The following is a 72,089-nucleotide window of genomic DNA, read 5'->3' as shown; positions in this document are numbered from 1 at the left end:
AGGCAGGAAGACCAGAAGTTCTAGGCCATGCTATACTACAAGCCAACATGGACTACAAGAAAACTAGTCTCAAGAGTGGAAGATACAAAGAATGTGTACTCAGTGATGTTGTCAAGAAGTGGGAAAGAAACATGGAATAAAGGAAAAAGGAATACATTTACAGTTCACATCTGTGATGGTGAATCACCTCTAATCACCTAAAAGGCAGCCTCTGGGCCTGCCTCTGAGGGGTTATCTAGATTCAGTTGATGGTCATGTGAAGGCCTGACTTAACTGTGTATGGCACCATACCATGGGCTGTGGTCCTGGGCTGAGGGAAAAGGGGAAATCCAATGAGGACCTCCACAATTCACCTCCTTCTGTTTCCTGACTATGGATGCAAAGTCATAAGCCCCTGCTTCCTTGACTCCTTGCCCCAGTGGACTATACTCCCAAACTGTGAGTCACAAAAAGTCCTTTCTCCCTTAAGTTGCTTTCATCGTGGTATTTTATTACAGCAATGGAAAAATAACTAATACCCGAATGGATTCAGGGTCACCTATGCATTGCGTCAGATTGTCCCTACCCCTCCCTGCCCTCCCATAGCCAACTCCTGCAGAAGTTTAGAGAGGTGGAGGAGGAGAAAACTGATACTGCCTTAGAAGTTCGAAGTTCATAACAATGGAATATGATTACAAAACATGGAGAGTGAGTGCTGGCTGAATTTCCTCTAATGACCCTCAGGATGGCTAGTCTTTTCTTTGTAAGAAGTGGTTATATCTCCTAAGCTTCATGCCACCTCACTGCTGGCTCTACACTCCCACATCTCCAAGGGCCATGGATTATTCACCACTCAGGCAGATCCTTTCTACGTCAGACTAAGCATCCTCCTCACTGAAAGACTGGAGAGATCTCACAAGATGTGGAGAAAGGGGGACAGCCACAGTGTCACTAGCCACCTGCCCCAGGACTCCCTTCCAGGAGTTCAGTCCTCATGGGTGCTCTCTTCCCACAATCAGAGGTCCAGTCAGACACATTCCTTCATTCTGTGAAATGATGTTTGGTCTTGGGGCATGCATGGATTACAAAGCTATTGCCAGCCACTCCTGTCTGCTCCTCTCCTGATTAAATACTCATCTTGGTAGAGCCTGGAGACCTGGTACTTATATTTTAGGCCTGTTCTCAGCTCTAAAATGGACAGTGCTAAGATAATTAGACCTTGCCGTGAGGACCCTGTTCCACCACCTCATCTCCCTGAAAGGACTGTCATTGTTTTTTTTTCTGGCCTTCCTGCTATAACAACTCTTCTGCTTAGCTGGGCCATATTTCAATTTAATTGTCCTGCCCATGACATGCTCACTGTCTTGCATGCTGGCAAGAGAATGAATTAGGGAAAGTTTCCTGTTCTGTCTCATGATCTTCTCCTCCCTTTTTCTATGTTTAGCTCTTGTGTGGGCACTTGGCTGGTGCCAAATACAACTTATTGCTTTAATTCCTGTTTCGATGAGAAATTTTCTTTGCTGAGGGAGAAGCTTGTGGCTAGAAGAAGATGCTGAAATGTTGGTTCCGATGTCACTCTCACCTCTGTGCACTGATAGGGCTTGTGGCATTTGAAAAAGATATCTTCTACCAGGCAAAAAGGAAGTGCTCCTTGGGAGAACTACATACAGATGAAGGGAGTCCAGCTGTCTTGCTATTGTTTTCCCTTGGACAACATCCCTTGTGTGTCTGCCTGTGGGCAGGGGCAGCACAGCACAGCTGTGGGTAAGTCACCATCTTTCCTTGAGGAAAAAAAGAGTCAAAATGGAAGCAACAACTCGCAGTCTGCTCGGCAGGCAATCTCCTCCCTTAGAAGTCATTCACGTGCCTATAACCATGGGCCAAACCTTGTGAATCAAGGACTTTTCAGCCTCACAGACATTTGAAGTTTGTTTACTTTCTGAGTTTTTCAACCTTCCTCCAGGACGGAATGTTTCGGCTCAGAGTAAATTGTTATACAGAACTTCTATAACCCTCTGTTTTTTGCTGTTGTTGTTTTGTTTTTGTTTGTTGTTGTTGTTGCTGTTGTTGTTTGTCTATAGAACAGGGTCATAACAGTCATTTCTTTGTGGAGCTATACTAAGAATGAAATGCAATCACATATATGGGAAAAACTAAGGTTGGGGTAGGTTCTCTTGCCTGCAAAAGATTCTGCATCCAGTAAGCAGCAAGCCTAAGATATGAAGAATCTGTATGATGAAGCTGCCGGGCTTTGGACTAGAGTTTGGTAGTTTCTGAGGACACAACCTGAGTGTCTGCCCTGGGTCCAAGAGTATAAAGATACCAAATGGCCCAATAGTCTCAAAGGCTGTGAGTTTTATGTAAAAATCCATGTCCAACAAGTCTAGCTGTAACAGCCACTAAATTCCTCCCAGCGTTCTCCAATCCCCTAGCCATATGGAGATGTATCTTCTCTTTATTGTTTTTCCTTTTTCCCTTTGCATTTCTTTTCCACTCAAATAAGCAGTTCCATGCTAAGACAGCCTCAGCCAGTGCGGGACTCCTAGCCATGTCCACTCTTCCCTCCCATACCTGCTCTGCAGACCATCACTTGGCATAGCTACCTCTTGGCCACTCAAGCCCAAAGCTTCAAGAACTCACTGAAAAGCCCCTTTCCTACTGTTAGTTCACAAATTAATGCATTAGCCCACTCACTCCCAGTTGCTTAGGCACCTGTGATGTCATCATTGGCCACCACCCACAGGGCCCCAGAATAAAAGGACCCCTGCCTCTTACTTCTCTCTCTTAGGTTCTTGCTCTCTCCTGCTCTCTTTCCTTTCTCTGTTTGGACACCCCCCTTCTTCCTTCTCTCTATCTCCATCCAGTAAACTCTTTCATGTTATATCTTTTGTATATGCGTGGCATCATTTTTAAATACTAACATTTTGGCACAGCTACCTCTTGGCCACTCAAGCCCAAAGCTTGAAGAACTCACAGAATAGCCCATTTCGTACTGCCTCCTGTGCCCAGCCTCATTCCTCTTTCTCCTCATCAAACCACAACAACTTCACCTTCAAACCAGTGACTGATTCTATATGTCTTTTCCATCCTCTCACTCAACATGGTGGTCCAGCCACAGAGCCACTGCTGGAGCCTCCTCCAGATTCTTCCTGATTTGCCCTTACTCTCCAACAGGTTATCCCTAACTTGATACCAAAGTGCATCTAAGAACAAAACAGGCCTGTTGTTCCCCAATCAAGAGGCTTCTAATGGCCTTAATTCTTTTGTTTTTATTTATATGTGTGAGTTTGTGTGCTTGAGTGCATGCCACATGAACATGGGTGCCCACAGAGGCCAGAAGAGGCAATGGATCCCATGGAGCTGGATGATTGTGAGCTGATTGACATGGTATTATGACCTAAACTTAGTTCCTATAGAAGAGCAACAAAGGCTCTTACCCACTGAGCCATCTTTCCTCTTCCCTCCTTTCATACTTACAATAAAATCTACAGTCCTTCCTTGCCACCTCTCAATTTGACCTGTGCACTCAGGTACATTCACTTTGCCCCAGCTACATGGACCTTCAACCCCATCTATTTTTTTTTGACCTCCTTTTGATTTTCAGATATCTGTCTCTGTGGTGGATTGAGTGACAATGGTCCCCATTGGCCCATAAGGAGTGGCACTATTTGGTGTGGCCTTGTTGGAGGAAGTATGTCACTGTGGGTAGACTTTGAGGTTTCAGAAGCTCTTCCTGCTGCTTGATGATCTAGATGCAGAACTTCCAAATAACTCTCCAGCACTATGTCTGCCTGCCTGCTGATATGTTTCCCACCACGATGATAATGGACTAAACCTCTGAACTGTAAGCGAGCCCTAATTAAATATTTTTCTTTATAAGAGTTGCCTTGGTCACAGTGTCTCCTCACAGCAATAGAAACCTTAACTAGATTTAAGAGGATTTGGTATGAGGCTCCCTCTGACCCATCTCCTAATTTTATATTTGCACCGTTTATATCATCAACTTTTATTTTTCATGTTTTAATTTCTCTCAGTTAGGCTAGAGAGCCCTAAGAAGAGAGACCTTGCCTGATTTGTTTACCTACCTTCAGAACCTTGAATGCAGCCTGGTGTCTAGTACTATACATACCCAATAAATATTTATATCTTAATTGTCTCATGGTCAGTCACATGTAACCAGTGGGCAAAGCCCTAGAACTCTTAAACTGTAATGAAGAATTTCAAATTCTGCAGTGTGCTATGTGATGGTGCCTCTGAAATGTTTACCCTGAAAATGGCCTCCTGTCTCCATGAATACAAATGAAGAGGGTCGCTTGACAATTACCTTCAAAGAATCTGCAGCGTGTCTGTAATCACCGGCAGATTCTCCAGGCTCAGTCTCTGATGTGCACCCCTAAATTCACTTCATTAGTTTTAATTATCCCTGCCATGAGCAAGCGAAGGCTTTAGAGCTATTTTAGAAATGGAATTAGCAAACTTGGAGACTGAATAACTTCCTCCAAGGTGTTTAGCTCTAATTGTCCTCAAGTAGAGTAGAAACAAGGAGCTGCCACTTCTCCAGTGCTAGGTGCACATTGCATAATGGAGAAGATGCAGTTTGATGAGCTTCTCCATTTGTCTGGCTCATGAATACAAAATCTGCCCAGACTGACCCTACCTCTAGCTGGGCCCTTTTCTACCTTCACCTATGACATGAATCTGAATCTGTGACTATCCCATGAGTGCACATGCGTGCGCGCGCGCACACACACACACACACACACACACACACAGTGGCAATTGCCATCCCTAGTAACCCTCCATTTCCTCCAATCTCTATCTGTCTGTCTACCTTGTGTTTGTCTGTCTGTGTGTCTTTCTGTCTGTCTGTGAGCTCTCTATCTATTTCTCTATCACTTGCTCTCTGACAATAAACACCATGTAATTAATCACTTCTTACCACCAGCAGAACTACCACTCTATCATATAAGCCAATTAGCATCTTTGATTTTATCTGGACCACTGTAACAGGCTTTTGGTGGATTGGGGCGGGGGGGGTCATCATTCTCATGGCAATTCTCTATCTACCATCTATTCAGCAGCTACTATGCTGCTTAAAAAAAGAAGTCCCTTCACATCCCTCCCTTCCAAGAACCCTGCACCTGTTCCTTCTTTTCATGTGTGGCTTAAGTCCTTAGCAGATGCCCCAAGCCCCTAACTGGTCACCCTTATGATATCATTATGCATTACTAAACCCACTCCAACTTTCTGGCCCGGGTATTGCAGGAACCCAGCATCTCTAGCTTGCTTACCTATGTGCTTGTTTTTCCCTCAACCAGAACATGCTCACAGCAAATGTCTCTACACAGCAACTTCCTCAGTTCTCTTAGGTCTCTGTTTGTTCACCCCTTCTGTGCAGCTTGCCCAGGTCACCCTATTTAAATTGCAGCCTTGTTGTTCTTTATTATGTCTTAATTTTTCTTCCATAATATAGCACCATCATCTCACAGCACTATATTAATCTAAATGTTTTAAATAGTCTTATGTAACCTAAGAATGTGCTAGTGAGAGGCTTGGAGAAAAGAAAGAGAAATTCAGTTTCAACACCTATGGAGAGATAGAGGCTATCTCTCCACAGAAATTTCCATCATCCAGTAAGAAAACACTGGGTGTCAGCGGTGCTCAGTCAAAAGAATGATGAAGAAACAAAGAGCTATGTCTCATAAAGAAACAATGACAATGATGTCAATAATGAGGGTTATGTATATTAAAGATATTATATCAAAGTTTGTAAGCATTGATCTAAGATATACGTTCTATGTTTGAGACAGTATTGTGTATCCCAGGATGACTTTGAACTTCTGATCCTCCTGTTCCTACTTCCCATAAGCAGGTGCCACACCAGGCTTATGCTGTGCTGGGGTTTGGGGGACGTCTTACTACGTGCTGACAGGCCCTCTAGCAGTGAAGCTATGCACCACTTTCCTGTTTTACATAAGAGGAAACTGAGCCTTAGAAAGACTTGAGTCTGTCCTAGCATCACACCACTAAGATTCCAAGTCTAAACCTGTGTTCACCTTTTCAACTACATTTTATCATGAACTAGGGGAATTTACTCGGCCCCATTAGCTCTTTGTATTTTTTACAACAAAAGAAAATGAGAAATCTAAGAGGAAAAAGAAAACATTTGTAAAATCATTTCACCCACCACTAACTTTTGTAGCCCTGAATAGAAGGGTTTGAGATGTGTTCACCAAAGCCAAGAAGGAAGTGCTATAATCTATGGAACCTGAGGTGTGGCTGGCCCTGGCCACTTCACATAACAACAGGCTCTCACTAACTACAGACCTTTATGTTTCTTTAGTCTTCTACTGCCATTACAAAGGAGTTTAAAAACCCTCAGAAGCTGCTGTATACTTTATTGAGCAGGAAGCTTTAGAGTTTTAACAATAAGAGGCTTAGAAGGGCAGGGTTGGACTCCAGGTACCCCAGAAGACATACCTCACGAATACTTATGAACTTCTGGCATGAAGAGTGTAGACATGATGATTAGTTGGCTAATCCTGATTGCCAACTTGGTGACATTGAGAAGCACCTCAGTGGTAACTAAAGCAAACCTATAGATGTGTATGAGGGTCTTTCCAGGGACAGTGAATCTAAGTGGTGGAGGGAGGAGAACAAGACCACACCTTGAATGAGTGAGGATGGAGAAGCCCCTGAAGGTCACTAGTTCAGGCACTCTGTCTCTGTCCCCTGACTGCCATGATGGGAGGTATTCCACCTTCTCCCCATTGTAACTACTAAAACCTCTGAGAACATGAGCAACAGAAGTCAGTCATCATTTAAAGTTTCACTCCTGTGTCCTTTACACAGACAAAACATGTGCCAATAGAAGATCCCTTCCACCAGGTGCCCCATTATGTCACTCTAACTCCAGATCAAGCAAGGAGTGGAGCCTCAAGTGGAGTGACCCCAGCAAGCTGCCTTTTCACAGGCTTGATGGACTATCATGGGCTTAAGATGAAAAGTAAAGTCTAGTTTTTATGCTGGTCTACCAAGAATGCAACACTCTACAAGTCAGTTGATCTCAGAAGCTTTGACTCCCCAACACCAAACTGGGGTGCTGATGACCAGTGGGACTGTTACAAAAACTAAACAAATACTAGCATAAGAGCCAGGCACAGTGCCTTGCCCATGGTAGGTACTGGGTACATGTTCTCTGTGGGAACCAGAAGGAAAGAATGAAAGCAGTGGAACAGGGAGAGAGACAAGAGAGAAGGGAGTTGGAGGAAGGGAAGGAAATATTTGTACTCAGACTTCAGAGTATATGTCCAAAGGTGCTTGATAAGCTCATGGTAGCTGCACTCCTGTGCTCACTGGAGAATTGTTCACCAACGTGAGTATTCGGCAACAACCCTAAATACCTATCAACAGATAGACACGTTTTTAATGTGATTAATACACACTGGAATATGATTCAGAGTTTGAAAACAATGAGAGTCTGTCATTTGAGACAATGTGAATAAGCCCAAAAGAAATTATACTCTGTAAAATAAGTTGTGCAGACTTTGAAATTGAGAACTCACTAAACAAATGACTATAAGCCCCCACCAAGGCTCATGGAACATGCCAGAAGAAGGGGTGAAAAAAGCTAAAAGCCTAAAGATAGAGAGAAGGGCTGAAAGTTGCTGCCTTCTGGATATGAAACACGGCCTACACAGCCATAATTTCACAGCAGCTGCAGATGCCTGCAATGGGACTCTACAAGCCTGGCCCTGTCCATGGTCAGGAATCAGGGAAAGCCCGCCACTCCTCATGGCTGCACTATTAGCAACTTATGGATTCCAAAGAAGCCAGTCATTGCTTCGGCCATAGAGGTGCCACTAGGCCACATAGGCATTCCCAAACCTTTGGCCACACAGAAGGCCCTGGCTAAAGTAACAGGGTCACAAACAAAATGAAAAGCCCTGAAGTGGAAAAGAGAGTTTGGGGTGGTAATATGGATGAGGGCAGGGGGTTTTAAAAGAGTGTGAGGGACAATAATCAAAATGCACTATATGCATGTGATATCAGAAAAATCAATAAAGGTGTCTTTTTTTAAAAGTATACTGGTGATGGTAGGCAAGATGAGGATGTTGGTCAGGGGTACAGTGCATGAGTGAGACAAGAGAAATAAGTTCTTGTGATCTGTCACACAAAGGGCAACTGTAATTGTAGGTAATAAAAAGTATTTTATATTTCAGAATTGCTAGACATATGGATCCTACTGCTCCCAGCACAGAGGAATGTGCCTTTGAGCTGCTGGGTATGTGAATTCATCAGGTTGCCTCATTCTACAATATACCCAGTACGTGTGTTAGAGTATCTCATTGCACCACATTAATATTTCCAGATTACAATCTGCCAATAAAATAAAATTTAAGAGAGCTCCAAACAGAGAAATGAAATTATTTTTAAAGTGATCTGACACACCAGTTTGAGCTAAGATAACATGCAGTGGAAGAAACTAACAAAAAACATTTTTTTAGACAAGCATTTGGTTCAGAATAAAATGTACTTTGCAGGAAACCAAGGACCGGGAAGGTGGCTTAGTCAGCAAAGTGAGGACCTGACTTTGATCTCCAGCACCTATATTGAAAAGCCAGCACATTTTAAATGTGTATTCTAGTGCTGGAAAGGCTGATACAGGGGCATCCCTGGGGCTTACTGTACAGTTAGTCTAGTCAGATTGGTGAGATCCAGTGAAAGACCCGCCTCAAGAATAATGTGAGCACTGGAGAGATGGCTCAGCACTGAGAGCACTGGCTGTTCTTCCCAAGTACAGGAGTCTGATTCCAAGCTCCCACAGGGCTCACAACTCCATGTCTGTAAGTCCAGTGCCAGGAAATCTGATGTCTGGCTTCTGCAGGCACTGCACACATGTGATGAAGAGCTATCCATACAGGCAAAACACTCAACAATAAGCTAGAAATAAAGAAGGGTAGTGGGAAGGCTGGCAAGGTGTCAGGTTGAGTGATATGGTCGCATGCCAGATCTGGAATTCACCCAGCATTCTGTCCCGGTGACCTCTCACTTTCCCTCCCAGGCCAGCCCTGCTTGACTGTGGCAAGCAGCAATGGAGGGGCTCAGGGAGGTTGTGGTTCTCTATCCTAGGAGGTTTTCTATCCTAGGAGACGCTAGGGTGCTGGGCGCTATAGTTGGAGCCCAGAGTTTGAGAACAGAAGTGCAGTACTCCTGGAGCTCTCACTGGTGATCACAAAGGCAGCAGCCATCAGGGGCTGCCAGCAGCAGTGGGTCTGCCCTGAGCCCCAGCTCTACCTGCAGTCTCAGAGGCGATAGCCGTCAGGGACTACCAGGCACCTCCAACCCTGCCAACACCAGGGACAAGCAAATGATTAAAGGTCAGAGAAACACGTGCAGAACATTTTCATGTGGAACAACATGCATGTACACACACATGAACAGGTACACACTAAACATATAAGACTAAACATGCCTCATCCCTTTCCCAGTACCAACCTCCCCTCACATTGCTTCCACTCTCTTGGGAATTGCACAAAATTATCACAATATAGATATACAAATGAGATACTATCTATAGATACCAAAATGTGAGCATCAACTTGGCAACTCCATCATGACCCTTAACAAGGTCAAACTCTCTTCCAGAAATATCTCATTAGAAAAATCACCAGGAAGTGTTCTGAAATTCAAAGTTTTGCTTATAGTGGTATTTACCACATAGGAATCAGAAAACAACCCAATCGCCCTGTAATGTGGCACTGATTCAACAAGGGCTTGTTCGTGTGACAGGATGTGAAATGAGCATTTTAATATCAGGGGAAAGACTTGACCCAGCAGGACTTGAGAATGCAAAATCATATTGCTTTTGTCTTAACTGTATAGAGAAAAGACATTTTTTTAAAAATACCACAGGGGACGGTTCTTTGTGTCACATTTAAGAATTATTTTTATCTGCTTTGAAATTTTTAGTATTTTCCAGAGTGGCATAAGAAGGATTTATTTCTCCCTTATTCCATTCCAGGTAAACAACTCTCTTCCTGCTACTGGACTCCAGCCTTTATCAACCTGTTCAGAAAGAGGTGGTGCACACCTGTAAGGCCAGTCCTTAGGAAGCTGAGGCAAGATCACAAGTTCAAGGCCCACCTGGGCTACATAGTAATATTCCATCTCCAAAAAAAGTGAGAGAGGTGGGAAAGGTGGGCAGAGGATAAACACTCATCAGAAGCTATGACAAACCAAAACTGTGCTTGGAGATCATCCCAAGAGGCCAGGAGAAAGCATTTCTTCAGAGCTGCTTCTCAATTTACCTGCACTCTTTCCTCTCTGGGAAGCATCTGAGTGAGAACAGATTTCCACTCACCCTAAGGCACACAAGGTATAATGTAAAAACTGCCTTTTGGGGTTAATAAACCAAAAGAACCATCAGGGATGACGAGGATGGGAAAGAAGATGTGGAGAAAAGAAGTCAACCTCACCTACTACTTACTGTATGACTTTGCCTGAGGAGACAGAAACAAACATCTCTTCAGCTAACTGTGGTGCTGACTACATACCAAAAATTCTACCAAGTCTACATGGTCAATGGATAAGTACATTGTTTTTATTTCTTTGTTTGTTTTTCCTTTTACAGGAACAGAGGAAAGAGCTACAGCAGTATGGGTAACTCAAAGGCAATTGAATCATGGAAAAGCCCCACCCTGGCATGAGTGATGACTAAGGAATGCTTCCTCCCTGGAGTTCCCTGCACAATTTACAAGGATCTCCAAAGAACAGCCTTCCTGTCCCAGCAGCTGTTTGCCACTTTCTTATCACTGGGAAGGGTCCAGTCTTAAAGATTCCAGGAGCTTCTAGAGTCTTAGGAGACACCTTCCTTCCTCCAGGATGGAATGTTTTCATTTGGACGACAAACACACAACTGAACCACTTGAAGGGAACAACATGAAATGGCCAGGACCTGAGCTCTGTCCTTACTACTCACAGAAGTAGGGTATGGCAGAGTGTACCCATAGTCCTAGAATGGGAACACAGAGAGAGGAGGTTCCCTCAGTCTTGATGGCCAGCCAGTCAGGCCAAATCCGTGAGTCCCAGGATCAGTAAGAGACTCTCTGTCTCAAGAATAAGGAGTTCCTCCGAGAACACATCCTTCCCCTAGGGAACTGGCCTTTTGGTGTAGACCTAGGGTCCGCATAGTTCTTTTCCGCCTCCTTTTCCTTCGAGCTCATCTCCGTTCCTCTGTGACATTCATCCAACCCACAGAACAGCTTTCTACCAAGGACCCTACAGTTGCTACACGTGGCTGGGACTCAAGGACTCCACAGTCACCATACTTGACTAGGGCACAGAGTGGCAATAACAGCCAAAGAACAGAACACACACCCAACAAAGACAAGACCTAATGTTTACACCAAGAAAGACTTCAAACATCGTAACTCTGAATACCTAGATCACAGCACAAAAACACAAACATGAATAACCAAGATAATATGCTTCCTCCAGAAGCCAGCAACCCTACTATAATAGGCCTTGGAAAAGGCAATTTAGCTGAAGCAGAAGACAAGCACTTCAAAACAGTAATTATAAATATGTTCATTGACTTTAAAGAGAATTTGAAAAACAAGATGAAGAGTTGTGAGTGTTAGTTTCAATTGTCAACATGATCGACTCTAGAACCAGCTTGTAAGGGAGTTTCAGTGATGGAGTGTCTAGATCAAGTCAGCCTGTGGGTGTGTCTGCAGGCAGCTGTCTTGGTTTGCAGGTGGTCTATGGGCATGTCTATGGGCAGCTGTCTTGGTTTGCAGTTGACCTGGGGGCATGTCTGTGGGCAACTGGTTTACAGTTGGCCTGTGGGCATGTCTGGGGGCAGCTGTCTTGGTTTGCATTGATTAATATGTGAAGACACATCTCAAAACTCATTTCCTGAGTTTAGGCCCTGAATTTTTTAAGAGTAAAGAACTGGGCTGAGCAGTAAGCAGCCATGCATTTATTCTCTGTGTTCTTGACTATGGATGTGACTAAGGTCCTGCCTCGGCTTTCCTTTAACAATGAACTGTGACCAGGAACCATAAGCCAAATAAACCCTTTCTTTCCCAAGCTGTTTTTGGTCAAAGTTTTATCACAGCAACAGAAGTGATAGAAAATAGAACAAAAGCAACCAAGGAAGACACCCAGAAACAGGTACCATCACTAGCCCTCTCGTTCAAATTTTAAAGAGTTCTGAAACAATGAACATCTTTTAGCAATTATGAAATAATAAAAAATGAACAAATTGAAGGTAGAGGGAAGCTCAGTCAATGCCCCTCCAAGGCAAGAGAAAAGACACCTCTTTCATGTCACCCTTTGCTGACCCCACGAGTGAGTATAGGTGTTGTGTTTAAATGACACATTCCGATTAATTTGTGTGATAAATGGAAAGAGGTATGAAACGTGTCAGTTCCCTGCGATGGTTATGTTTCTGCACTCTTTATAGATCAAGCCTCTGTCCCATGAGATGATGCCAGATAAGTTATGGATGCCTCTGAGTCCAACGCCAAGAAGAGAACAAATTACCCTCTCGCTGAGTTCACGTTGACAGATTAGGAGTGTGTCCCCAAGCCAGAAATACTTACATTACAAAAGTGACATGAGCACATCACAGTAGCTTATATGGCCACATCATTGCAAGAATAATCATCTGAAATGAGAGAAAACGAGAACTTAACTCTACAACTCAAAATTGGCTAGTGATGTCTAGGTGTTTTAGACTGTGATTAAGTCTTTTCCCATGGCTCCAAGTGACCTTCTTCCTCCATCAGAACCCCAGTCCCAAAGTTTCCACAGCCTCCCATAACACATCACTAAATGTGGATGAAGCTTGGCACACACAGGGAGCCACTTCATATGGAGTTCTCAATAATAAACAAACAGGTATCCGTGTAGTCACCCACTGCCTGCTGCCTTGCCAGATGGTAACCTCCACGAGGGCAGGGACTGTGTCTGCTTCTCATCATGCTCTTGGTGCCTAGAAAAATCTAGGACATGGTAGATGCTCAATTACTATTTTGAGTAGGAGAGGGTGGGAGGAAAGAAAAAGAAAGTCTCAGCTTAAAATGCGCTTTGCAGGACGGCAGGTATTAAATTACTTTAATATTCTCTACTAAATTCCCTTTGAATTACGTTGTTTTTTTTTTTCTGTTCCTGGGAGGAATTAGGCTCCCTTATCACCACAATTTAAGAGGATTTCTTTAATATGAGTTGTATTAACCTGGGTATAACCCAGCTATAATTTTTCTTATGCTGTTATAAGCAAAAATAACTCAGAGAAATTTGCGAATGTTTCGAGGAAAGCACAGCTCCTTTCTGAAGTGCCTGTGAAGGAGCAAGAAGTATTTCAAGTGATGGAGACATGCTTTCAGTCACTATTTTAGGCAGAATTTTCACATGTGAAGAGTCACACACAGAAAGTGGGACAGATACACATACTTCTATGAAGGCAAATACAAACAAAAAATCAGAAGCTTCATCCTCTCTGCTGAAGGAAAGCAAAGAGACTCTGTTCCATTCATCTTCATAGACCATTTACTTTAGAAAACCTGTATAGGAGTCAATGGGGGATTAGTTCCGGGATCACCCCACCTTCCCCAGACAACAAACTCTGCAAAGAAATCACTGCCTATGAAATTATGTAATATTTGTGACTACTCTACCCTCACCCTCCCTTACAATTTAAATCATTACAGGACCATTTAGAACACCTAATAAGACATAACTGCTATGTAAATGCTGTTCCACATCATTTTTCTTTATTCTTGAGAATTGTATACAATGAAATATGATAACAACCTTCTATCTCCCCCCTCAACTCACTACCCATCCCTTTAAACGCATTCTTTTTCATTTCTTTTATTCTTATAACCCATTAAGCCTAGTTACTGCTGCCCATTTGTCCAAAGGGGTGGAACCATCCACTGGAACATGGGAATCCTATAATTGGCTACCTCCTCCAAAAGAGAGAGAGAGAGAAAGAGAGAGAATGCTTCTCCCTCTCCGGGAAAGCAGTAGGCCTGAAGATTATCCACCCTGTTGCCTTTGGTTACCCACCATAACTACATGGTAAGACACTATTGCTGAAAGCACCATACATTTGGCTGTAGGCTCTAGATAGAGCCGTTTCAAGCTGACCACAAAGCTTGCTTGCTGCTTATTCATTTCTGTAGTGCCAAACAATGCAAAACAGGCTGCTGAGAGACGAAAGACTAGATCCCGTCTGATATGACACCAACCTACCAGACAAGTTTTGTCCACTAACGCAATAGTGGCATGGTTGTTACAGGTAACCGGTTTTTGACTGTCCAGTAGTGCAATAGTGGTGTGGTTGTTCTAGGTAACTAACTGGTTTCTGATTGGATTTGAAGTCTGTTCCGTAATATGGAATCTCATGCCTGCTCCTGTAATTCTGGTGAAAGGCTAGGAAGGTCATAGGCCCTAGGGTAAAACGTGCTATTGCTATTTTTCTAAATGGTGATGCTGCCAAAACTGTCTACAGTATCATTTAGAAAATCATGACAAGAAAAAAATGTGTATATATTAAGGTAGCTTTTTTCCAAATAATTTTCATATGCTTGGTTAAATTCCTAGATATGAAACAGGCAGACATGGAGAGAGAACTAATCTTGAGTCCTTCCTATCTCTTTGAAATGTATGTATATCTTTAAAAAAAAAGAACTAATTAAGCCTTTTGCCATTTGAGGACCCAATAATGTTTTCCCTGAGACCTAAGAGCCATCTGTTTGAAATACAATCACCAAGGAGGAAGCCAGCACTCTACCTCCCACTACCTGTGGGAGGGTAAGAACCTGAATCCAAGTCACAGCTGACACTTAGCTCTAAGTCACAAAACTGCCTCCTGTCATGGATACGGGAAATGTTTGTTTCTCCTTTGATGAGCCAATTAGCAAATGCAGATGGCCACCCCAATTACCAAGGGAACCCAGAACCTGGGATGAACCAGTGAGGCAAATGCAGCACCCCCCCCCCCTCTCTCTCTCTCTCTCTCTCTCTCTCTCTCTCTCTCTCTCTCTCGTTTTGAGAAGGCCTGTGATGGGATGCACCTGACCGGCTGTATAAGAAAATGTGTTTAACAATTGTAACTGACATGCTTTTCCAAAATGCTTGTATCATTTTGTGATTCCATTGGAATGTTTTAGTGTGTCTACACACTCTTCAATCTTTAATGTGTTTGTTTGCTTACTTGTTTGTTTGTTTTGAAATATCAGTCATCTTACTATATAGCCCAGGCTGACTTTGAACTCAAAAGTCTTCCTGCCTCTGCCTTCCATGTACAGGAGTTACAAGTGGACCACCACCAGACTGAGTGTATGCTAAACCTTTTAATTTTAAATAATCTAACACGTTTGCATCTGTAGTTCTGACTTGCACGTTTCTGCCATGAGGATGTTCCACATTGGCTATAACTGGAAATGTCTAGAGGGTGTCAAGGACAGGTACGCTGGGTTCTACCTGCTGGGGAACAAAGTGACACTCAGGAGCCACCATTGTCTAAAGGCAGCCGGCCAAGCTGGTTCAATGACAAAGAATGAATCTTTACTGTAGCCTCACTTTCTGATCTAGAAATGTAGATGAATCTTGAATGCATATGAAATATGAAAACAAAGCATAGGTCAGAATCAGAAACCAAATGTGTTGGCATTTTGTTCAGTATCAGCTACAGTGGTAATAATGTTAGCTGTGCACTTACTATCCCTAGTCATGAATAAAAGGCCTCTCTTGCAATTCATGTAATCAACATAACAACCTATTGACAAAGCTTTAGTTAGTACCTGGGTTTCACACATGAGCTTGACCAGGATACCAACAAAACAAGCATTTGTCTACGGTCACTGTGGTTTCTGTGTGCTTTGGACCACCTTCTGTTCTCTATGCCTTTTCTAAGACATAAGGAAAAGGACTAAAACCACATTGCCTTCAGGATTGGAACTTTCTTTTCTGAACTAAATTGTCTGACACAATCAACTTAAGGTTTGTTTTGGTCACAGTTTGACGACACTGTCTGTTTCTGGGCTCCCGGGTGAGGGATGACCATTTAGTGGTACCACTGCCTCCTGGGGACAGAACAAAAATTGGATATCCTGGAAAGGGGCACTCAGACAGGAAATGAAGGGAGATAGGACTCTGACAGGGCATGGCAGCCAGAGAGCTGTTGCTGGAAATGAAAGAAGCAACTTGTCCAAGAGTGACACAGATCTGAGGAACCTGGAAAGCCCTGAGATGGGGGGAGACATGCGGAGAGTCCTGGACAAGGTAATGGCCACAGATCTGGGGGAGCTGGTAGAGGGAGAGCAGTTGCAGATTGCTGGGGGACAGAGAAACACCAGCCACACAGAGGAAAAGCAACAAAGCTGTAAACTTTGTTAGAACAAACAGCTCCACGGAGGGGCTGGGAAGGAGCCCCTCTGAAGTGGAGGTCTGGGAGAGGGGGCTCTGCATCGGACTACGTATGGGCTCCCAAGGGCTGTCCCTTCCTTCCTCCCCTCCCTGATTTGTTCTGCCCCAAGATCGCCACCTCCCGACCATGAATAGGCTCTCCCTCTACACACACACAACCATTTTTGTAACAGTTACATTCTCCTCAGTTTGGAAGGGGGGTACAATACAGGAAGCCAGGAGCAACCTTTCCTAAAGGGGCATATCTCTAAGCAAGGCCAACCCAAGTCATCGTCCTCTATACCCTGCTTCCCGAACACAGTTCAGCTTCCTTTCTCATCTTTCTACAGCCGAGGAGCCCACCAGCAGTGCTAGCCACATTCAGCTGGATCTTCCCACCTCAGCCCAGGAAGTGCTATACCCACAGATGTCTCCTTTGGGTGATGCTGGATCCGTGAAGTTGGTATTGGCCTGGTAAGTGTGCTCCGGCCTGGTAAGTGTGCTCTGAAGCTTTGAACTTGCTTTCTTCCGTTTTCAACCCAGCGTTCCTTCTCCATCCTCTCACCAGAGGCTCCTGAAGCTTCCTCAGAACAGTGGGGGCATTTCATAGCTACCTTTCTCCTTTAAATATCAACACTGGCGGCAGTTGGAAGCCAGAGTCACATCTCAGCATGATGAAAGGAAAGACAGGAAGAAGTGTTCAGATGTAGGTCAGGCAGAAGTTTACTGTGAAGGCCTGGCAGGCAGTGAAGTGTTATGTGTACCTGTACCCTAGGCCTGATTTCCCCACTGTGTTGGGTTGACCTGGGGCGGGGAAATGCCTGGATCGGCCTGAGGCAGAAAAGCACTCCCCATTTCATTGCACAAACTGCTTTATAAAGTAGACACATCTTCTGTTGGCAATTTTGTCTTTTTACAACATAAGCTGTTTGCAATTCTGTCTGTAATAGGAAAAATGATATAGGTGCTAGCCTGTAGAAAAGGATTTACATTGTGGAAGTTTGCTTACTTCTATTCAAATACTTTCTGAGTCTAGCACACGGAAGGAAATTCAAAGTTCATCATCTTGAGGGGAGGCCCTGGGAGAAGACAGACTGGAACAAGCTATAAGGAGGCATGTGCAGGCAAGTGTGCCGGTGAAACCCACTAGTCTTCTGACTGATGGGTGACACAGACTGTCGACTGACAGGATCACCTAGAAGACAGCTCTAGGTGTATCTGTAAGGGTGTTTCTGGATTCTGTTCACTGAGGTAGTGTGAGGCCTGTATAACCCATTTCTGAAAAGAAAAAAAAAAAAAAAAAAAAAAAAAAACACCTCAGACTTAAGGGTAAATGACTAGGCCTAAACTCTAGTCTCAAAAAATGTGCTTCCACCACACCCCTCTGGTAATATCTAACCATTACCCCTAGCAGTGGCTCATCGGTGACTACCTGGAGTCTACTCAGGTCTTCTTTACCATAGGTTGAGTAAAACAATTATGGTTTGGCCCTCCAGGTAGATCATTTCCTCTGGACACCTGATATTTGCTAAATGTCAATCAACCATAACCTAGAATTCCTGAACCTTGATGTAAACACTAAATAAAAACCCCTCTCTCCCTGAGCTCAGGGCTCTACACTGGAGAATTGCTGTGCCAGTGACAGTGTGGGCCCAATCTCAAGCTTGTAATAAAAGACCCTACTGTGTTTACATCGGAATTGGTTCCTTGGTGGTCTTTTGGGGTCCCTGAGACTTGGGCCTAAAAGTATGAAGACCCTTCCTGAATTGGGCAGCACATTCCAAGGCGTGAAATCCCAGCTTGCTTAAAAAGAGAAAGTTGGCTGAGCAAGTAATTCGAGTCCCTCAGCTTCCTTATTGCAATGCGCTGTGACCAGGTGGCTCACATGCCTTCCTCAACATGGGGGACCCAGATGAGCCCTTCTTCTCTTACATTGCCTTTCTTTGGGTATTTAGTCACAGACAGAAGAGCAACTAATACACTAACTCAGAAAATTATAACGACTTAAATTTGTTTTTCAAAAAGAATATCAATCTAACTACTGAAAGAAATTAGAGAAGAGAAATCTGTTTAAATTAAAAAAAAAACTCATCTGCTTAAATTCTAAAATGATTTCCCACAAAGAAAATGCCCCAATAAAACAGCAGCCTTCTATGGAACAGTGGGTGTCACTTGCTCTCAGCTCACCTGTGGAACCCTTCTCTTCTCAGCTTTGGGCCCTTCATTTGCATCACTTTTCCAACCTCCATTTATCACCTATGTGTTGGAAGCAATAATGGCTTCCGATAACACAGCCTCTGTCACTGTAGCAGATTCAAGGCCCCAGGAAGTACTGTTAAAACAATTAATACTTAGCCAATGAAAGGGCTCAATGGGTGTCGTATGTGACAATTAATATTTACTAATAATTATCTTTTACTAATGCTGCTGTTAATCCTAAATAGCTGTATAAACAAATCACCACACAGAGACTGGGTTTATTTAGTTAACCTGGAACACAATGCTGGACAATAGTTACTCCCTCCTAAACCTCCAAGCCCTCATAGTTTCCTAACATTTAGATTTCCCACATTATACTTGTTTTTAGTAATATATTATGTCCAGTCCATCTCCACGTAGTTCCAAGATCTGTTCTCCAGCTCTCTCTCCAAGCTCTCCTCACCCTTTCTCCTCCTACTCATTTCCTGCCCTCTGGCTCCTCCCCTCTTTCCCGTCCTCTGGCTCCTCCCTTTGCACAACATTGTGGCTAGTTGTTTTATTTTGGCCTGTTTATGCACAATTGAGACAGGATGCTCAGAATAAGTATCACAATGCAATATCCACATTGAAATGGGGAGGGGGAAGAACCAACATTTGAATGAACAAGGGTATGGTGTATACATTTCAAAAAAACATTATACCAACAAATGGATAAAGGGACTTCCAGGACATAAATGGTGGAAAGAGAAAACTAACTCACACACACTATGAAGTGCACACACACACACACACACACACACACACATACACACACACACACACACACATACACACACACACACACACATACACACACACACACACACTCGAGAGTGAGATAAATAAGAAAATGCAATAAAAAAATATAACATTAATTCACAGTGAGCAAGACCTGAAGGATGAGACTGAAAAAAACAAACAGAAATCGTAAGACTGTGCCAGGAATTAGGGACAGACAAGTGCAAAGGCCCACGGGCAGGAAGGTGTTTGTATCTGAAACCACAGAACTCACAAGGGGGTATAGCTTAAGGCAAAGGGCAATTAAAACTTTGGGGACAGAGTATGGATCCGGGTCTTATTCCAGTGCTAATGGAGGGATTATAAAGGATATTAATGACAGGAAATCACATAATTTGATTTATTCAGAGTAACCATAAGGGAATTGGCTCCAAAGCCCTGGTTGAAGGACCAAGTTCAGCTGAGGGTGGCAATGCACACAGCTGAGAGCTAGCATGAGGAAGCTATGTGCTGTGACTGTGCAGCTGCCTTGCCCTTAGCATAGGTTGCCGCTGAATGAGCTCATGCTGCCAAAGCTGGAGGGAGGCCCTAGCCAGACGGCTGACTCCCGGGACAGCTGACTCAGGAGCCTCGCCCTCTGACCTAGCAGAGCTTATTAAAGCTTCCCTGCTTTGCTGATGTGGATATAAGTTTCCATGGTGTGGCAGCATCCTTCCCTAGCTGGAGGGCATTATCTGCTGGGCTGTGCATGGACTCAGGAGGGACCCAAGTCCTACCCTACTCTCATAGACTGTTTTTATTGCTGAGACAAGCTTTGCAAGAAGCCACTAATGAGGCCAGGAAGCCTGAAGGCTGTCTACCCACTCTCTGAGTCATTCAAATCCCAGTGTTGGAGGTAAGAAGGCCCTTCCACTTACTAATTACCATAGAGATAACTCTTCATTGAACACCTATTGTGTTCTGGGTGTATCATAAGAGAATGATATTGACCCTTAGAATCCTCAACTACTGTTGGTGTGATGTTCTTTTAAAATGTGTACACCTTAGCCTTGTTAATTCAAATGCTGATTTCTCTCCCCCCACCTCTCTGGTTTCAATCCGGACATTGCATTGTGATACTTACTCTAAGCATCCTGTCTCAACTTGGTGTAAATTTTCAAATAAAGCAACTAGCCACAATGTTGAGCTGGGAGGAGCCAGAGTGGGAGGAGGTAGAGGGCAGAAAATGAGTGGGAGGAGAAAGGGCATGAGGAGAGCTAGGAGGCAGAGCTGGAGGAGAGATCTTGGAACTGCGTGGAGAGATGGATTGGAGCTAAGATATCACAAAAAGCAAGTATAATGTGGGAAATCTAAATGTTAGGAAACTATGAGGGCTTGGAGGTTTAGGATGGAGTAGCTATTGCCCAGCATTGTGTTCTACGTTAACTAAATAAACCCAATCTCTGTGTGGTGATTTGGTTATACAGCTGTTAGGCATAACAGCAAGCATTATCAGAAGATATATCAATAGCAAGTATTAGTCACCCTTACAACAATACTCTTCCAAGAAAGGCATTTCCTTTCCATTTTCTACATATCCAGAGAGGCTAAGTGCCTGAGGTCACACAGGTACTAGAAGATCTAGGGTTCAAACCCACAGGTTTCAATGTCATGCCACTCTGGTTGTGCACCCCTCCCCCTATATTCTACAGATGAGGACAAGGAAGGCAGGAATGAAGGGACTGCTCCTTTAAATCAGATGGCTTTAAACCAGCATTTTTAAAAGCTTTTGTCACAGAAAGAATCTGGCCTCACAGTATGGTTGTAAACAGCTTCAGGCAGGACAAACTAACCTTCTATTCAGTATCAAAGACTGATCCTATGGCTGTGTGTGTGTGTGTGTGTGTGTGTGTGTGTGTGGTTTACTCCAAATAAGGACCGCACATGGAGATAACTTAGAACCCCTGCATAGAAGTAGCCCATGGCAGATCAGTGTCCAAGAGGGTTCCTCAATAATAGGAACAGGAACCATCTCTGACATGAATTCATGGGCTGGCTCTTTGATCACCTCCACTTGAGGCGGGAGCAGCCTTACCAGTCCACTGAGGAAGACAAAGAAACCAGTCCTGAGGAAACCTGATAGGCTAGGGTCAGATGGAAGGAAAGGAGGACCTCCCCTTATCAGTGGACTGGGGGAGGGGCATAGGAGAAGAGGGAGGGAGGAGGAGATTGGGAGGGGATGAAAAAGGGGGCTACAGCTGGGATACAAAGTGAATAAACTGTAATTAAAGAAGGAAAATAAAAATTTAAAAAATCTATGAAGTCCATTATTTAAATAAAACCAACCAAACTACCATATGTCCAGTCAACATTTATGTGTTGGAATTTATGAAGCAGGAAGACTCATACCTTGTTGGGCCTTGGGTCTAGTTCTGCCTAAGATGGAGTCCTAAGATTGGGTCTACCTTGGAATTTGCAACTATGGAAACCCAAAGAGATGTAAGACACAAGCATCTTAAAGAAAACAGGCAGCAGGTAATGAAGGGCAGTAAGTTCTGGGAACACTGGAACAAAACAGTTCAGTGTGTGACTCTTCCTGTTACGGCAGATCCCTCAGGAAGTCACCAAAGAAAGGGACTTTGGGAAAAGTTTTACATGCTATAGGAGCTGATGAGTGGGGAAGGGTTATACAGGCTGATGGAGCTGACAGGTTGGATCTATAACTTCCTTGTCTCATTGCTGTGACACTGTTACTATCAGAAGCAACTGTAGGATGACACAGTTCATTTTGGCACTTGGTTTAAGAAGGCATCATGGAGGACATGAGGCAACTGACTGCAATGCATCAGGAGTGCTGCAACCAGTCAGGAAGGGGAGCCAGTCTGTCAAACCTCAGGGCCTGCTCCTAGGGCCCCACTTCCTACAAGGCTCCACCTCCTAACGGGTCCCAAACTGAGCCAAGGCCTGGAGACCAGAGTTCCAATGCATAGGCCTGCGAAAGACATTTCACATTCAAACCACAGTGCCAAGGAATGCAAAGGAGCTAGAGTTTGCAGAAGAGTCATGCAAACTGACCCTTCAAGTCTGTAAAGGAATTCTAGAGGATGAACCTCTGGAAGAAACAGTACCTGTCCCTAGTATTAAACAGAAGGAGGCTTTGGGAGGAGTTCTTCAGTAGGGTCTTGCCACAGTGCTGATCATACCGCAAATCTCAGAGTAAGCATCATGAGCATTTCCCCCACCTTGCCATACAGACTGGCACAGGGACCAGAAGAAATGGGAAGAAATGGAGGAAAGGCATGATGTTATACCCTGTGAAATTTGAGCAAACAATTTCCCTTCTGGCTTGACCTAGAACAAAGACAGCTCTTTGAGAAGCAAATAAGCTTCCAAAGGTGAATCACAGAAACAGTCATTGAGTTAAATCTGGAACAACTTTCCCAGGCCTTCATGGATATCTGCAGAGCAAGCTCCAGGTGACTCGGGTGAAGCTCATTTTCCCTCACACACGCTTTGAAGAGAATGCTGCATCGGGACGGAAGTTTTTTACTGTTCTAAATGCACAGCTCTAAGATAGACACAACATTGGAAATACTAGTCAATCATCATCCAAAGGACATTTTTAATTTGATTTAACAGATCTCCACTGAGCACTGAGAACTAGCTGAGTGCTGAAGGAATGACAGTGAAAAGAAATAGATGGGATTTGCTGTCAAAATTAATGAGAACAACTCTCCCCCCACCACCCTGCCAAGTACCAGGGAACCTTGTAAGAATTCATAGGTATGACATGTTGGATCTCTGTCCAGGTTTGTTTTTGTTGTTGTTGTTTTGTTTTGTTTTTACCAGAAGTCATGCACTGTCATGCCTTAGCTCAATGCCATGGCACACATCACTAACTGATAAAGACATTCCAGTCCTAAGCCAGGCAGACAACTGTTTATAGAGAAAGTATTTGATCCCTGGTCATCAGAAGGTCTCCTGTTGTATTTACTGAACCAAAACTTAGCTATAAATCGTGCCCACATCCAAGTATCTTATTGATTTCATGACATTTACTTCTTCTAGAGACAAAATATTTACCTTCTTGTATTCTTTGGGCAACAATTTTCCACCACGAATCTACCTCTTTTTTTTTATCACCACTACCACGTCTTCCTCCTCCTCCTCCCATCCTCTTACTCTTTGTCTGCCTCCTCCTCCTCCATCCTCACTCGTACCATTTTTGAACGCTATGAACTGGACTAAGTACTATGCTGAGACTACATTCTGGGGGCACAGTAAATTTTTTCCTGGGGGCTAGAAAGACACACTTCTTGTAGAGGATCTGACTTTGCTTCCCAGTGCTCACATGGGGCGGCTTGCAACCACCTCTAACCTCAGCTCCAGGGCATCCAATGCTTTCTTTTGGTTTCTTCAGGCACATGCACTCACTTGCACACACATGTATAATAAATCTTTTAAAAACAATTGCCCAGCTTAGTGTAGTGGCACATACCAATCCTCCCAGCACTCAGAATGCAAAAGTAAAATGATCACAAGTTTGAAGGCAACCTGACTACACAGGAGACCAGCTGCAGAAAACAAATAACAAACAGAAAAGGAGATTTCTACTTCTTGCTTCCCTTTCTTAAGACATTCTGAATGGGCAAGGTGTTTTAGATTCTATTTGTGTTGTACATACTAATTGTACGTAATGAGGTTCATTATGGCACTTCATGCATTTGTATAATGTACTCTGATCATATTCACCCCATCATCCTCTCACCCCCCCACTTACCCTCTTCCCAATTACCCCCTCCAGTTTCATATTTTGTTTTGTTTCTTGATGCCCAATGAGTTCCATTAGGATGGGGAGATTTTAATCTTCATTTTTCTTCTAAATCACAATTTAAGGAAGTAAACTGTCTTGCCTCAGTCCATCTACTTAAAACAATGAAACTCAAGCTCACAGGCCGAGGCATTATGCAAAAGCTCATAAGATACAGAGAAGAAAAGAAAGTGTGTCAATCTGGGTGTGACAATGCTGATTTTCTTAGAGTCCATCTAAGAGAAATTATTTAGAGCAGGTAAGCCTCTGGACAAACTATGGGGAATTCTCTTGGTTGGGCTAACTGGGGTGGGAAGAGCAAGCCTGAAGATGGACAGCACCATTCTCTGGACGCGGGTCCTGACTACACAAAAAGAGGAAGTGAGCTCAGCACAAGAGTCTATTGCTCTCCTCCTCATAATGCAGACATAGTGTGATGGTTGCATCAAGCCTTGATTTCTCTCATGGACCACAAACCCTTCCTTCCTTAAGGCACTTTTATCAAGGAGTTTCATCACAGCAACAGAAAATAAGTAAGACACTGTGTTCCTCATACTCCCCGAATGTAAACTCTAACACAGGAGTTACTTTCTGTCATTCTATTGGAGTCACTGCAATGATTTGCACCATAACATGGGAAGTTATTTGAAAATACAAAAAAATATTTGTTCCAGTTGAGAAACACTCAGCCAGTATTAAAAATATCACTGCAGCTTTGTGGGGATTGTCTGCTTTGTCCATAATAAATGTCTGTCTTCATGGCTTCCTAACAAACTGGATTCCCAATAAACATTTCGATGTTGGGTTCCTTGGTGGTGTGCGGTGGACAATAAACTAGAGCTTTCATTCCCTCCCTTGCTTTTAGCTTTCGTCACTCCACCTCATAAATACCGGAGGACTTCTCACAAGGGACCCCTGGGGTGCGTATATAAATTGCTGTTATTTCTGTGGTTTACCACTTGGACCAGGAGTGATTTATCTTTGCACAACTAAAAGCTGCTGCAAAATTCATCATCAGGGGAGAGACATAAAGCCAACAGATCCATGTTTATTGAGCAGCTAACTATGAAATGTGTGGCAGGCATGAAGACAGGCTAGGTCTGATTAACTCACAAATGAGTGCATCCCTTGAATATGGCTCTGGGACCCATGGCTGCTAGACAACCGTTCCACAATGCAAGCCTCATGCAGGCAGGTTATTACATCCTTCAACTCCTGCCACCTCACTGCACCCCTGCTATGCAGTGGGTGTTCCGTTAACGTGCTCTAACTGTTTATTATAGGAGTTCTAGAACAGCAAGTCTGAAGGAAGTTCATGGCAACTATCCACATACTCGGACACTAATTTTGTTAGTTTGTTTGTATGCATGGATGGGCAGCTGCTTTTGTTTTAGAGGCTGAATCTTGTGTCTCTCAGGCTGAACACAGCTCACCAGGTAGATGAAGATGACCTTGAGAGTCTTCCTTTCTGAAGGATTTTCACGCATTTCCTCTTACTAGTGCTTTGCTTGTTGAATGTTTGTACCCCATATGCATTCTGAAGAAGGCATTCTGAAGAAGGCATTCTGAAGAAGGCATTCTGAAGAAGGAATTCTGAAGAAGGCATTCTGAAGAAGGAATTCTGAAGAAGGCATCAGATCCCCTGGAACTGGAGTTACGGACAGTTGTGAGTCTCCTCTAGGTGCTGGGAACCAAGCCAAGGTCATCTGTTAAAGCACTAAATGCGCTTAGCCTCTGAGTCATCGTTCCAGCTCCCACCACCTGAAACTCCTGTCACTCCTGTCTGCCTCCCACGTGCTGGGGTTACAGGCATGAGCCTGTGTACCCAGTTTGTGCTTCAAGGGCTTCATGCATGCTAGGCATACACTCTGCCAGCTGGAGTCCATCCCCAGCCCTTACCATGTGAAGCCTACCATTCAGGCAGTACATTTGTTCTATTACATACCTGTGCATCTATAGATCTATCTAATTATCTGTACCATTTCAAAGTAAATCACAAAGCATAATGCATTTCTCTCTAAGCACTTCTGTATGCATATCATTAACTTTGGCTCAATATCTATTTGTAGTTTTGTTTTCCTTCTGATGAAAAGTTTTACATGCCATTTATACAATCCATAAGAATATCTTTGCTGGATTGACTTATGACTTCGCCCCCCCCCCCAATATTTATATGTTGGGGCTTGGGAGAAGACTCAGTGGGTGAAAGTATTGTCTGCACAAGCACAAGGACCTGAGTTCAAATCTCCAACAGGCATGGGAAATCTTTGGCATAATTTCTTGTACTCCAGTAACCCCAGCTCTATTGTTGGCCATCCAGCCAATGTTAGAGCATATTAATATTATATATGTATGTATATATGTATGTGGATATATATAATGTATATGTTAAGTATATGAATGGATGACCCGCTGCTTACTGCATAGGTGTGCAGTGAGGCAACACGGTTGAAGGATGTACAAGACAGATAAACTACAACCTCCAGATTAGCTGTGAGACCCTACCTCAATGGAAGCTGACTAAATCCTCCCTGATTCATTTCTTCATTCACTCATGTGAAGGTGCAGAGCCCCTACGTGCACACACATACACTCACACACACACGTACACATGCATACACTCATATTGAAAGCATTACATCCTAGCAAATAAAGACAAATCATTAGAGAGGTGAAGAACATATTAATCCATAATTAGGATGGGCCCTAATCCAATGAGTGCTGTAGTTCCCAGCAAAGAGATCAAGTCACAGACACACCCAGACAGAGGGAGACAGGGAGGAGATGGCCATCCTCAAGCTAAGGAAAGAAGCTCTGGACACAGTTTCCCCACGTAGCCCTGCAGGAGCCGAGCCTAGACACACCTTCATCACTGACCTCCAGCCTCCAGAAGAGCCAGGAAGTAGATCCCGACTGTCTGAGCCGCATAGATTTTGAAGTTTTGCTAGGCAACGCCATCTAGGCATTTAGCTCTGTAACTCACACACCTGACAAGACGTAAGATGGCATTGCCTCCATGACAGCCCCATGTGTCAGTCCTTATGCCAGACACCACTCTGAACCTGTATGCACAAATTAATCCATTCCTGAAACACAGAGATAAAATAACCCACAAATGTGCTTACCTGCAAGGACCCTTCCCAGTGCGCGCGGCTTTACAAATGTGCTAACCTGCAAGGACCCTTCCCAGTGCGCACGGCTTTACAGTGCATTCATGTCCACTAACTGTTGGCAGCTTGTGCCTCTTGAATGTTAAAAACGTTTCCAGGGTGAGATTAGCCAATAGTTTATTCTGTTCTCCTGTTGAAAGACACACCTAAAAGACAGCCTGGCATGTCCTTCTTCGAATGCCCATCCATTGTCTGTGGGTCTAAGTCTTGTTTGTTTACTTGTTCTTCATTTGTTTATGTGTGCATCTGTGTGGACGTGCATGCCACAGTGTATATGTACAGGACAGAAAACGGCTTTTGGAATTCAGTTCTCTTCTTCTGTATAGGTCCCAGATATTTAGCTCTGGTACTCAAGCTTTACCCATTCAGCCATTCTTCACAGCCCTGTTTGTTTTCTAGACCAAGTTTCTCACAGGCTTGGAACCCAGGAAGGAGGCTAGGCTGGCCAGCCAGCAAAAGGAAAGATCCATCTCCCTCCCCCAGCCCTTCATGCCCACTGCATTGGGATTATAAATACAAAGCAAACATGCTCTGCTTTAGTTTACATGGGCCCTGGGACTCAAGCTCGGATCCTCATGCTTGCAATAACAGCACTTCACCAACCTAACCATTTTCCCAATTTAACATCATGTGTTAAACTGAGCCTAACCATGGTGACTATTTCTATACAAGACTTTCCTTACCCAATGTTTGTCTTCTGGGAGAAGACAGTGATGGAACAGCCACATCACTGGTACATGATCATGTCCACAAGACATGGACTGGGCCAAGCGACTCACCATTTCATTCCCTTGTTCACTGAACAGGAGTCTGCTGCATGTGATCACCAGCATTTGGTATCATTGTGGTAAAGTAGCTCATGAATAGAGACAGATAGCTTCTGTGTCTTGAAGTGATGGTACCTAGAACACAGCTGGGAGATCTCAACACACAAGGATGAAGTGTTTCCCTCCCAGCGGGCAGTCCGTGGTACAGTGGGAGTGGACTGTGGAGATGCATTGCCCGTGTAGAGTGCAGTTTCCAACCCTGCTTCCTGAAGCTGTGTGGTTTTGCAAGCTGCTTGAACTCTCCGAGCTTCAGCATCACAAAGACGAAATGAGAAAATACAATTAAGAAGGCTTAACAGGTAAGCTAGCAGGGTGACTCATCAGGTAAGGGTGCCAGCAGGACTGACAACCTGAGCTTCATTCCCCAGGGCCCACGTAGTGGAAGGAGAGAACTCCTGCATGTTGTCCTCTGAATTTTACATGCATGTTGTGACACATGTGTGTACACACACACACGTACACAAATAAACAAATTCCGTAAGGAAAATAATTTAAAGAATGGCTCGGCGTGACTAGCCTGCTGGGAAGTTCAGAAGCTGATACTGTATTGTAAGGCCAGTCAACTCTACACATTTGTGCATTGTTTCCCCAGTCTTGTTCCTTTCGCTTCTGGAGACTTCCACTGAATTCTTTTTTGAATCCGTTTTCTTTTCCTAAGGCCCTGTAGGAAAATGGGATCATGAGCTGAGGGTGGCAGTACTTTACGCCTATAATTTTAGCACGTGGTAGGTGAAGAAAGAATGATTGCAAGTGCAAGGCCAGCCAGGGCTACTTAGGGAGAACTTGTCAAGAAAATTAATAAATCTTCTTTGTTGGCTGAAAGCTGGCTTTCACCACATGCTCCTGTGGCCACTGGCTAATCTACTCTTTTTCCTGATGGACTAAAGCCCTTTGAACCAGGAGTCAAAATAAATCTTTTCTCCTTTTAAAATAAACAAACTAGAATACTTCACCAGAACAAGACACATCGCTAGCTGAAGGCACTGTGTGGAGAGATCCTAGGAACCATGTCACAATAAAGACCAAGACTGGAACCCAGTCCTACTTTCTAGTCTTGGTGTCCTCATCTGCCAGCTGTGAGTAACACCTTGCCTGGTGGGAGAGCCACGTGTCTAATACACCCAGTGGGGACTTGGCATAGCCACACTGTTAGGAATGTAAGAGGCCTTCCCCCAGATCTGAGGGTAGGCCTCTTACATTCAGAGGTCTGCATCTCTCAGCCCACATGGGCCTTTGAGATCTTTAGTCCTCTAGTTTGTCTTGCTCCTGAAGGTTAAACATTCCTGGCTTTGGGAATCAAACCCCAGGTTCTAAGGAAATCCAGTGCTGTGTGAAGACAGAAAAAGAGAGAAGTAAAAAGCAAGGAAAGAGAATCCACTCAATACCTGTTTTCATCCAAGCCTCAAAGAGAAATCTTCAGAATGTCCTGCCCCACATTTCTGCACTATCATCTTTCCATTAAAGCTTAGAGATACATGCAGGGCTGCCCTTGTCTCTTCAACTAAAAGAGAGAAAGGCCTTTTCCTACTTAATAAGTGATCCTTATGAAATGGAAATAAAGATCTTTCATCCAGGAATCCCTCCATCTCCTCTCATTAACCACAGGTTAGCGCCTGCTAATTGAGATCCTCTGAATGAAAGGTTAACGTTTCTTAGCGCAGAGCAAACTGAAGCATTTAGTGACTTGGGCAGATGTTCTCTGTGTTTTTCCTAATTAGGGGAGCATTGGGGTGACAGTCTCTGAGGTGGTGATTTCCCCTGCCTCTTCCTAAACCCACTATACACCAACTGGATCCTAAATGATCCCAGGCCCATATTTCTTAATGTCCAAGCTTTATACAATGACAAATGCTTCCAGCCTGCAAGACTCATAGATTTTCAATGGATAATTAGGAAATGGGATGGATGAATCTCTTCCAAATTGTACTCTTGGGGAGGCCAAATAGTTTAATTTAAATTGCTGGCAAATCTACATAAGTGGAGGATGGAAACTTTTGGAAGCCAGGAAAACTATTTGAATACCAATTCTGGTTTGTTCTAGCTTGTGCCCTTCAGCCTGTAAGCTCTTGGAGCTCCAGTTTCCATGTCTGCAGATGGTAGGTAATAAGACCAACTGCAGAGAGTTACAATGAAGAGGGGACACAAATGACACAAATCAGTCAACCCAGTAGAGACAGGTGCTCTCTTATCTGCAGATAATGAAGACAACGACGTTATTCATCATCATTTAGCAATGTGTGTCTGACCTTTGTCTTGTAAGCCAATTGAATCCAGGAGAGGACATGAAGACATCCCCCTGGGACCTTCCTCCCAGAGTACCCCAAACTCTATGTTTAATGCAGGAAGGGTAATGATGTATATCTTCTAAGACTCTGGAAGGCGGTCATTTGTTCTGTGTGCCTCGAGACTAAAAGCATGCACGGCAATTTAACACACATTTATACATTATTGATAGATGGGAAAGATGATGCTATTTTAACCCATGGCACATTGAGACATAAATAAGCCTTGTTAAGTCAAATTCTTCAGTACTGGGGCTCTTTACATGATTTGATTCTCTCCTGAACAGCAGGGTTATAGCGTAACCTTCAGGGGGGTTGACCTGGACCTGCATCCAATTTAACAATACCCACAGGAATTCTAAAACCCTTTCACTTTTACAAACAGAGGCAGAATTTGGAGAGAGGACTGGAGCCTTTGTGCTGTCTTCTAAGCAAATCTTGACTTTGTTTGCAGCTCACATCTCAAAGAGAGGCTGTGAAGTTTCCACTCTTCTGCCCGAGGTTCAGGACATGGCCTCAGTTGCGTCACCCAAGAAGTTCTATTACCATGATGTAACTCATGACACACGCAGACAGTGCTCTTTCCTCCTGACACCCACAGGCTGGGGTGGTTTTGACTGGGAGCCAAAATTGAGCAAATCAGGTTACATGAATGAATGACACATAGGAAAAACTAGAAGCCACCATTCAAGGTCAGCTGCTTGTCACCACATGAGAACATGTAAGGTTTCTAGACATTCTTTTGGATGAGCTAAAAGGTGACCTAGTAACAGCTTTGGTTTTGTTTTGGTTTTTTTTTTCAAGTATTGCAAAACAACTTCTAAAAAAACAACAAACAAACAAAAACATGACTGCTTGGGTATAGTTAATGTCCAGTATCAGCCCCGAGTGCCCAGTTCAAAGTTTGATCCCAGGGACTGAATCTGAGCTGGTGTTACCGTACTGTTCTCTGTTATTTGGTGACTCTAGGTCCAACCTCCTTATCCACAGAAGGAAGACACTCTTCCCTCCTTTGGCAACTGCTTTGTTGGTTGGCATTCAGAATGTTTGAGATTAAACTCACAAATCCTAAAGCCAAATGCCTGGTGCACAGAGTTGAATGGATACTAGTTTAATAAAGTATTGGGGCATCAAAATTCAGGGACAAAATTCAAGACTATCAGTTAAGTTAAACCGCACAGACCTGACACAATGACTCAGTGTGCACCATCTGGGTTAATTTCTCAGAATTGTTGCTCATATGTTTCCAAGTTGGCAGCAATTCTGACTAGATATGTCTCCAAGAGCTAGCCCTGACAAATTATCTCTTTTGTCTTCAAATTGAGCCTAGGTCCATACCAATAAATGCAGCTTGTTATCTGCCCTTGATTTGAAGACAGGGGTTGCCAGGGGAGAACTGGCTCTTGGTGAGTGCTGAATTACTGTTGGAACTTTCTCTGCAAAGCTGCTCACTCATCTATGTCAGCATGGTGGTCAGCTTTACACAGGAAGCACAAGTGCTGAGACTACAGTACAGGGGCCACCACAAACAGTGGAAGAACGGTATGGGAGAGGCATCCCAGGGGTCAAGAGAGGGGAAAAATAGTTCCATGTTGGGTTTCCATACTCCTAGTACTACTGACCTCAGAGCAGATATAACTTTTGCCCATAGACCTCCAAACCATACTGTAAGTTGTTCAGTGGCAACATTGACCTTCACCCAATAGATGTTAACTACACACACATATGCACAAGTGCTCACAACAATTATTATTAGTTACACACACACACACACACACACACACCAATTATTATTAGTTAGCCTTTCACCTCTGTTACCAGGTATTTGGGTGAAATAGCTTAATGGAGGAGGGATTTAGTTAGGTTTCCAGTTTCAGATCAGTCCAGGGCCACTTGGTCCTATATACTGGGGCAGAGCTTCACAGCAGTGGAATGTATAGCTTCTTCACGGAAGACAGAAAAAGAAGAGAGAGAGAAGAGTGCATACAGAAAGGGGTCTGGGTAAGATATAGTTCTAAGGGTATGACTAAATTCCTCCCATTAGACAAGACATAGCTCAGAAGCATACATGCCCAGTGACCCACTTCCTTCAGCCAGGCCCTATTTCCACAATTTTAACACCTCCCAAAAGTTTATTCAGACTTTGAGTTCACTAACAGATGAAACTATTCATTAGGTCAGAGCCCTCATGACTCAGTTGTCTCTGGAGCACACCCCCATACACAAGGCACACACAGAGATGTGCTTTCACTAATCTCCTCGACATCCCTCACTTCAATCAAATTGATAAAGAGGATACCATCACAGATGGTCAGTTATGTACATTGTGATCATTAAAATGCTTAATTGTCTAATGTTTCTCTTTTCTAACTTAGAAAAGACTGGAATCAGAACAGCTATAGATTGATTCTGGTGAGGAAATTAAGGAAAAGGAAAATAAATATAAGCAAAACACAGGAATCAGAAGGCTAGTGTACACAACACACATATTTGTAGGCCTCTGTACCATGCAAATTGAGCACTAAGTTTCTAATAAGTTTTCATCAGCACTAATAGCTGATGAAAAGAGAAAGTAAGAAATTACAAGATTGCTGGTGTGGTCATCACAACAGGGACCATACACGATCCTGGGCACAGGGGAGATCAGAGAGGGTACATTTCAAAAGGTCATGCCTAAGGTAATCCTGCAAGTTGTGCACAGAGAAGGTCTGTATAATGCTTGCAGGTAGCCTAACACAATCAAAAGCTCAAAGCATAGAAGGAAGTCACTTTTGCCATTACCCTTTGCTTGATGGGATCAGGTTACCACCAAATTGTATAAGCAGTCCCGCCAGCAGGCTGCCCTTGCTGCTCTCACAGCAAGTCATTTTAAAAGGTGAAATTCTGCAGGAGCTGCATGAGTTATAGGGGCGGAGTCCATTCTGACTTGCCTTTTCTTTTGTTTCATGGCTTGCCAGACTATAGAATATGAGAGAACAAATTCTAAAGTAAATGTTATCACAATGAAGCAGTAACACTAAGAATAAGGCCCTCTGCTCTCTGTGCACCACCTGCAAGGCAGGCTCCCATCACTACCAAATCCTCTAACAGCTGCTGTGGTCCACAGCATTCATTGGCTGCTCTGAATGGCCACACCCCTGAGAACTGCTGACCCCTGAAAGAGCACTTCCTCTCTTCACTTTCCACGGTTTGTGCACATTACAACTAAACAAGGCACCAAAGGACCAATCGGTCCATAGCATGGCATCCATTGTTGTGCTAGAGCCAGATCATGAGGAACCTTGGAAGACATACTATTTTTATTGGGGAGAATTCTCAGAAACCACACATGTAAGAAAAGGAAGGGGTGAGAGAAGCAGAAATGGAAAGAGGGGGGAGATGAGTCGCAACTCGGGGGACAACAGGGGTCTCTGTTAATAGCTACTTGGGTAGCTATTCAAAGATGCCCAAGTTGGAAAGAAGGAAGGAAGGAAGGAAGGAAGGAAGGAAGGAAGGAAGGAAGGAAGGAAGGAAGGAAGGAAGGAAGGAACGGAGGTGGGAGGAAGGAAAGAAGGCAGACAGATCTCTGGGCTTCCATACCAAACCACTGTTGCTTTAGCTCTTGGTCTGATGATGCAGCCTTGAATATGACAGTGACCTTCCTAGAGAGGTCAAGCTGCTTGCTCCAAGACTGCAGAACTCTATATCTTATGCCCTCAACCATTCTGACAAATTGCTCTAAGAGATGTCTGCTGTGAGCTAACAGGAGTCCCCACCTTTGACAGCTGAGAGAATGAATGCTTGGGTCTTGGGGCAGGGGCAGGCAGCACATCGAAGCATCCACTGCACCCTATGAAGGAGACAAGATTCTATCTTCAAAATAAAGAGAATTTATTGAAGTGTTTTAGGAAGGGGACTGGCATGATCTGATGTTCACATTGGAAAGAGAACTCCAGCTGGGTGATGGAGTGAAGATGGGCAGGAACGGCAGCAGAGAGACCAATTAGGAGGCTACTGGAGACATCGCTGTGAGAAGGAAGGCAGTGCAGTGGGAATGGATGTGGTGGTATGTCCCAGCAGGGCAGAACGGATGACTGGCTGAAAGACTGGAGGACTCTGGCCTGAGCTCCTGGGTATGCTGTAAGACAGTAGATGCTCCAGAAAGTTCCAAGTTTCAGGAGAAGGCTGTGCCCTCCATCTAAGCAGAGTGAGGCTGCAGTCCCTGAGAGATGCCCACAGCATACCATGGGAAGAAAAATCTAGGCTAGAGACAAAATGGAGAGAAGCATGAAGAGTATTGTAGAGTATGCAGTGTGTCAGCCCTCCTAAGAAGAACGCAGACCTCAAAAGGAAAAATCCCTGGAGAAACTCCTTTTTAGAAAAAGGAAAGAGCAACGGAGTAGAAGCCAAAGAAGCGGGCTAGAAACAGAAGCCAGAGATGCCGCTTCAAGATCAGGAACAAATGGCTCTCTGTGGCAGCCGGGCACAGAGGCTGCACCGTGCTGCACGGTGAGGATTTCTCTTCATATTCTTTGAAGTAGGTAAGACTCCTACAAGTGAAAGCTCTGAGGCTCAGACCACTGAAGCCACCTGCCCAGGACTACACTCAGTGGGAAAGGAACAAGGTTCTTCTTGCTCCACTACCATGGGGCTCCATATCCAAAGTCCTCAACCATTCAGATTTTAACATCTCAGGGGATGTCAAAATTTGGAGAGTTTCACAACTCTGGACCACACTTTTGGAGAAAGGAAACACCAGTGCACTTTCAACAAGGAGGGTCTTGGTGGCTTAGCAGGAGCACTTCTTCAGGGAGCACTGTGGAGAGCGAGTGAGCAGCGAGTTATGACACCAGCCCTGAGGATAATGCTTAGGAAATCACCTACCCTCCTGAGGATTAGGATCAACCTTTGGTTTCATTTATTTCAATTTGTTTTTTATTTTGCTCTCATTTCCTCTTCTCTATCTATACCTATCTTGTTGACCAGAAGGTTTGCATGACCCCTTGGGGTTCATTGATATTAGGCATCTAGTGAGAGAATGGTTGTCAAATTAATTCATGAAGGAACAAATGAAGAAAAGTGAAGTCAAAGTGAGAGAGCTATGTATAATACCATTATCCTTAAGATATGGTCAAGGACTGCCCACTGTCCACAGAAACCATGATACCATTCAGACTCATTTTGCTACACAAAATGGGCCCCACATTGTATGTGAGTGCATCTGTGGTGTTCACTTTAGAGCAACAATTCTTGTTCTGATAACAATAGTAATTGACATAATCACATTTATTGATTCAAGCTATGTTTTATTACACCAATCATTTGCAACATGCCATGGATCCAGGTTAGTTGACCAAAATCTCTGTCCTGAATGAACACTTTCTGTTGTTGAGATGGAAAAAACATAAAAACAATACAATAAAGCAATGACAAGAAACAAGGAACATGGTGTGGAGATTTAATGAAGACCAAATAAGAAGAAAGCGGGCCTGGAAAGGTGGCTCAGTCTGCAAAAAGCTTGCCTTCCAAGCATGGGGACCTGAGCCCAATTCCCAGAATCCCCATTTTAAATACCAGGCATGGCGGCATGCTCTTGAGGATTGGGAGGCAGGATAGGTGGATCCCTGGGTCTGAATGTCCAGAACCTGTTTCTAAGTCAACCAAGGTGGGTGACACTTACACCTAAGGAGAGACATCTGAGGCTGACCTGTGGCACAAACACACACACACACACACTCACAAACACCTAAACACATACACCCACACTCAGATACACAGAGAAACACACACAGGCACACTCACACACCTGAACACATAAATACATGCACACACAAAAGAAGGAAGTAAAATCAATTTGATAGATGGAGTGCAACAAAGAGACTTCTTGGAGGACACAGTTGAGCTCAGTCTGAAATAATGGAGAAGTCATGACAGTCAGATGCACGTGGGAATCAGAATGTGCCTGATGGTTTCAACAGTTTCATAGAGCTAGGACCCACAGTTTCATAAGAAAATAGCAAGACAAAGACGGAAGCAAATCCTCAAAGGCGACAACACCTCACACCTGGGAGTCTCCTGCTTCTCTTGTATAAGTGTTTATCCCAGGTATGGAGGAAGAAAATGTTCACTGATTGAGTTATGCCTCACTTGTGATGTGAGGCTTCGGGGTGTAAGAGTGTCCTATGTAAATTCCACTGCAGGCCTGAGAGGTAGGCACAGATGTCTATGCCTTAAAATTTGAGAAATTGATACCTAGATAAAACAATGACTTTGCTACAGTCTAAACAGTTTTAAACCAGGGTCCAGCTGATTTTCAAATCTGTTCTCTTTTCACTTCATGATCCTATTCCTCTTTTATATGCATAAATATTCTTAGGTATAAAATGTAAAGCATAATATTACATGCCTAAAAAGCATAGTGAATCATTTATATAGCTATGGCTCACCCAGGCTTGGCACAGCATGATTTCAAAGTTATTTTTGGAGGCTTGTGCAAAAGAAAAAAAAAAAAACACGACTTCCACATTAACCTTTAATAACACTGAATGTGAGTGGTCAGTGGGTGGCAGGAAGAGGCTAGATAGAAGTCTCAAATCTGAGAGCATGAGCTCAGGGGATGGGCATCTAATTATGTGAGTACATGCAGAATTCCAAAATCTTCATCTTAATGGGCTGACTTTTACAAATGTTTCTGAATAGGTTTGTGACATTTAGTTTGTAGTGAAAAGAGAAGGCTAGATGGAATATAGAATTCAGCCTCATCAAATTCAAAACATTGATGATCTTATAGCAAATCAGTGAGACAGATTGAATTTGTTCATTCTTCAGGGTGGAATCATGTTTCTTGTTCAGTTCTGAGTCTTCCTACAGAGCAGGGCCCACTCAACGCTCTGAGCACCCATTGGTGGATGAACTAAACGAGTTACAGTCCTGTGGGAAGCACAAGGGACTATGAACTACCTCATGGGGCGGCCATCACCACTGTGGCACCAACTGTGCTATTCATTGGCAGGGGTGAAGCCTGACTTGACCAGCTCCCAGGCGGTCATGTAGCCACTTCCGCCCTGTTCTTACTAGTCCTCTCTAGGAAGAACACAACCTAGTGACTCCGCCTCCCCGTTTCCCCATCTGTAAGCCACAAACCTCCTCTTGCATTTAGCTGACAGGTGATGCAATCTTCTTGGAAACAGACTGCAGTGCTGCACTGCAGAGCACCAGACAGTCGATAACTCAGCCCGTGCTGCTGCCTCTGATGCTGCCGCCACCGCCCGCTGCTGCTGCTGTTGTTTCCCTGTTGCTTGCTGGATGCTGCTGCTGCTACAGCTACAGTGGCTACCCAGACACCAGCCACTCCCGATTCTCCTCCCTCCTTCCCTCCTCCTACTTCTTCTCTCCTCTTGTCTTCTTTTCTTTTTCATTTTTTTTCTGCTCTTTCATCACTTTTGTGTTCTCCTCCCCTTTCTTTTCGTCTTCTTTTTCTTATTTTTGTTCTCCTTTTTATCCTCACCCATTTCTCCTTCCCATTCTCACTGCCCCCCACCCCGTCTCCTCCTCCTCCTCTCTTCCTTCATTTCCTTCTCCTAGAACCGCCATTACTACACTGTCATCGCAGCCACAGTGGCTTCCATGCACACAACTCAGCCTCTGTAACAGTCATTTCTTGCTTCTGCTCCTTCTCCTCTGTACACACCATCTCAGTTTCTACCTCACACCTTCTTTCTCCCATCATTGGGGACCTTAGTCTTAGGTACATCTCTAGGATGAAGTGGAAAAAAAAACAACAACAAAACAAACAAAAAACAAAACCAAAAAAAAAAAACCCTCCCTCTGGAGGATTTTGTGACTCTTCATTAACACTTTAGTCACAGCTCCTCTATGTTTTAAAGAAAACTGCCTTTCCACACACCCTTGGAGTCTCAAACTCAGTCTGACCAGGTCTGGCTTCCTGACTTTTCCTTACCCTGGCATTGTGTCTTCTTCAGGAAACAGCCCAGGGCTGTCATGTTGTGATAACTACTTAGCAATTATTTTGAAAGTCCTATTCTCTCTTTCCCCAGCACTGGCCTATTCGCCAGTTTCTCTTGAGTCTGCTTTCTCAGTGTCCATAGAACTCACTCACTTGTCTCTACCACCCTCCTTATTCTGTAAGATTGTGCCTTATATCACTAGAACCATGGTACAGCTTCCTGACTTCTACTCTTGCCTCCTGTAGTTTATCTTTCCATTTGAAAGGACTTTTCATGCCATCTCTTCAATCCTGATGTGTTTGCGCATGGGGAGGAGTGAGGGTGATTCCAAGTGTCTGTTTTCAGACACCATTCATCTTTTTATTTTAGTTTTGAGAGAAAACCTCTAACTGGCCTAGAACTGGCCATGCAAGCAAGGCTGGCTGGTCAGCAAGGCTCAGGCATGCATCTGTCCACACTGTGATAACAAGCACTGCCACAGCACTGGGCTTGTTAGGTGGCTCTGGAGCCCAAGCTCAGGTCTGGTGCTCCTGCTACACTAGACTGAGTTATCTCCCTGCCTTTTCCTTTTCTTTGCTCTTAAAACAAAGGTCAAGATTTGTGAGGCCTAGAGGACCCTCTTCCTGTCCCCAGCCCCTTTAGCATGCTCAGTCTGCTCTCTGGATTCAACCCTCTATGTGGAATCCCCATACCCAATGAGACAGATTCTTCTCATCACAGAGTCCCCACTATTCCCTCTGCCTGGGCAACTCTCCCTTAGGCCCCATTCCCTCACCCACAGGCCTGGCTCATACGCCTTTTGCAAATTTCACCTTCATTGTCACTTCCTGAAACCTCTGACCTGGACTTGGTTAATTTTTATTCAGCCCTCATGCACCATGCACTTTTTCTTGTAGCTGCCTTTATTAGTGAAATAATTTATTAGAAGACTGTATCCTGACTAGACCCTGAAGGTCAGAGAAGGCCTGTTTTCTCACTGCCAAGAACACAATCTGGCACAAGGCAACTATTCGATGAATCTGTGTTGAAAGAACACACCAGTGAATCGTTGCCATTATTTTTACAAAGCTGTTTGGCCTCAGGGCATTTCAGATCCTGTTATTAACACTCCATTCTGTGAGATTTGTTTGGCCTATTAAAATCACTGTTCTGTTCTCCTGAACCTAGCTATTTTAGATTTGACTTCCTTTCTGCTGTCCCAAGCACATGCGGGACATGTGCTTAGTAAATACACTGGGCTCTAATAAACAGGCCCCCAACATAGTGGCCAGCTCATTATATATGGAAGGAATCACCATTCTATACAAATTATTAGTTCCTATACTGTCTTTTGAGGAAGAGGCCACTTAAACAACTTCTGCACACATGTCAGATGAGGAATCATGAGTGTTCAAGTCTGTTTCTTGCTATTTTTTTTTAACTTTTTCTCTGGAGAGTCACAGACCTGAGTGGCCCTATTTGGCAGAAAGACCCTTGAGAACATGGCTGGCCCCAAGGTACCACATGACTGACAGCAGATAAGGACCAGTATCCATCTGCCAAGTAGCCTCTGAGGCCTTCTGCCTGCAAAAGAGTGTCTCAAGGGAGCAGGAATTCAAAATATTTGAAATGTATACCACACATGCATGTGTGATCTATCTATCTATCTATCTACCAATCTATCTTTCTATCTTTCTCTTTCTCTCTCTCTCTCTCTCTCTCTCACACACACACACACACACACACACACACACACAGAGAGAGAGAGACTGCCTTATCAATATTCTTGGAACAATTCAGGTCTTTTGCTGTAAAGACCAAATTCTCAAGAGTCTTTCAGAAATAATTGCATTGGCATAGGCCTGTTGGGTATACGCTTCTTAAACACAAAACAAACTTCACCTAATCACATGCCCTCATCCACAAACAGCTGTCAGGCAACTCAGTACAAACACAGTCTATATTTATGCTAATATTTGGCTCTGGTTGTCAGAGCTCCCCATTCCCCAGGAGACTGTTCATTCTCTAACGGGGGCTTTGGGGCTTGGGATATCTAGGAAACAGCAGGAAGATGGGAAGAGCCTCCTCAGACTTACTTTGCCTCTGGGCCCTCAGACCGATGACCCTGAGCCCTGTCTTGAGAGCCCTGGTTGAGGTGTCAGCTGCAGAAAGGTCGTTCTGTGTGCTGATCGGGTGCTGTTATTATTTCTCTTACCAGGATGTCAGCGTGGCCTGCCTCTGTTAGTATTTTGGAACAAAACCTGCGTCTAGGTTACCTAGCAACTTATGATGTCATCATGTGTTGCTGGCCAGGTGGCCACACCTGGAAGGAGTGGTTACCTTGTCCCTTCAAGGGACAACCCGACATGTAGTCACTCTCTTGCTCTTGCTCTCTTGCTCTATCGGGCGCCCCCTCTCTCTTCCCCTCCTCTCTCTTTTCCCCCTCTCTCCCTCTCTTTCTCCCCATCGTGTCCTGCTCTCCCTTCCCTCCCTTCATATCCACCTAATAAACCTCTTTCATAGAAGATCGGTTGCCAGCCTTATCTTTTACTAATAGATCTAACAGTGTCCCTTAGCTCCTCAGACAACACCTGAAGCATAGAACAGAGATGCTCGCCTGGTGTCTGCTAGACTGACTTCACAATACTCTTAAGCCTTGAGAGTAGATGATTTTCCCACAAAAAGAGCAGGAGACTGGGGTGATGAGATGGTTCAGTGACCCACTTGCAGAGGATTTGAGTTTGGATAGCAGCATCCATAGGGGCGGGGCTTATAACTGCCTGCATCTCCAAATCCAAGGGAGTCCAATGCCTCTTGTGGCTTCTTTGGGCACTGCACTCACATGTGGCATTCACTCACATGTAAACACACACACACACACACATACACACATATAAATAAGATAATAAAAAAAAGTATCAAAAAGGAATTGTTTTAGAATCCTTGGAAGCATATGAAATCCCATATGGAAAATAACATCAGCCATACATTAAACACCTACCAAAGTTCATCAGTCTGCAGTATGTGCTTTACTTTTATTTAAATGCATATAAACCTCACAAGTTACATCATTTTTGCTGTTGTTATTATTTTAAAAGTAGGGAAGTTGAGGTCTGGAGCAGTTGATTTGCCTCACCTTTCCATTGATAGACAAATTACAATGCTTTTTCAGAGCACACGTTATTATGAAACATAAGCCCCTAAAAGCATTAAAAATGCGGGTTGATGCCCCAGGTCCCGCCTCTGAGAAAAAGGTATCGGACGGTCTGATGCTCTTTGGGTGGATGACACCTAAATGAACATCTGTACAAAGTCCCAATTTATTTCTAATATCAGAGATCAGACCTCTACTCTTGCCTGATGCGTCTAAAACAAAAAGGGGGAACTGTAGAGAGCTGCGGAATGCTATGCCTTAAAGATGGAGCTGGTTTCTGCCTTCCACCTTCCCGATGGTGAGTGCTCTCTGTCACGAACAACTCCACATTTGGCTAAGGCCGAGGATCTGGCTTGCTTCCATGTATGTGGACCTATCTGCATTGCCCCCGTGGCACGCCTGGGTTGGCTACCCAGAGGCTATTTAAGCTGTGGGCTGGCTTTCCCCGGGGTCCGAGGATTGTTCAATGTTCCTGAATAAACTGCATTGGAAAAAAAAAAAAAACAATACTTCACATATATCAATGATGCTAGGAGGGTCTTTGAAAAAACTGACTTCAGTTTTCAGTTAACTTTAGCTTTCAGTTAGTTTTTTTCTTGTTGGACTTAAAATGAGAAAATATTCTAGGAACACCACATAACTGTAGAATATATGATGAGTAGCAATGTGGAAACATTTATTCACCCAAGCTAATGAAAGCGTAAATAAATAAAGCTTTCTTTTTCCAAAAAAAAAAAAATAATAACAATAGCTGATGTTTTATGATCCCTTTGCCATATGCACGGTGATAATAGAAGTATTTAATGTGCTTTCTCTCAATCTTTTCCTGCTGTTACCCCGGGAAGTAAATACCATGATGGCAAATTTTAGGTATGAGCTCACTGAAACCCAGAGTAGCTGAGTATGTGGTGCAAGGATAAGAAAGCTAGCTAAGCCTATCAGTGGGCCAGCAAGCAGCATTCTCCACAGTGTCTTGGATATGAAGTAAGTCTTGGTCAGAGGTAACACTGTGTGAAATACCAAGCATTCCTATCTTTAAGTTCTTACTTGAGTTACTACCCTCACTTCCTTCCATGATGGACTATATCCTGTAAGTTTAAATAAATCCATCCTCCAACTTGCTTTTGATTATGGTACTTGTCACAGCAACAGAACTGGCCTCATAAATGAGCTGTAGGGTGTAATAGTGTTTAAACGTGAGTATTGAAAACTCCCAGTGAGAAGAAGGGATGAGAACAGCAGGGCAGGCCATCTATGTGGCCTGAACTATAATCAATAAATGTCTCCTGTGCCAGCCAGATGTGTTTCTGCTATCACAAAGATTTCTTTTAGTTTCCCACTGCAGATGCTGCAGGCCATGGTGGCTTTGCTCTATGGCTGTGAGCTAGAGATGAGGCAGCACCTCACAGACATGGACTAGAGCAAAGCTCTTCCCTTTGGAGCCACCAGGAAGCAGAGGGAGGCAAGATGGCTGACACACCAGGATGGGGCCTGGAAACACACATGTGCCCTGGCATCCTACCTAGCCACTGTCGAGCTATGTCCTTGGAAACAATAGGTGACCTTCTCGCTCTTGGTTCTCTCACTCAAAAATAGCTGGCAATGCACGTGCTAGGAGGCTGAAGGGCCAGCTCAGTGGTTGAGACAGCTTGCTGAGTTCAGTTGCTGACATTCATGGCAAATTGTTTTCAACCTCCTATAACTCTAGCTCTAAAGGATCCAAAAGCCTCTCAGGTCTCTGAAGGTACCCACATACCACATCTGAGGCAAATACACACACACACACACACACACACACACACACTCCCTTACACACACAAATAAAACAGAAAAATAAAATAAGTCTTTTTAGATGAATGCAAACAATAATACCCACTTCAGAGAGGGTCAGTATGGGCCTTTAGAAAGGTTCAAGAAAGCTTGCGAACTGCTTGGTGTACTTTTTGTCTTCTTTTACTTAGTTGGGTTTTTTTTTTCCAGAGAAAGAATAATTTAGTTTGGCTCACAGTTCAGAAGAACACATGTTTTTTTATGTGTCTATCCTGTTTTGTTTTGCTTTTGAAGCAGGATCTCATGAAGTTTATAATGACCTTTGTAGATATGAATTCACCATGTAGCCAAGGGTGACCTTGACCTTCTGACCCTCCTGCCTTCATTCTGAGATTGCAAGACTGCATCAGCAAGCAGTGCCACAGTAAAAACCCCAGAGCTTTATCCCCGTTAGGCAATTACTCTACCAACTGAGCCCTAGCCCATTGGTGCAATGTCTTCCCACAGGAGCTCTGCACAGCAGGGAGGGCCAGACTTTAGCTCTGCAGAGATTTCCCTTTTGCCCTGCCTTCCCTTTATGAGATTGCGAGGCCAAGGAAGATGAAAGAATCCTCAAGACCTGCCTGCATGAAGATGTGCCATCTGACTTCTTGGGTTTGCCTGCGGGAGCGATCCAAAGACTTCAAATAATTGTCTTGATAGAACCAATTCAGAGAAAGTGCATTACAGGAGGCAAGAAAATTGCCTAATCCTCATGCTCCTGAGTCTTCAATTTGCAGAAACTCAGAATCAAAATAATGAGAAAATAAGAACTGGGTGCATTCCAAGGCTAGTTCCCCAGATAATGCTTGACTGCCATTCACAGCCCTGGGGGAGGTTCTACCTATTAGAGTTGAGAAGTCCTTCCGGCCACCTGGGAGTACCCAGAAGGTCAGGGATGGCAGAACAAAGAGACCCAGGAGCCCAAGAAGACCAAGAGATCCAGCTCAGTCTTCAGCCACTGTGTGACTCCAGCAATGCTCTCCACCACCCTGGCATCATCAGGAAAATGTCACTGTGCTGAGGTTACTGTGATCCGGCACAGAGTGTGCCCACTGGTGAGTGTCTAGTAATTACCAATAAAGCTCAGTTGTTAAGAACAGGCATCTCAGGTCCACAGCCTGATTCTGTTTATTAGCTGCTATCTCAGTTCCCCCATGCCTCATTGGGACAAAAGCACGAGAGTGCCTAACTATGAGATCATTGACATTTCAGTGAGAAAAATGACTATAGACAATACAGCACACATCCAGCCCTTGCATATGGCCTGTTATTGTTCCTGTCAATCGGTGAACTCAGTCTTCAAGTGCCTGCAGTTCCCAACTTAGGATGATTCTGCTTCACGATGGCATGAAATCGATATGAATTCAGTGGAAACAATACTTTGAATCCTGAATTTTGATATTTTCTTGGTGTTTGCAAAAATGGTGCAGTGCAGTCTTCTTTCATGTTGCTCCGCAGTAGCAACAAGCCCCGGCACTTAAACAGCTTGGTAATCGGAGGGGAGCTGACACCTCAGCGCGCTGTGTAGTTCAGTTACAACCAGGAGGTTAGGTGCATATAATGTGTGGGCCACCAAACCGTGATGGTTTCAAGTTCCCACGGATTTATTGCAGTGTGGCCCTGTAGTGCATAATTCAGAAGCATTTATACCCTTGACATGTGGCCAAGCAGTGATTTTACCATCAGCTCTGCTCAGGTTTTTCCCTAGGCATCTCCTCTTCCACCCAGCTCTGCTTAAAACCTCGGACAGAGCCTCGTTTTCCCAGTCTCCAGACGGTTTCTGTGAGACTCTGCTGAGGCAATTAGAGAAAATCCCAGCGTCTTGGCCACACTAGGTGGGCATATTGCTGATTGAGAGGCTTCCCTAGTCAATTCCCTCTTCCCAAGAGAGGTCGGTTTGACACTGTGTTGTTGCTCAAATGGAACAACACAGAGACAGAGGCTGCAGCCCTTGCATTTTAAATGATGACCGCCGTGACTCCATGCTGTGTTTGCAAGACAGTTTAATAAACATTACTTAAGTGCTGACTGTGCCCTGGGGACCCTGAGATCTAAGCAAGGAACTATGAAGATGCTCTCAAACAAAGGGGACCAGTTACGTCCTGAGTGAGCAGAGAAGGCATGACGCAATGCCTTAAGCACACTAAATTCCTGTCAGAGCCTTTGTAGCAGTGTATATTTTCCTCCTAGAGAATCCATACACCGACTGACTAACAACAGAACTTTAATTTTGTTCTGGAGGCTGGGAGCCTGTGATTGAGGACTTGACTTGCAGATAAATGTCTTCTTGCTATGACCTCATATATTCTTTGATCTGCAAAAACATCAGAAATCTTTCCATTTAACACTCACAGGAACTTCGGCGTTCACTTGGTGGTGTCTCATGGGAGTTGTGTCAGGCTCTTTCTTGATTACACTCATTGTTGGCAGAGCTCATTTCCTCGCAGAATATAAAATCTTTTGTCTTACCACAGACCCCTGAGAAATCTCAGCATTTAACTAGGAAGCTCTCCAGCATAACAGTATTCCATTAAGCAGTGGTCGTAATGTGGTTGATGCGGTTTGGATCTGAACACAGCTCCCCACCCCTGAAAGCTCAGGTATTGTCCTCAGTGCAACAGAGTTCAGACCTTTGGGCTGTAATTGGAGCATGGTAGCTATGATCTCATCCATGGATTCATCCATTTATGGATTCATAGCTTAATGGGCTATGAAGAAATGACAGAAATCAGGGCTATGTGGCCTAGTTGGAGGAAGTATGTCAAAGGGTGTGTCCTGCTCCCTTTTCTCGGGGACTCACATGAAGACTGAGCTACCTATCAGCTACAGCTGAGCAGGGGGTCTAGGTTCTCTTCATGCATGGTCCTTGGTTGGTGCATCAGTCTCTGCAGGTCCCTGTGGGCCCAGGTTTGTTGGCTCTGTTGGTCTTCTTATGGAGCTCCTGTCCACTCTGCGTCCTTCTATTCCCCCACTCTTTCCTACGACTCCCTGTGTTCTGCCCAAAGTTTGGTCAGAATCTGGATATCCCTCAATCAAAGAATGGATACAGAAACTGTGGTACATTTACATAATGGAATACTACTCAGCTAATAAAAACAAGAAAATCATGAAATTTGCAGGCAAATGGATGGAACTGGAAAAGATCATCGTGAGTGAGGTAACCCAGAACCAGAATGCATGGAAGATGTTCACTTATAAGTGGGTGTTAGCCATGTAATAGTGGATAACCATACTACAATCCACAGACCTAAAGAAGCTAAGTAACAAGGAGGACCCTGAGAAGGATGCTTAATTCTCATTCAGAAGGGCACAGAGAATAGACACTGGAAGCAGCTGAAGAGAGGGAACATGACAGGCAGGAGCCAACCATAAATGTCCTCTGAAAGACTCCACCCAAAAGGATATCTAAGCAGATGCTGAGACTCACAGTCTCCTGTAATCTTGATCCTCACATCTTTAAAATGAAACAAACCTTGCAGGACAAGAATTCAGATTAAAGGAGTTGTGGAGAGAAAATGGATACTTTCCCATTGTTCTTTTCTCCTTCCCTCATCTTTGTTCCGCTCTTGACTCCAATGAGCCCTTTGCACTTACTATATACAGATTTCCTCAGTAATTGAATCGTTTTTCTACCTTTTGCTTCTAGATGCTGCTTGTGGGTTGTGCTGCTCAAGTGCTACTATCCACACTAATCTCACTATCATAGGTAGCCTGAGCTAAGGTTTAAATTATTCAAAATGAGAGTAAGCAGTGACTGTCAGAATCACAGGGGTCGAAGGGTTTGTATTTTGCCATGTAACAAGGACCGACATTTTAAATAAAGCTAGGAATCATTTTTAAAATTCCATCAATAGAGATACGAAAATTGATTTAGTGTCCAATTAAAACCCCATATGTTCACAGTCCTACCACTGACAGGGAAGTTTTACAAATGTGTATTCAATGCATAATTCATGGGAAAGTGGTGTGATTTATTTATGTTTATCTGTGAAGATGGGCTGAGCATGAGCCACCTTAAATGAATAGCTTTGTGGCCTTGAAAAAGAAGAGGAGCAAATGATACATTCATAATTAAAGGGCTATTGTTGGCCAGGCATGATAAGGTCCAATTTAGCCTATCCAAAAGGCTTGTGAGCAATGGACCTTCCTGGCTCCCAAGAATTCTGAGACTAAGCCTTCTCAAGAGCCCCAGGAAGTAAGTTTAGAAAGCAAAGCCTATACAAGTGATACTGGTTAGGTCTGCCCAATAAGAACAATAACAATGTTTGGACCCCACTGAGCTAAGGGAGGTGGCATAGAAAATATGCTTTATAGCAAGCATCCAAGAAGAGTTCCAGGCACTGAAAAGCTGCGAGTGCCAAGGGCACAGGCCCTATGCCCAGAGTTAGATCACACAGGCAAGTTCTAGACTTGGATTCAGTCATGAGCCTTCCCTGGTGTTTGTTTACTCATCTGTCCAATAGAATCATAACAGAACTCGCCTTGTAGAGTTACTACAAGGCAAGAGTAATAGATGAGGGCTTATGTGCTAGCCCCATCAGCAAAGTGCTCACCTAGCAAACCATGAAGACCTCTGTGAATCCTCAGAGCCCATGTGAAAAACCGAGGGTGGTGATATGAGCTTGTAATCCTACTCCTAGTGGAGCAGAGACAGGCAGTTCCCGGGGGCTCACTCAGCCAGCCAAGGATACTTGGTGAGCTCTAGACCAGTAGAAGATATTCCTGAGACAAGACACAATCTAGCCATGTGGCTTTGAAGAATAGATCTTTGGGGTTCCCAAAGTTATCAGATTGGGTGGGCATAGATGGCTCCCAGACTCGCAAGTGACTAATTGGCACTGTGGAGCCTCCATACCAAGAATGTCAATAGATAATTTCAGAATCTGGGGCAAGCAAGCATGTAAAAATGTGTGTGTGTGTGTGTGTGTGCGCGCACGCGCATGTGTGTCCTTCCTTCCATACAGGGAACTACTCAATTCCACCACAGCCTCTTTACATCCTTCTGATAATGGATTAAAACCATGATGCAAATAAATCTTTTCTCCCCTGTGTTGTTTCTATCAGGTGTATAGCTCATGAGATGGAACCTGTACACAAGGCCTTTCTTTGGAAAAATCTCAGCTTGTTCTAGAGAAGTGAGCAAAGAAAGAAAGAAGAAATCCAACTCAAGGGTTCACTGATCCATACACATCCAGAGATGTGCAAGGCTCCATTCACAAGTGATATCTAAACATCAGGACACACCTAAAAACTGTCCCTCCTGTAAGAAAGCAAGCCAAGCTCCATCCACCAACTCCTGCCCTTCACACTGTGACGACTGTTTCTAGGGTAGCAAGCATCCAATATATTTGACTGCCCAAGGCACTGGCTGAGGACGTTTAGTATCCAGAGGACCACCCCCACCATGGGAGCTGAGCGGCCATCTGTGTCACAATAGGTCCAGGACAAGCATCTGAGGGATCACCTACTAAGCAGGCAGAGGTTTAGTCCAAGGAAAGCCCCCAATATATATAAGAACACTGCACACTGTCTCTCCATCACTATAGAACATGATCTGGGAGGAATTGCCTAGTAACACACACTCCCACAGGTCCCAAGTTTCAGGGAAAATGTAGTTTCTTGAGGTAAGAATGGACGTCAAATCTCTGTGCTTAGCAACACACTTGCTCTTCTGTGACATAAAGGTCAAAAGGACAAAGTTGGGGCATTATGTACCTTTTGGGTAAGAACTAATCCATTCATCATTTATCTCATATATAAATATTTAGTTAGCTTCTATTATGTACCAGTCCCTGAGATAAAGTCTTGGGATACTAAGCTGGGTCTTACTTTCATAGAGTTCACCACTGGCCCTCACATCCATGACAGGAGTATCTTCTAAGCCAGGCTTCTCAGAACTCCCAGGAAGCAGGCTTGAGGAAAACACTCCCAACAGACCTTGGTGTATTCAACTACATATTCTCTTGACCTATTATTTTTTTTCTTTCCACAAAGAGATAAAGGGGCCCAGCATGAAGGGCAAGGACTGTCATGAGGCAGAGAGGGGGAGGCCCCTTCAGGGGTCCTGTTTACATCCATGCTTCAGAATTAATGTTGTAAGAATTAGGTCACAGGCAGTCTCAGGTCCAGCAAGAGCCCAGACGTGAGGAACACTAGAGTACGTTCTGATGTTTATCGCCATGCCCTTGGCCCCAGAGAATCATAAGCCAGGCCCTGTTCAAGTGCACAGTGGCTTTGTAGAAGCCACTTCCTTCTGCTTCCTTCTGGTTTCCCTCTTCAAAAACAACACCAGCCCCTTTGTTTGCGGTCTTGACAGCTTTTTCAGGCCGTAAATCTGTCAGCGCCTCTGAGATTGCAGGCTTCTCTGAGGCCACTGAACTGTCTGAGGATTATGATTTCCTCTGAATTTCCTAGATCTTAAGGCTGCTTGGAAATTGCTTGCCACCCCTGGAATTGATAACAGAACTGTCGTGATGATAATACTATCATCAACAACCATTGGCTGGGAGGATGCTATGTGCCAATGTTCATGTCAATCACTTGGTGCTGTCTGCCAACTTTAATCCTCCTAACTCCCCTAAAGGTTGTTCTTTGTGTTGGATGGCATGGTTGTACTTGCAGATCTCTTCTTCAGGACTGAAAGCATTTGTTCCCCTCAGATGCTGGGAGTATGGTTACCTAAGAGCTCCCCAGGAGTTCCATCCTTAAGTGGGAAGAAACTGCCTTGCTCAAGGTCATGTTTCCTCCCCAGAGCATCTATATGCAATAATTGTCCCAGCTCTTATCTATCCAAGGGGAAGGACTCTGCAGGGTCATCCCACACTCAGGTAAGTGGAAATATTGCAATATTGCACTGATGCTATTGCTCAATGGTTCAGCTCCTCCCTCAGCCAAATCCTTTGTCCTTCACCACAAAGCAAGTATTGAATCTTAAAACACTGCCTTTCAAAAGTCCACCCCAGAGTCTGTTCCCAGAAAACCTGAAGAAGCTACTGCAGTGAAAATATATCGACTCTGCATGGAGAACAGAAACTCAAAGAGATCATGTGATATTTGCTCAAGTCCAACACTCCCAGACCCCCAGGAAGGGAGCACAGCATTTAAGGAGTGGACGCCAAGTTCAAAGCTCCATCGGAGGAGTCCACCCCCTCAGTGAACAGTTTCTTCTCCTACCTCCCAGGTAATTCCGTTTAGGAATACCCATGAATCCCTCCAATGAGTTCAGTTTATAGATTCTTCCTAGAACATCTGGAAAGAGATGATTTCACCAAGGAGTGCTGGACCCTCTAGCCCTCCTGTTGCCTTATGATCTTCCAGAGAGCATCCAGTGATAGAACATAATGCCACAAAGGGTTCCAAAGCTGCCATACAACCCTTACAGACAGTCGAGTAAATGTCTTCATCATCAAACTCATCAGATACTGAGCTCCCATTCACCAAGGTCTGAGAAATGAAACCACCATAGCGTTTGCCTTCTTTACCGTCTATGTGAATTCTCTGCATTGCTGAGTGCCTAAAAACATAGAAGGAGTATGGACCCAGATGAGTACCTTAGACTTGGCATTACTCTTTCCACTTTGCTCTTAAGCCTAATTCTCTTCATGTCTTGCTGTGATGCTATAGAAACCATGGTCAAGGTCCCTGCTGAACTGACCACAGACCAGCCACAAAGACTCTCTCATCTCTTCTCTAAATACATACCATTGCTACCCCCATAATCATTAAAGAACATCTTCCTACTATCACCTTCAGAACTTCACCAGATCCCATCCTCTGGATCAGCCACAGAATCAAGCTGCTTCCCCCAGCCAACCAATACTGAAGGCTTTGCTTCTTTTAGAAAACTCACCCCTGTTACTTCAGAGGGAATTACAGCTCCAGGAACAATGGTCCCCTGCCTCCCCCACACCCTGTGATAACTTTCTGTCACTGTGACACCATACCTGAGATATGCAACTTAACAGAGTTTTTGTTTGTTTACTTTGTTCCATAATTGCAAAAGTCTCAGTCTGTAGTTGGTTTAATCCATTGTTTAGGGACAGTGGAGAGGAATAATATCAAGATGGAGAGTGCATGGTGGAGCAAAGCTTCATCTTATGGTAACTGGGAAGAAGAGAAAGATGTAGGAAGAGATAGAGTGAGAAACAGAGAGAGGGAGAAACAAAAGGAGGAGATGAGAAAAAAGTAGACCCCTGGAAGATAAGAGAAGGAGAAAAAGGAGATATAGAAGAGGAAGGGAGAAGAGGGAAGACAGAGTGGGGAAGAGAAAGTGGTGGTGCAGCTGGCTCCATACACTTCAAAGATACCCCACCCCCAGTGATCTAATTTCCTTCCACTGAGCCCCACATCCTAAAGGCTCCAACAGAGCCACTATCTGGGGAACAAGCCTTTAACACACAAACTTTGGGGGATGTTTAAGATGCAAATCATAGTACCTTCATCTTTCAAAGCCACAGCCAGTGTGTTGGTTTAGTGTTCCTGTAACATGGAGGACACAAATGTATTGTCACATAGTTCTGGAGGTCACAAGTCCTAAATGCATCTCACTGGACATTGTGGTTGGTTTTAATGATAATTTGTCACAAATTAGGATCTCCTGAATAAGGAGCCACTGTTGAAAAACTATCCTTAAGTAATTAATTCAGTAAGACCCACCCTGATTCTGAGCAGCATTTTCTGGTAGCAGTCCAGGTAGAGAGAATAAAAAGGAAGGTCGCTTGCCTTTTGCTAGCTTGGCCTTTCCTCTTGATACTTGGCTTTTTCTCTAGATGCCAAGTTGATTTACCCTGTTGCTATGGCTGCTGCTGTGATTCCTTCACTGACATCAGAACCAGTCTTTGTAGGCTCAGACATGGACTAAGGCTCCCCAGGAACCTTCCTGTGTTTTGGAGCTAAATCGGGACTGCTGATGCAATCAGCTTTGTGGACTGAGCAACTGAGCAACTAATACATTACAGCTACCTTGGGACTACTCCAATGGCTGAAGCACCAAGCCTCCAGGACCAAGAAACTATTGGGTTCCCAGCCTCTTAGGTGTTATTCAGCTATTGTGACTGTTTTGACAGAAGCTTTCTTAATAAATTCATATACACATGCTAGCACAAACAAACACACATACATACTCACAGACACACACCACATTCATCCCATTCCTGTAGAGAAGGACTAGTGCAGTGTGCTAAAACAAAGGCACTGTTAAAGCTGTGTGGCTAATCTTTCCTTTCTCTGGAGCTCCTTCTCTCTTTTCTCCAGTGCCCACATTCCTCCCATCTTGTTTGTGTCATCGGCATTTTGTTTAAACTGAAAGAAGAGACGCGAAGATGGCATCCCCTCTGAAGAACCCTGAGTCTTACTTAACAGTATAAAAACCTACCTCCTCTCCCAGCCCCCTCAATTCTCCCCCATCATTTTTTTTCCTCCCCTTTCTCTCCTGGCTGCATACCTTTCACCTCAGATGAGGAAGCACTGTGTCTGCCCTCACGAGGAGCTCAGCTATAGAGGGTCCTCTGGTATTCTGCATGACAGGCGTTGTGATGGGAATAGGAAACCTCCCCTGTAGGCTCATGTATTTGAACACTTGGTCCCCAGCTGGCAGCAGTCTTTGGAAAGGTTACGGGACCCTTAGGAGGTGAAGCCTGTCAGAAGGAAGCGGGGGAAGGGGGCCTTGGGGATTGCAATCCACACCCCACTTTTTGGCACATTCTCTGCTTCCTGATACAGATGCAATATGACACAGCAGGCTCCTTCTCCTGCTGCCACATCTGCGCTGCAATGAGGAGCTGTAGCTCCTCAAAGTATAACCCGGAGTATACCCTTCCTCCCTTAAACTACCTCTTGTGACATCAAAGTAAACTGCCTCTTGGTCACAGGAAAGTAAACAAGTAACTAATATACAACAGGGAAAAATGGCAGCAGCCAGTACTCTCCAATTCTGCAGTCTCCTCTCTCTTACCATCTATAAGCAAGAGTGCTTTTTCCATAGTATGTATTTCGGTTCCAGGGGTGAACAGGCATGTGCTCTGCAAAGACCACACAGCCACCAACTGAGCCAATCACTAAGACCTGAAGAATCAACTTCAATCAGTCCCAGACCTGAGTGACAGGGCAAGTTCTGATAGCAGAGGGAGATGGAAAGGCTGAAGAAAAGCCTTCTTGAAAATGGCTGCCATGGTTAAGCATGCTTATCTGTATCCACAGAGCTGAGAACACTGGGTAACAAAAGCAAGGGCATGGCAATCTGATGAGAGTTGTCAAGGGTGGGGCCTAGTTTTTGAATTTGAATTTCACTTTTAAGAACAAGATGATGGAAAGACAACTGATAAACATCAGGAGCCCACCTCCAAACACACACCTTATAATTACACTGTTTACCGGAGATCTCACAAGCCAGACGACAAATGTTTCTCTGCAATTATCTGATTTCGTGTTGCATAATTTAGGTGTTCAAGTTGTCAGGAAAGAGCACTTATCCATAAATATAAAATTATGGATGTGTATCATCCGGTTATAAGACAATCAGTAAGCAGGGTATTTAAGGAAAGTGTACAGTAATTGCTAAGGATTGCTGTTGGGGGCATGTTACCTAACCAGGTAATGAAATCTCTGAACACTGCTTCTGTTTAATTGTCACTCATTTGCCGATGTGAAGATATTCTACAGCTTTTAATCAAGTCATGTACTATCCTGCTTTACTGTGCATTAGGCAGAAAGCAGTTGGAATTCTCACTCCTTTACAGCGGGAGAGCTGAGGTTTCCTTCTCTGGCACAGAATCTAGAAATAAAGGTTATGAAATCTTCAGCAGAATTCTCCACCTGCCTTTAACATCTGTCTTCTCTAAGCCAATCCTTATGAAAACCTTACCTGTAAGTTGTCTCAGAACTAAGACAGAAGATCACAGGGAACCAAAAATAATATTGCTGAGTACCTACTGTGTGCTGCATGTTCATTCACCATGCTTCACCTCATCTTGGTTACGCCCACTTTGTGACAGGGTAACATCTAGGCTCAGCCAGCACTGGCTTTGGTGACATGTTCATGGTCCCAGAGCTCCTGAGAGGCAGGGCCAGAATTTGAAATCAAGCCAGCCAGACTTCGAGGTTCATGTGCTGGCTGCCACAGCATCGACTCAGGAGCTAGCAACTGAAAGGAATCGATGACAAAGTTCCTCCTAACTGTCGGGTTCTGTGATGCTAGTTTTTTGCTTCTCAACTAATAAATGGCACAAGAATAAAGCGAAACCTGTAGGAATTCTCCCAAATCTCTCCTTCCTGGAGCCTGCATACAGACTCAGGCCACAGAATGCAGGTTTGAGACTTGAAATGCCTGAAAACAAGTGCAGACTCCAGTTTCCTCAAGCGGTGAATGTACACAAGTGACCTACAGCGTGTGCATGTGGAAGGGAAGGATGACCCCATGGGAGCAAACACAGACTGGGCATGAAGAGATGCTGAGGAGTATGCTGGGTGAGATGCCAACTACACAGAGAGCACAGAACATTCCTGCCAGAGGAACTGGTGGCGAGGCTGGGAAGGTGGCTCAGTGGGGAAGCTAACCAGTCATGCAAGCATGAAGACCAAAGTCCCATCCCAAGAACCTAGGTAAGATGTGGGTTTGGCAGTGCACACCTCTCACCCTAGCTCTGGGAGATGGGGACAGGTGGAGACAGGTACTGAGATCATTGTAGCCAGCCAGCCAATCAAGCTGAATCACTTCACCAGTGGGCCAGCATGTAAGCCTGATCCCGCCTGGGGAAGAAAAAAAACAACTAGAATGGAAAACAACTAAGGAAGATATCTGATATTAATGTCAGCCTCCACATGCATGCTTATACACACATACACACACATACTTACATACACATACACATGCTTTCTTACATGTACTTACATACATGCATCCTTATATATACTCACATACTTACACATATGCATGCTTACACACACAAACGCACACAAACACACATGCGTACTTTGACACATACGTACACACACACACAGATGCAAGCACATAAGCCGAGTAGTCCAGAAAGCAGACAGGAAGTCTCAGATACAAGTGTACCCCGAGGCCAGGCTGATGATGAAAATCAAAAGAACTGCCAAAGCAGAGGTGGGAGATGGTAATGGGCACACTCCGGATGTCTGAGGGAACATGGCAGCCTTGTACCGCCAACTATTTCCTGAAGGACTCAGTCTCCAGACTGTTGCACCATGGGGTAGGACCTGGGAAAACAGTGAGGTCTTTGGCATCCTGCCCTTGAAGGGGACTATGGGACAGCAGTGCCTTTCCTCCGCCCACTCCTCCCTCATCATTCCCTTTCTTCTCCTTTCTTCTCTCCTTCTCGCTCTCCCCTCCCCCAGCCATGAGGTGTTCCGTTTTGCTCTGCCACATGTTCCCTCCGCTACAAGCCCGACCCAACCCATAAAACTGAGCCAAATCAGGCCTTAGCCCCTCACTACCGTCAACGTTTCATCCTGACAGTCTTGGGCATTTGTCACAGTAATAGAAGCTAATACAGATGGTAACAGATTAAAAAAACAACTAATAAGGTAGTTGCCCACATAAGACATCTGCAGGAGAGATTACCCGTGTGGTCCTCCAGTTTTCCGTATTGAGAGCTATATTTTCTAATCCAGACTGCTCTTGCCCATTCAAGCCGTGTGTGTGTGTGAGTGTGCGTGTGTGTGGGGGGGGTGTCTATCTGTCTGTCTGCATATGTGTGTCTCTGTATGTTTCTGTATAACCAGTGTTTGCTACTTGTGGGTTCTTCTTTCTTTCACCTTCCTCCACCCCTTTACTTCTCCCCTTTCAACCCCTAATACTAGATAATCGAGAAAAAAAAAGGATAGAGATGAAAGGAAAGAAATCCCTGAATAAAGTCAGGAGTCAGAAAGGGAAAGACATTTATTATTGTTAAACTACTTCCTGATGATTAGGGGCATCAAGCTCCTCGGGACAAGTTTGATCTTTGATGTCAGAATGTCTAATTTCTTCTTTTTGTTTTTTCTTTGAGCAAGACTACTTAACAAACTCTGACCAACAACAACTAACAGCAACCAACAACAACCAACAACCCACACTGCCTCTCACGGCCCTAGTGTCTATACCTTCTGAAAAGTCCCCAGAGTTCCAAACATCACATGACTGCAGAAACCAGCAGCAGCTGGCAAAATCACACCCCTGCCGGAGCATGAGGCAAAGTATAGTCAGCTGCTGTCCCACATCCCCACACCTGGGGTTACAACAAAAACATATTCTTATAATATGGCTATGTTCTTTAAAGAAACCAGTATTCCAAAGTTCTCACTACATTTGTGTGTGTGTGTCTGTGTGTATGTCTGTGTCTCTGTGAGTGTGTGTGAACATGTGTTAAGTATGTGTGTGTGTGAGAGTGAATATATGTATCTTCCTGCCTTCCTGCATCTTAAATGCTCTGATCAAATTCCTGACCCCTTGCTCCTAGTAATATTACCAAAGTGATATTTCTATTCTTTTTAGCCCCTTCCAACCATAGATCAACAACCTCATCCTGCATTATCTTTGCCCAATATTCAACAGAACCAAGAAGAAAAGCTGTGAGGATAATCACAATAATGATGACAGAGCCTTGGAAAACTAATATTATCAAGACAGTGTGTTCATTACTCGTTTCACAAATGTTTGTGCTGCCTATTGGCCTAGAAACTGAAGAGGTAAGGCCTGCCCTGGGACAGAGTTCTTCTTCTGGGTCTATGTGGCTCTCCTGGCTCTGTTCTGCTCACGCTTTCCCATCATGCTATGGTGCCACCCCTAAATATCCAAGGTCTTTGTCCCACTTCTCTTCTTGCCATCACATCATTTACTGATCTCATTTTCCAGAGAATGTTTCTCCTCCTGGTCCACTTTTGCATCCCCATGTTCCTCGCTCAGGAAAGCTTAAAGTGTAAGTTCAGGCAAAAGGCAAATCATCAAGCTTCACTCCTGGATGGAATCTGGCCACCAGACCATCATTTTTTGCTAGACATTTTCCCAACAGGGCTCTGGGAAGAAGCAGAGTAAAGAGCCCTCTGCGCCATAGTTCTACAACTTGGGGGCAATGTCTACACCACTGTGTGCTCACCGTGTGCTCACGGCTTGAGAAAGATTGCTGGTGAGTAGTTTGAGTCCTGCTGGGCTTCTCAGACCCAGCAAAGACCTAACTAAACGGTTTAGACCCTAACTGCACACTAGGATCCATGACCAATGCCACCACGAAGAATATTTAAGTCAAAGCACAAGGCCTGAGCATCAGAATTGTACAAACGCTCTCCAAGTTGAGAAGCAGGTTGCAAATGATCTACTTCAAGGGGGCTGCAGCTCCTGTGTGAAGGGAAATGCTGGGGACTGGGACTGTCCCCTCCACAGAGAAGCCTCTTAGCTGAACCACAGGCAAGACCAACAAACTAGCTCCTCCAGACTCAGTTTACCCAGCTATAAAACATGGATAGTGATTCTGGGAGATGGATTGGTGGATTAAAGTGCTTGCTGTACAAGCAGGAAGATCTGAGTTGAAGTTCCCATAACATATTAAGAGGCAAAAAGCCAACTTGACCACGCTCTTCTATAACTGCAGCACTGTAGAGGGGGTGGGCAGAGACGGGAGGGGCTCGCTGAGCTTGCTGGCTGCCAACCTAGCTAGAGCTTTAATGAGACAGCCTGTATCGAGGGAGTAAGTTGAAAAGTGATACAGCAAAGTGCTCGATGTTCTCCTCTGGCCTCTGTATGGCCCCATGCTTTCACATCCACACATACATGCACACACACATCACTTACATACACATAAGTACTACAGTAACAGGCACAGTGATAAACAAAAACCACTTTGGTTTGTTAAATAAGATGCTGGGAGTGGAGGCACTGGCTAGTGTTCAAAGCTATTATCAATCATTAATTTTTAAATAATATTTTTATTATTTCCTTAGGTATTTTGAATAATAGATTGGTTACCTTTACCCTCCTCCCCAACTCATCACAGATATGCCCTCCCCATTCTGACTTCTCTACCCACCCAACTTTAACTTTTCATCTCCTCCTTCTCCCACTGAGTCCAGCCTGTGTTTTCCAAAGGCTGTTGAGAATGAGGCCTGCCCCAGCATGCGGTTGAGGTTTTAGGGGTCACGCCATTAAAGGAAATTGACTCTCCCTCTCCAGGCAGCTATCAGATGCCAATAGCTTCTACTGGTGTCTTGTTTTACTTTTCTATCCTCAAGGGAATCATCTGCCAGGTAAGACCAGGCCTAACTGTCTCAAATATGGTTTAGGTATGAATTCCAGTGTTTGTGTGTGTGTGGTGTGTGTTTGTGTTGTGTATGTGATATGCATGTCTGATGTGTGCAGTGTGGTGTGGTATGGTATGTGTGGTATGGTGTGTGTAGGGAGGTGTGAGTAGGGAGGTGGGGGTTCACTCTCAAGTGTAGTGTTTCTCTCCCCAGCATTTCTCAAGAAAATCCACACCACATTGTGGAGCCTTGGTTTGAGTTTTCTGTGATGGATTCACACTGTAACTGCTCTGGTGGATTGCTTTTCTGTTTGGAGTTTTGTATAGAGCTGTAATTAAAGTGTATGGGTTTTTGTAGTGGTTGCAATTTACTCATTCTTGTTGTTCTTGTCAAATCCTGTTGTATTCCTGTACCGCAAATCATTTACTCACTAAACTACTGAAGGGCATTTGGCTTATTTCAGATTTAATCTATATTATTGTGTGTCTCGTAATTGTTACATTAGAAAGACTGAGTGATCTGTGAATTATTTGGGTCTTCCTTTGTTTTTTTCAAATTGTATTTATACTACGAGAGTACAGGAGCTACTGTTTTCAGTTCGCAGAGGCGTATCTGTTTGGGGCTTCAGCGCTACCTACAGAGCAGGTGTTCAGCATCCTGGGGTGTGGCTTTGCTGTGAGCTCCTCTGATCTTCTTGGGCTGTGCGCCTCTGCACCCATTTGCTGCTCTTAGGTCTCCTCTATCACACACTGCTCATGTACACCTGTAGTCAGTCTGTCCGTCTTCCAGCTGCTTACTCTCCTGTGTGCTGTGTGTTCAGATGGTCCCGTTCAGTGGCTCACCATTGCTCCTTCCTGGAGAGGCACTGTGAAACACAGTACTCATGTGAATGTGGGCACATTTAGCTGAATTCAGATTAAAGTTATCATCCTCCAAAAACCACACCGTTAGGCCATATCAGGAAAGGGGCTTTATAGCCAAAGGTATTTATGATTCAGTGGCTGCTGGGACAGAATTCCCTTCTCCTCCTTTGACAACATTTTCTTGTGTGTGTGTCTTTAAATTAAAAGGTGAAGGAAATGGTAGCTGGGTTATTTTTAGTCACACTACTCTCTAGTGAGACCGAATGGTTTTGTCACCACCTAAAGAGGAACTAAAAGAAGCCAGCCTCCCCAGAGTACACAGAAGGAGCCAGGACCAAGAGCACATGCTTCTGAGGGGTCCACAAGCACACATGGAGTGTAGCAGAGGCGGGGGAAGGAGCACGCCATCATCACTCCGAGAGCCGCACAAGTGCAAGTGCAGCATGGTAGCAGGGGTGAGTGACACCGTCAGAGGCCTGGAGAAAGCACTTTCAGAAAGCAAGTGCAGGAGCGGGGGAGATGGCTCAGGCAGAAGGTGCTGAGGAGTTCAGGTCCTGAGCACCCACCTTAGAAAGCCAAGTGTGACCGCAACCGTCTAGGATGCAGGCACTTGGAAGGAAGACAGGATTCCTGGAACTTGTTGCCCAACTAGTTGAGCCAAATTAGTGAGTTGTAAGTTCAGTGAGAGACCCCCTGCCTCCAAAACCAAGATGGAGTGTAACTGAGAAATACACCCAACATCAACATCTGGCTTCCATAGCATCCACATGCACACACCTGAACACACACACACCACATACATGCACAAACACACACGAACACACATAGACACACAAAGCATTAGAAAACAAAAAGTACAAAATAAATCAACAAGTTTTCTTTACATCCCGCTGCCCCCAAACACCACCACTCCAAGAACGCCATCTTTCTAGTAGAACCACAGCACTTGAAACTATTGTCCTATTATCCCTGCAGTCCTGCTGCAAGAAAACCCGCACCTGAGACCCCACAAGTACTGAAGCACAATGAACACATCAGCCTCAGCAAAGACAAGCATATCAGCTCTGCCCAGGCTGGACAGCCAATGACTCTCTCTAGACTCAGCTTCCCATCTTTAAGGTGGGAGTTGTAACTAGCTAAGGTAGATATCCTGATAGATTGAATAAGATGGTGGAAATGCAGTGTCCCTCCTATAATTAAGTGTTCATTTGTTCATTTATTCAAAATTTGTATGGGCTTATTTATAATTCAGCATTCTTCCAGATGCTAGTCTCACCCTCAACAAAGCTTAGGAGGAGGAAGAAGGAAGGGAGGATTTTGCTGGTTTATCCAGAGATGGCTTCATTGAGATAATACAGCAATGATTAATGAAAAATGATACAAAGAGCGGAGGAGGGAACTAACTGGGATGGCAGGGGGACAACCAAGAGGCCACAGCAAGAAAATGGGAGGAGATGGGAAGAGTCAAGTTAGAGAGGGCAACAGGAATGTGAGAAGCCATGCCAACCACTGTGAGGGTGTGGAGGTTTGCGCTGGGTAGGGAGCTGAGAGGAATCTGAGCGAAGAAGCAGCAAGAACTGCACATCGTATGAAAAGGGGGTGAAGCTGGCAAAGGTGGAACAAAGGCACAAGGCAGCCCCAGTCACATGGCAGCAAGCAAGGTGGCCGAGACTGGAATGGTGGCAATTTTCCTACAGAATATGAAATGTGAGAAAAAGAGTGAAGCCTGGGGTTTGTTTAGTTTAAGGTTGTTTGAGAGAGAACATGACTTTGAACTAAAGGAAAGCCCTTCTCAAAAGGATGTCAGAGGCCTTTATGCCAGCATCCACTCATTGCCATCATCTCGCCATCTATCTCTCTACCTACCCACATGCACAATCCCAACCACCCATTCACCTGCCCACCTACCCATCCTCCCACTTACCAACCTTACCATTTCCCTATCCGTGTGCCTACATATCTACATATCTGTCTATCACGATCTATCATCTACCTCCCCACCTGCCTATCTGTCTCCCTATACAGCATACTCTTTCTCTCAGAAACTTCCCAAAAGCAAATAATAAACTAGCCTTTACCAAGCCAACAACAGCCAACAGACATACCTCAACTCTGACCTAACAGTGGATTTTTTCCCCTGAACTTGAAGTTCGTAGGGGAGGGGTCAGATGATTTCTCCTGAGTTTTGTTCCTGTGCTGAATAAAAATTTCTCTAGAATTCTACACAGGGAATTCAGAGTTCTCCATTAAACCAAAGACGCCTTCGGAAATCCTAATGAGATGGCTTTGAACTGGAGCAAGAGCTGCAGATAAGAAAGAACAGCAGCACTGCCAGAAGCTCATGGCAGCATGGATAACTCACTCAGTCTAATAGTCCCGTTTCCTCATTGGAAAAAAAGAATAGTGTGACCCTCCATGTCACTGGAAAGGTAGCCAGCCTCCAGAAAGGCCCATGGTTCTCATCTCCTGACAGCTCCGTCTTGAATAGCCCCTTCCACACTAAAACCATCGCTCTGAAACCAACAGCATTCTGTGGGACTGATGAGGGTGACTTCATGCTACAGGGCATGACTAACACTGCAACATGTCCCTTGCTCTCTCTGTCGGAGCACTGACTGAGTAAAGTCACACAGGATACCATGAGGAGACCCAAGCTAACTTGCCCATTGTGTGAGGGCTCCATATTTGAAATAGCTCCTTCAGACAAGCCTTTGGATGACAGTAGCACCCACACCAACCTGAATCAACTTCAGGAGAGACTCAACCTGAATTGCTCCCAGATTCCTGACACTCAGAAATTATGAAAAAGTAAAATTTGATTAGTATTTGAACTTCTGCGTGGAAATTTGTTATGCAGTGACAAACTAAGAAAGCTCCCCTTATCACAAAGGGATGGAAAACCAGAAGAGGCAACACCAGGCCAATCACTGCTGGGAGAGGGTCCAGAAGAATCAGAAGTTCAAGGTCAGCCTCGAGATATAACAAGTGTGAAGGCAATTTAAGAAATGGTGGTGGGATGGAGGGAGTGAAGAGAGGAGGAAGGAGAGAAGGAGAGAGACTAATCCAGAACTCGTCCTCACCCACCCCTGCCCTTCTTTTTGGCTTACTTCTCATCTCTCCTCCACATGCTGCCCCTTCTCCCTGCAGTGCATGTCCCCATATCTTCCCAGAGAGTTCCAGCTCTCCCCTCACAACCCAACCCAAACAGCATCTCCCAAGCAGTCTTCCTCAGGAGCACTGCACATCTATGTTGCTGCCCCTGCAGGCATGCCTGAAAACAACCATGTGGTGCTTCTCTTCATGCCTAACACACAAAGGTGCTTCTTTAAAGTCAGTACCGCTTGCTGGGTACTCTTTGTAGCCAGGCCATATTATCTCAGACTCTATTATCTGCACCACAGTAACCCCTGGAACTCATCCAGGACTTCCTGGGAACATAAACAGGAAGACATAAATATTTCCCCCTAGGGACATATTTGGGTGATATCCAGGATCTCCTGGGGACATATGCAGGGTGAAAGCCTTCCAAACAGATGAGCATCTTCATAGCACTTCCTGGGGTTTTCCATTCTACCATATCCAATCAAATGAGAGAAATACATACGGAGAAACATTTGCTGGTCTAGAGAGGTGGCTCCATGGGTAAGAGTGCTCAAAGACATGAATTCAAATCCTCGGCAATCAAAAAAAGGCACTCATGGCCTCATATGCACGTGACCCCAGTGCCGTAGTGGGCAACCACAGAGGATTCCTGGCAATTTCTGGCTGCTAGCCTAGCTCCAGGGTCAGTGAGAAAGAACGTCTTGAGGAAATAAGAGGGCAGTGATGAAGCAGGACACCAGTGTTCTCCTTAGGGCTCAGCGCGCCTGTGAAAGCAGGGAGTGATGCTGCCCTTAGCAAGCTAGCCTCCTTGCTGCAGACCACCCAGGGGCAGTACCCCAAATTCACTAAGCCCTTCTGTGCTCTGCTTTGGTGACCCTTTATAACCGGCTCCTCTGACATTGTACGTGTCAGTCTGTCTAGACACAGGGAACCAGAGGGAGCATTCTGCTGGAACGAGCCCTCTGTGTAACACTTTAGTTTATTGTCCTGCCACTGCTGCCTCATTTGGTATTCACTGTGATCGCATCCGTCCTAATGAATTTATCTGCTAATAATGTGGATGTCATAGGCACTTACACTCCACACTGTCACACTACCTCTGCCAGCAGAGCTGTGACACGCCTGCCCAGGATCTTGGCCAATGTTAAAAGGTCTCCCTCCCCATCCACCCTTCCAAGATGACTCAGGCATTTCTGAGGAGCGGCAGCTCCATTTGCCTCTCTGACCCACCACTGCCAGATTTTTATCCTTGACAAAGATCCTGTTGGTCCACAAAGGCATCTCTGATGTCTCCTTCTAAACCAGCGACATCTGGTAGAACTGTAGCCAGTGATGCGGAATTATGTGAGAGCCTTTTCCTAGAGACACAACAGTCACACTCAATCAACCACACACCCACACACCCACTCACCAACACACTTACTCACCCCCACACTCTCACACTCACACACCCTCATACCCACTCACTCTCTCACCTACACATACATGTACCCACACACTCACACCCGCACACCCACCCACTCACATACCCTCACACTCACACACCTACTCACCCCAGAAAAGGAATCCATAATAGACCAGCGTAACAACTGCACCAAAACCCAACCCAGAAAATCATTGAGTGTTTATTGGGTTAGCCATGAGTGTGGATGAGGAGCTGCTTGCAGGGGCAGCGGTGATTCGAAAGCAGCTGCGTCGCTGAAAATCCCATCCCAACACCGGTCACTCATGAAAGCTTCAACCCTAGGGCTGTTTGGACAATGCAGGCTACTCCCCAGTCCAAACCTCCTCTCTACCACTTGTCTGGTTGACTTTCCTTTTCCAGCAGTTGTTTATTGGTGCAGCAGAGCTGGGAGGGGGGGCAAATGAGAATCTCCCAAATTTCAACTTTCACTTATTTCCTAAGCCTCCTGAGCCCCGCCCCTCCCTCATGGAGACAATGTTTCCGCTGGGAGGAACCGGTTGGACAGCATCAAGTTCTGTACCTGCGGCTTACCTAAGAGAGTAGCCACATTGGATGACTGGGTGCTTAAAACACGACTAGTGCGGCCGGAAAGCAGCGTTGCATTTTACTTCATTTTCATTAATACAGACGTTAAAAGCTCTGTGCAGCTGGGAGTGACCCTAGTGAACCACTAGGTTCTCAGAAGGGACTAGGTCAGAATTCCTTGAACTTACAGACTTCTCATGAGGACCTTGTTAAAATGCAGATCCAAACTCAGCAGCTCTGAGGAACCCAGAGGCCTGCATTTCTAGGTGTCCCAATGCCATCAGTGCTGCTGCAGACAACGATTTGAACAGCAAAATAGTTGAGAAGTGACTATAGGGATATACTGACAAAAGTGAAAATTCAGTTCACTGAGCTCTACATGTAAGATTCATGCTCTTTCTTATTTTTAGATGGCTGTAGTGTACACATCATTCCCTCGAGATTAATAGCTGTCATCAAAGGCTGTATAAAGGTCTGATATAAAATTTTAGTACTAGCAAGGATGCAGCTCAGTTGATTGGGTACTGGATAGGAAGAAGCCCAGGGTTCCACCCTCAGAACTGCATAAAATGGGTCTTGGTAGTACGTGTGTTAATCCCAATAAACAAGAATAAAGACATTACATAAATTCTTTGGTCAAATTAAGCAAACTTTATTTTCTGTCAGAGACAGAGCTACCTTCCCAAAGCAAGCTTTGAAAAAAAATATAGCATCAAACATAGGAAAAAATAGGCTTATATAGCTCTAAAAAACTGCAAGACTGGGGGGTTTTCAAGTGTTGGGGAATTTCCGGAGGAATTTTTGTTGCGCATGAATGTGGCTAAACATTTCTAAATTATTTGGCAGAACATCTTATCTTATCAGGGTATATTCAAAGTGTGAATGAAATTCCATAGGGCCTTAGGGCAGGGAGCACATCTGAAAAGATGTGTTATAATTGGGGGGGGGGAGCTTTTAAAGTCATCCATTCTAGCTACCAAATAAATGACACGGACACTTATTAGATTTATTAATAAGCTTTAGGCTCAATAACGGGGCAGATATGATTGCTCTATTCGCACCCATCTAAGCTGGTCTTGCTATTTCCCAGCCATGTGCCCTGATTTGCTTGCCTGGGCTGCCGCCGCTCCATCAAGTTAGCTCCTCTTTTCCGTCTCTCCTCTTTCTCCTCTCCTCTCATGCCCCCTGCCTGAGACTCCAACACTCAGAAGTCCCGCCTTCCTATCTCCTCTGCCCAATAATTGGCTGTCCAGCTTCTTTATTAACCAATCAGAGGTAATGGGGAGCAAAGTTTACACAACATTGATCAACGTACATGACAATGCCCATGTCTGGACTGCAACCAGATCTTAGTGCACAGGATTCAGCTTCTGAAAGCACAGTGCACCAGACCAACCGCAACCCATGTCAAATTCCAGAGACAGGCTAAATCACTGTCAATTTGAATTTTTCAGCAAACACAAATGAGCTTGTTCTGACCTTGTAACAAAATGGCTTCCATCCTTAAGATGAAGTCAGGCTGCTCCATCGCTTGCCTGTAAACCCAGCACTCAAGAGGCAGGGTAATCAGGTGTTCAGAGTCATCCTTAGCTACAGAGCAAATCTGACACCAGAGCGAACTGTTTGACCTAGTCTCAAATAAAATTAATTTGCTGTGGGTTATTAATATTTATTATTGATTTATCTTTTAGTTAAGCAGCAGTTATTCCTAAGCCAGCTGTATACCCAAATCACCACACAGAGACTGGAATTTATTTAATTAACCTAGAGCACAATGCTGGGCAACGATTACTCCTCCTGAAGCTCCAAGCCCACATAGTTTCCTACCATTCAGATTTCCCACCTTACACTTGCTTTTAGTCATATCTTAGGTCCTGTTCATCCCTCCAAGTCCTCTCCTGCAGATCCCTGCTCTCCTCCTTCCTCTCCGACCCACTTCCTTCTCCTCCCTCAGGACCAGGATGTTCTACCCTATTCTCTCCATTGCACAGTACTGGCTGGTTGTTTTATTGACAATACAGAGAACAAATGGTTGCATGTTTACACAAATGTGAGACAGATGATGCTTAGAATAAACATCGCAATGCAATGTCCATATTGAAACCAGATAGTGGGGTAGAGAAATCATCATTTGAATGAACAAGGGTATATTCCACAAGAATATTATACCAACATTAATTAATTAATTAACTAATTAGAACATTAATGCTAATATATTCCAATATTGTATGAAACATACTTAAGCTAAAGCTTATTCATTGTTGTCTGAAATATAAATTTAAAATTTGAAATTTGGCCAAACTGGACAATCTACTATACCTAAAGATCGCCTGAGGCCATTTCTGTTTTTAACTCCCAGGACTTGTTATTTCTCAAGGGTCCTAACTGGTCTTTGCATCAGTATGTGATGAATGTTTCCCCAGATGGTGGTGTAAGACCTGGGGTCTCACAGCTCAGGAGTTCAATCACGCCCTTCCCAGAAACTCCCCCAGACCAAGACTCGTTGCAAAAGCAAGAGGTTTATTAACCATTGTACAACGGGGTCACCCCTGCCGGTCAGCAAAGAGTGGCACCGGGAGACAAAGGCCTTTAGGTTTTTAAAAGAAAAATTGCGGGAAATTTGAAGTTGCAGTTTTGGCCATTTAGGATTGGATGAGGAAGTTATAAAGTAAGATAATTGGTTAGTCTTAGGTGTTCAAGCTTGGCCAGTCCTGCCAAGTGTGGATGCAGCTGCAATTTAAGGTGGGGGTGGTTAGCTCATTCTTGAAGATTAGGGGCTATAGACTTTTGGCTGGAGGTCAAAAGCTACTCAGAAGAAGTCTAGGTTCGTTGCTAAGAAACGCTATCTCAAGGACAAGGGTCTGGTCCTTCTTTTGCTGAGTGAAGGTCATTGCTTGCTTGCCCTTTTTTTATATCTGTCCGCACAGATAGGGTCACATTCCTTCACTCTCTGGAAAGGTACTAAGAGGCTTTAGCTTTAACCTGGACCTAAAACTCAAAACTATAAGCTTTAGAAGACATATAGGTTACAAAGTTAGTCTAACCCTTTCAGTGGTAGTTTACAGCTAAGATTGTGAAGCATTGGTTTGGGTCAGAGATGGTGATTATTATTACTGCTTGCTGTGTTTTTTAAGATGTGGTCTCACCCCTGAGTTCTAAGTCAGGAAGTTTTAGGTAGCACCTGACTTGCTACCTAAACCTGCACTTCCGATGTTCCTTTTGATTGTAATGATTGCAACCCGGGGAATCACCCTTTGAGAAACCCCAAGTGCTGGTAAAATGTCCCTGTGGCCTCACGTGTTTGAAGATTAGGTCCTCAATGTTTGAGCTTTGAGAAGTTGTGGAACCTTAGAAGGCAGCGCTTCATCAGAGGCAGTGGGCACAAACGGCGGACCTTGAAGTTTTACAGCCCCGCCCACTCTCTGTTTGCACTCTGCTTCCTGACAACAGATTAGTGACAGTATTTGGCTTCCTGCTCCAGCCGCCATGCTGTCCCTGCCCCCGATGGACTTGAACTATTGGCCAAAATCAGCCTTTCTGTTTTACATTGCTTTCTGTCAGGCATTTTGTCATAGCAACAAGAAAAGTTTCCAATATACCGGGTTACTCTATTGACTTGGGCACCAGACAAACATAAAGTAGGAGGACCCTCTCCATAACCATGGTTATGGAGGCACAGAGGCGAGAGTCCGGTGGAGCCTGACCTGTCTGTAAGCCAAGGGTGTGCTTGCCCCAGGGACCCACTCTGCTTCACCTGACAGGGTGGTAAGGTGAAAGATAGCCTGACCCCGTGTACAGTGGAAAACTGCTACACTCGTGTGACAGTTGTTACCCAGAACATGGAAGAAATGCATCCCTTGGGCAGCTCCCCCAGAGCTCCACAGACATGCCTCATCCATCCATGTATATCCACGTGGCTAGGCCTGAAATTTAATCTCAGTTGGTAATCCACAGCTCTGGGGACTATTGGAATCTTCTGGTGAAACGTTCTCAATGCTGGCACTGAACCTCATGCCCAGAGATCCTGTGTCTGTTATTGTAGGAATGGTGTTGTTGCTTCTGAAGTTTCCAGATGTTTCTTATGAGTTAAGGGGGAAGAGGAGTATTCACACAGCTACTTACTAATCCCAAATTTTTGGCAAATTATGTAGCCTACTTATTTCATTCCCTGCTTCTGCATCATATAAATAAGTACATCTTTGACTGGATAATGAGTGTAGTGGGAGCTGAGCTGAGAAACCAAAGGAAGTCATAGAGAACACATAGCAGCTCTTAATAACACATACTAGACCACACAAGATCAAACCAGCCCAAATCCCAGCACAGATGGGGGAAGGAGTCACAAGATCTCACCCCTAGCTAAGGAGCTATTGGCAATGGAGATGCTGGGGGAGCAGGAATCAGTTTTCTTCAGGGATATGGCCCCTGAATGGCTGCCCATGCTTCAGCAGGTGGTCCTACACCCATGCACATACTGGCAGAACTAAGTAAGTTCAATGAGTTTTTTAAAAGCATATGAATTCAGGAGAGAAAAGTGTAGGGTGGATAAGGGAGAGTTAGAAGGGAGGGAATGGGGTAGATTTGATCAGAGCACAGTAGATGCATGTATGAAATTCTCAAATACTGAAAAATTAATTAAATAAACAAAAATATCATAGAGATAAAGCACTATTTCATTTTTATTTCATGGGAAATGAAGCCAAAACCTGAAGAGAGAATGACCAATGAGTCCAAGGTCTTTTGACTAGATATCTAAGATCATGCTACACAATATGACTCTGGGTCAAAATCTCTTTACATTTAGTGAATAGATGCTTCCAGACTTCCTATAGCCCAGGCACTGTTCTAAATGCAGTGCAAATGTGAACTCACAGGAAACGAATAACTATGAGAGATGCTGCTGTTGTTTGCATTCCCATCTCATAGAGGAGACTACTGAAGAAGTAACATCCTGAGCCTGCGCGTGTATGGGCAGCATCCCCGTAATTTATTCAGCAGGACATCAAGAAAAGGGGTCTCTTGATCACCCTAATTTGCTGAGACACTCACCATCTTACCCTTGTTGAGGAAGGACAGAATGAAAGAGAAGAATGTTTGACACTTCCCCCTCCTCATCAATGAAAGCAACTTGGAAGAAGGCTCCTACTTGTCACAAGAAAAAGGCATGCCACGTCTTGGTACACCAGACTCTGAACTCAAGGGTCTGAATGTCTTTCTAATAAAAGAAGCCATAAATGCTTTTGCATCAAGGGGCTAAGGAGATAAGAATTCACTGTGAGTGGCTGCCCCATCAGACAGTGGATTAGGGGATGCTAGGACCCTGTCCAGTTCTGCTGATACTCATTCTAGCATCAGTCAAAGATTTAAGAAACCTCAAGGACTCCCTGGCATAACACGAGTCTCTGAATTGTTATGGGAAAAAGATGACCTTTGTTGGAGCCTTTGAAACTGCTGTGAAATACCTCCATCTCCTTGGAAATAAACCCTCATCACAATTCCTCTTTGAAGCTTATGCTAGGAGCTGAGTTCTGTTCACATCACATCTGTGCTTAATTCTGTAATGTCTCTCCACCTCACCATCATAAAGGCAAGCTCTCCCAAAAGGTCTGATCACAGTTGGGATGTGCCCCCAACCTCCCCTCAGCCTCATCTCCCAGGATCCCCCAGCGATCCTGAAACACCCAGGACTCCAAACTCACGTTTTGGTAACACTGTTCCCTCTCCATGGTATGCTTTTCCCTCCCTTATATGTCCACTCAGATCCCACTTTAGACTTCAAACTCTAGATTCCAAATCCTGTCCTTTATTATCCTCCTTCGCCCCCTTAAATAAAACAAACAAACAAAAAAAGGCATGAATATAAAAAAAAAAAAAAAACTCCCTCATTTCATATGTAAAGAAGCGGAGAAAACGAGTAGTGAGTCCAAAGTCATTTGAGTAGGTATTAAGCTCAATATACACAACATAACCTAGTTGTTGGTCAAAATTTATGTTTAGTGAATAGACACGTTGTGGTTCTGTTTTGACTGCATCTATCTGTACAACATGATAGTTGCTGGACTAAGATATAGGATCTAAAGTGTTGTCGTCTTTAAATCTTGTCTCTACCCCTGATGTTATGCTCCTTCATAATTTCTGGGCTTCATTTTCTCCATTTGTGAAATAGAAATAATGACAAAATAAAAATGCAAAAGTGGGGCCAGGGATATAACAGTTGGTAGATTGCTTGTCCAGCAGGTACGATGCCCTGGGTTAGAGTCGCAGTGCTACATAAGCTTCCAGGAGAAGCCTGTGGTCCCAGCCCCTGGTAGGAGGAGCAGACAGTAGGATCAGGTGTTCAGGGTCATCCTCATAGTAATTTCAAAGCTAGCCTGAGTTACACAGAACCCTGTCTCAAAAATATTAATAGTGATGATAAGATACAGTCAAATAATGGCTGAGGATAAAGTGAAAAATATGTAGGAACCAACCTGCCATATCTACTTTATAGCATGTGGTATAAAAAAGGTTGTTGCTTCTGGTTGAGGATGTGGAACACAATGATAATGACACTAACTGAGAGACCCTTATAGGCATCAGTTCAAGTGCTACAGTACACTTTCATTCTTAGTCATTAATATCTATAAACCAAAATATGTGTGCTAACACTTTATTTTCACATACACTCAACAAGCCCCTGCCTGTGCAGTCACCCAGTTTGCCAAATGGAAGTTCCAGTATCATTGCTGTCTTTGTTGAAATGATTTATTTGGCTGTTTCATTCCATTTCACTTTTACTATTTCATAAAAGGTGAAAAGGGGGGAAAAAGTAACTGTGCTAGCATTAGCAATGAGAGCTCAAATCTCAGCCATTATCAAAATGAGCAAGCATGCCACAGATAAAAGGAAAAGATAAGACTGTATATTGATGTTGGACTATTGCTTCCAAGTGCATCTAATGGATAAACCACAAAAACATTATGTTAAGTGAAAGAAACCAGATACAATAGCCCATATACTATATTATTTCATTGGACAAAAACCCAGAAAAATAAAACCTGACAAGACAGAAAATAGATTAGTGTTTGCCTTGGGCAGAAGGAATGGAATGAAAACTGATTGAAAGATGCACAAGGTTTCTGATGATGTGATGATGTGTGTTTCTGATGTGTGTTTCTGGTGAAAACAGCTTAAGGAAGGGAAGGTTTGCTTCTGCCCATGGTTCAGTGCACAGTCCTGCTGGCAGGGAGGGCCTGGCAGCAGGAGTGAGGGGCAGCTGGTGGCATTGCATCCACATTCAGGAGGAAGCAAGCACGACGTGTCCGTGGTCAGCTTGCTTTCTTGTTTCTATGAAGAGTAGTATGAAACATGGGACCCAAGCCTCTGGAATGGAGCCACTCACATTTACGCTGGGTCTTCCCACTTCAATTAGTGTGTTCAAGATCATCCCAGATTACACCAGGCCCAGAGGCTTCTCTCCTTTGTGACTCAAAACCTATTGAGTTGACAATCACTATTAGTCATGACAGTAACTAAAGATCTTCTCACACTGGCAATTCTTACGCTGTGGCCTCTACCTGGTACC

This window comes from Meriones unguiculatus, chromosome 11 (assembly GCF_030254825.1).
Source record: "Meriones unguiculatus strain TT.TT164.6M chromosome 11, Bangor_MerUng_6.1, whole genome shotgun sequence".
In the NCBI taxonomy this organism is placed as follows: Eukaryota; Metazoa; Chordata; class Mammalia; order Rodentia; family Muridae; genus Meriones; species Meriones unguiculatus.
Note: the sequence above shows the minus strand (reverse complement) of the source record.